We start from the raw sequence: 72,089 nt of genomic DNA, 5'->3' as shown, positions 1-72,089 counted from the left end.
GTCTCTGGGTGGCTCTGCTCCATAGTGTAGCCCAGGGCAGAGAAGACGAAGATGCCCACTGCCAGGTACATGAGCAGCAGCCCGAGTTCCTTGAAGCTGCGCTTGAGGGCATAGGTGAGGGTCTGCAGGCCCGAGGAGTGGCGGGCTAGCTTGAAGATGCGCGCGATGCGCATGATCCGCAGCGCCTGCACGGCCTGCTGCACGTTGGTCAGTTCCATCATGCGGGCACCCAGGTGCGTGAGCGTGAGGCTCACATAGAAGGGGAGGATGGCCAGCACGTCCACGATATTCATGAAGGACAGTGCGAAGTGCAGCTTATTGGGCGACGAGAAGAGGCGCAGCAGGTATTCCAGGGTGAACCAGCCGATGCATGCCGTCTCCACGTTCTCCAGCGTTGGGTGCTCCACGCGGTTGCCCTCGGCGTCCAGCACCTGTAGCTCGGGGATGGTGCCCATGCACATGACCACAGACGAGACGAGGATGAGCAGGAAGGAGAGCACGGCCACCACCCGAGCCGGGCACGACGACTCGGGCTTCTCCAGGAACTTCCAGACGCACTTCTGGCAGCGGCGCCAGCGGCCCTCGGCGGCGTCCACGCCCAGGTCGTCCAAGATGAGCTGCACGCGGCGCGCGATCTCCTCCAGTTCCTCGCGCTTCTCGCTCAGGTGGCTCTTGCAACAGTCGTCCAGGAACTTGAGATCCACCTTCCAGAAGTCCATCTCGTTCTTGAAGCAGATGGGGCAGATGCCCTTCTTCATGTGGACCTCCCCGAAATAGTACACCTCGATGACACACTTGAAGGCGTCCGGGTCCCTGTCAAAGTAGAACTCGCGCTTGCCGGGGTCGTAGTCGTCGCACAGAGAGAAGATGGTGTCGTAGCCCCCCGCCAAGCAGTTGATGAGCTCCGCCAGCCTGGTCTCAGGGTACTGGCTGAGGAGGTCCCCGTACAGTACCTGCCGCACGCCCCCCACGTTGACGACTATCTCGATGTCGTCGCTGGCCGCGGAGCTCTGGCTGCCGGGCTCCGGGAGGCTGCGTTCCCCGGACCCGTCCATCCTACCCGCGCGCGCGCTCGCAGCCTCGGCCCCGTGCCCCCTGCAGCCGCCGCCGCTGCCGCCGGGGGTCCGGCGGGTGCCACCCGTGCGCTGATCTCGGGGAGAGTCCGGCCGGCGCCCGCTTGCGGGGAAGGGCGGTCACAGCGGGCAGCAGCCGGCGGGGGCGCGCCGCGGGGGAGGCATGCACCCGGCGGCGGGGCTCGGGGCTGGCATCCGGGCACCGGGGCGCGCCCGCGGGGGCTTTGGCGGCCGCCGGCCTTGCCCGGGGCACTCACCCCGGCTGGCGGGCGGCGCGCTCCGCCGCTTCAGCTCGGCCTCCTGCAGGAGTGGGGTCTCCTCGTGGGCGGCTGGCACCGTCCTACGCCCCGGGGCGCTCAAGTAGTGGCGGCAGGTCCCGGAGCTGACGGACCCACGCCGTCCGCGAGGTGCTCGAGGTGTGCAGAGAGCGAACTTGGGCTGGCTTTGCCCGAGCCGTTTCTAAACACAATAGGAATTCCAGCCTGACGTCAGGAGATTTTCAAACTGTACCCTCTTCTGGTGAAATTCTGCAAGGCACGCGCGGCAGCTGCAGGGGACGGATTAACCCTTGGGCAGACGGGCACAGCTGCCGCGCCCGCCTTCGCCACCGCGCACCGCCCGCCTCTCCCCGGGCGCAGCGGGTCACCGAGGGGCTGCGACCTGGCTTCAAGCGGCAGGCGTTCTGTCTCCCTGCTGTTCGCAGAGGATGGGTGGGGAGAGAACGCTGCCGCCTGTTGCTGGGCAGGAAAATGTGCTCCAGGAAGCCCCTTAGAAGGCGACTCCGATGTCCGGGGGGTCCCTCCTCCGGCCTTAGCCCCGCGCTGTTTTTTTCTGGTGGGAGGAAAATCCTGCCTGATCCTTGAAGCGTTTCCTGTCATCCCCCAACAATGCCCTGCTGTGCTGGTGGCACTGTCTCACCTTTCCCGCAACGCTGTACAAGGAGGACATCTAGTCCAGCCTCCTGTAGAAGGGAAGGGACTTGCCCAAGGTCACGCGGTGGAATGGGAGTAGAGCTCAGCTTGACCGCCTCCTGAGCTTTCTGGCTGTCCCAGCTGACTGACGCCTGCTGTTCAGCAGATTTCAATTCTGCCTTGAAGTCCCTGCTGTCTGGCACCTCCTATCTCTGCAGTCGCACACCAAGGCCACTGGCTTCCAGAGCCCTCCGGTTCAGTGACTCCTGCTTCCCCGTTCCTCACTCCTTGACCAAGGCCTGTCTCTTCCTGCTGCACAGTGTCCCACACCCTCCTCTCTTCCAGCCTTTGCAGCCACAGCTGCCCTTCTGACCTCACTCACCTGAACCACTACAGCAGCTTCCTAACAGTGTCTCTCTCCTCCGGTTCACCACCATCATCACTATTGCAAATTACTGAGCATCATCTATGGCCTCGAGATTGTGTTAAAAATATTCTGGAGGGAAGGATGAATAGGCAGAGCAGAGGATTTTTAGGGCAGTGAAACGTACCATAATGGCAGGTATGTGTTGTTATACAATGGTCAAAATCCATAGAATGTTCACCACCAAAAGTGAATGCTGATGCAAACTCGGTGCTAGGCGATGATGACATGTCCATGTAGGGTGGTCCACCGTGACAAGTGTCCCACCCTGTGTGAGATGTTGATGGGCAGGGGAGAGCTGTGGAGACACGGGACATGTGGGGATTCTCTGTACTTTTCTGTTGAATTTTGCTCTAAAATATAAAGTCTATTTAAAAAGATATTCTGTAGGCTGGGTTTTTTAAAACTTAAGGACATGCCCGTTAATGGATGATGAAATCAATTTACTGGGTCACTGACAGTATTCTTTTTTCTTTAATGAGTTAGCATAAAACAGAATATATTCAAATACATCACATGAAGCATTAGTTAGTGAAACTTCTTTTTACAAATTTTACTTCATTTCCATTTAGCATCAGACAACGACATGCTACTACAGAGTAGGAAATCAAGGCTCAGAAAGGTTGAGTAATAATAAGAGTTGCCACTGACTCTCTGTGCGCATCGGAGTGCAGTCTCTGAGTGCTTTGCATGTTTCTCATTTAATCTCCCAGCAACCCCCTAAGGAAACAAGATGTCAGGTAACCTGCCGAGATCACTCTGTGGAGCTGGGATTTAACTATCGTCAGAGGCCTATTCTTCTCCCCAGAACAGTGTGACACACCACCTCCTACACACACCCCAGCTTCCTCTTCCAACCCTTATGCATGCTACTCCCCTTCTCAGCTGTCCTAGTACCTGCAGGGTTAAGTTCAAATTGCATCTTAGTCTGAGTTTAATGGGCTTCTAAATACCCATTCATTCACTCAGTTACTCAAATATTTATCGAGCTCTTATGGCACATGCGTGCAAATGCACACAGACACACTCACACACAGACACACACCACCCTAGGTGTGGGGACAGGGTTCATATTCTAGTAGATAATATATTTTTTGTAAATAATAATTAACAGTTTGGAGTAATGAGCTTAACAAGAGAGGTATATGTATTACACAAAGAGTAATGCTTCCTGAATTTCTCCACAGGGGGCACTGAGGGGCGGAAGAGGGAGGGGCTGCTTTTGCCTAGAAGCCCAGCCTTCACACTCAGGTTTGCATCGGGGTGTCTGATGAAGCTCCTTCAGCAGATAGAGCCCCAACAGCTACTCCTTTGTATCGGCATGAAATACAAGGTGCTGTGGAACCCGGGAGTTTGCAGATACCTCGGCAGGCCCAGGAGAGGCTGGTGCATTAAAATCATATCCCTGGGATTTAGAGAGATCAATGCCATTGAAAGAATGCATCACTAACATGTCCTGAGAGAAGAGGACCTGCCAGAGGAAGTTCCAGGTGTGGCCAGGCAGAAGCAGGAGCGAGGGGAAAACGAGGCCAGGCCCTCTATTGGGGTTTCCTGGGGGAAAAGCTAGGGCACAACAGAGGAAAGAGTCCAAGATTGGCTCCTTGGGATAATTCTGGTAGACTTTGGACTATAGAGGTGGTCTCTAGTTGCCTAGTCCTTGGTCTGGGATGATTTAGTGCAGGGAAATATTGCCTTGGTGTGTGAGAGTTTGATGAGGGGGACGCTGGGGGTCTGGGCCTGAATTGGTGGATTTGCATGTGAAAGACACACTGCGGCCTTTCACAATCTCTAAGGATGCCCCCACTGGGAAGGGCAGTCTCTCCCCAGTCAGTGAGGCCACATTGGCAGTCATCAGGAATGCAGAAAATAAGAAATCACAGTTAATACACCATTGACCCCAGGATGAGAGGATGGCACGCGGACAAATCTAGAATCTAGAAAGACGTGATGACAAGCTGGAGACTCAGGCCCCCGGAAGAGCCAGTGCGTGAGCTGAGCCTGGAGGTCTGAGTGCCACTTGCCTGCTCAGCTAAAAGGACCACACGGTTTGGAGCTGAGGCTGGCAGGCCCACGGCTGGTGGAGTCAGCTGGAAACAGACCGCAGAGAGTCTCAGCGGCCCTGAACGCATCTGGCCCACAAGTCAGCACTTCATCCTTTAGGTCATGGCTCAGTAGCTGACTGTGAAATTAACGTATTGAGTATTAGAAAATACCAGAGAATATCAGACATGGAAAAATAAATACGGCTTGAATCAGGTAATAGCAGTCAGAGGCTGACTCTGGCTCCAAGTCCATTCAGCAAATCCCAGGCCCAGTGGTGAGAAAGTTGGTCTGGTGCAGAAGTGGGAGGGGAGGGGCAGCAGATGCAAAGCCCAGCAGAGAGAATGTCCACACACAACCCACAGCAGAGCAAGCGCCCACTGACAACAGGGGCGGGAGAAAGAAACAGCTGTAAATAGCAGGTCAACGCTGGAGGTGCGGGACCAGCCTGCAGCCAGAAGTCAGGGGAGGGAAGAGAAGAGGCAGAGACACAAATCCTGCTCTGTGAGGATCAGCCCTGTATCCTTAGATGGGGAGCAGAAGGCTGGCATTCATGTGCCCCTCAGTTTCCCGGGCTGTTAAATGGGTGACGTGGACTTACATATTCACACGTTGTCATTTGTTGAATAGTGCAGTGAACGGAGAGGCTTTGAGTGGAGGCCCTTGCCAAGCTCTGACACTTACTGGTGGTATGAGGCTGTGGGTTCAATTATGTCCTCTCAAAAGACATGCTCAGGCCTTAACCCCAGCCCCTGTGAATGTGACCTGATTTGGAAATTGGGTCTTTGCAGATGTAAGTAAAAATGACATCACCCTGGAGTGGGGTGGGCCTTAAATCCAATCACTGGTGTCCTTGTAGGAAGAGACACAGACACACAGGGGCAACGCCACATGGCAACACAGGCAGGTTGGAGTGATGCTGCCACAAGCCATGGTACAGCAGGGACTGCCGGCAGCCACCAGAAGCTGGGAGAGACGCATGGAGCCCTCTGTGTTCCCAAGAGAGAACCAAACCTGAGGACACCTGGATTTTGGACTCTGGTCCCCAGAACTGTGAGAGCATAAATTTCCATTGTTTTAAACCACCCCAGTTTGTGGCATTTCATTACGACAGTCTTAAGATACTAATACATGTGGCCTAGGCAAGCTGTAACTTTTTTTTTTTTTTTTTTGAGATGGAGTCTCATTCTGTCGTCCAGGCTGGAGTGCAGTGGTATGACCTCAGCAACCCCTGCCTCCTGGGTTCGAGTGATTCACCTGCCTCAGCCTCCTGAGTAGCTGGGATTACAGGCATGCATCACCACACCTGGCTAATTTTTGTATTTTTAGTAGAGACGAGGTTGCACCACATTGGCCAAGGTAGTCTCATCTGACCTCGTGATCCACCCACCTCGGCTTCCAAAAGTGCTGGGATTACAGGCGTGAGCCACCTTGCCGGGCTGGCAAGTTGTAACTTCTTTAAGCCTCCAATTTTTCATCCGTGGAATAAGGAGACTGCCACAGTACACAGTGACAGGGCTACAGAATACAGTGGGGACTCAGTGCTAGAACAGGTGGGGACTTGGCGCTGGAACAGGTGGGGAGCAAGTGCTGGGACAGATAGGAACCAGATGCTGGGACAGGTGAGGGCCAAGTGCTAGGAGAGGTGGGGGCCAAGTGCTGAGATAAGCGGGGACCAGGTGCTGGAATAGGTGGGGACCAGGTGGGGACCAGGTGCTAGGAGAGGTATGAGCCAAATGCGAGGGCTACCCTGGAGAAGGGAGGTCCTGATTCAGCATGGGGTCTAGAGGAAAGCTCACAGAGAAGGTCCATGCACCCATCTATTGAGCCGGCAGGAGTGGTTCTTACTGCATTCCAGGCTGTGTTCTGGGCACTGAGAACAGAGCAGAGATGAGATGGACGAAGGTCCTATCTCTGCAGAGCTTGCGGATTTGAGGTGTGGAGACCATGAAGCAGTACCTATTGTGAGAGGTGACTGGTAGGCCAGGGATTGAGGGGACATCTGGGAGCCTCCAATGGGACATCTGGGAGGCCTGGCTGTCCAGGGAGGCCCAGCCTGTCTGGTGGAGCTCTCAGAATGACTGAAGGGCTCCTCACCCACACTATCCGGTACGGTAGCCACAGCTGCACATGGCTGCTGAGCGTTTGGCATGTGCCTCGTGCACCCGACTAGCTGAATTTTTATTTCAATTATATTTGATTTTTAACAACTTTATTGAGATGTACTTCACATTCCATACAATTGATACTCCAGTGGCTTTTAGTAGATTCAGAGCTGTGCAGCTATCAGCACTGGTTCATCTTAGAACATTTCATTACCCCCAAAATGAATGCCACACCTTTTAGCCATGACCTCCAAACTCCCCCTGCCCTAGACACCCACTAGAATACTTTTTGTCTATGAATGTGCCTATTCTAGCAATATCATATAAATAAAATTCTATACGACTTTTTGTGACCGGCATCTTTCACCTACAACTTACAATTTTTGTTTGTTTGTTTGTTTGTTGTTGTTTTTGAGACAGAGTCTGGCTCTGTGGCCCAGGCTGGAGTGCAGTGGCACAATCTTGGCTCACTGCAACCTCCGCCCCCTGGTTCAAGCGATTCTCCTGCCTCAGCCTCCCTAGTAGCTGGGATTACAGCCACCACACCCAGCTAATTTTTGTATTTTTAGTAGAGATGGGGTTTCATGATGTTTGCCAGGCTGGTCTCAAACTCCTGACCTCAGGTGATCCGCTCATCTCAGCCTCCCAAAGTCTTGGGCTTACAGGCATGAGCCACCACGCCTGGCCACTTAACATTCATCAGTGCGTGGCATGCGTCAGTACTTCATCCCTTTTTATGGCTGATCATATCCATTGCATGGATAAGCCAAATTGTGGTGATAGTCCCCTGTGGTCTGTGGCTGCCATGTTGGGCAGGTGGGGTCTGGGGAAGCTGAGCCAGGTCAGGTGGGCCTGGGCAGTGAGGAGCAGGGCCAGGCCTCCCAGGCAGACAAGGCAGTAGCACAGACAGAGGCAGGAAAGACCCCACCAGGGTTCTAGGCCCCGCACTGCACGGGCCTCTGCATGCTCCACGCTAACTGTGCCCTTTACTGCAGTGCTGCCCCCACCCATCCCTGGGGTCATTCTTTCCACCCTTTCAAAACTCAGTCCTCAGTGTCACCTCTTCCAGGAGGTCTCCGGGGACTGCACCCCTCCTCACCCCTCCTTTCCCCAAGGGATCAGGGCCCATTTCCTGTGTGCTCACAGAGCCCTCAGCTGTCCTATGGCACAGGGTCAGTTCATGCACCACTGGCTTGTCCGCCCCCAACTCCAGCCCCAGCACAATCTGGATTATTCCTCTCTGTGACAGTGCCCAGCATACAGCCTGGACATTCAGGTGCTAGGCAGGTGTGTGGAGGGAAGGAGTGACAAAACACTTCATTATGCCCAAACAGAACCCACACAACTTCGAAACCACAGGACCTTCCTGGTCTCTGATGAGCCTTAATTTGCTCAGCTGTCCCACAGAGCTGGGCTTCAGCAGTGTCTGGGGCGTGGCGGTGAGAAAGACGTGGTCCCCTGGGCATGCCCCAGATCTGTGGTCAGACTGACGGGAGGTGAGAAGCACCTGGGAACTGAGCATGGCTGGGCCGTGGCCGGAGAGACTGTTGCGGGTCATAGAATGGTCTTCCTTCCACGGCCAGGACACAAGCATTTTCCCTTCAGTCCTGCATGCTGCACACCCCACCTCCTCATCAAACCCTGGCAAGTCCACAGTCTGGTCTACTGACATGCCCAGGCCCAGAGTGCCCCTCACCTGGAATCCCACAAACCCCACTTGTCCTCCCAGGCCAGAGCGAACAAAGCCTACAGATCAGGTTGGCTGACTCCTTGCCCAGTGCTCTCCCCAAGCCTGTACTTCTGCCTCTGTTATGGACTGAATGTTTTTGTACCACCCCCTCCAAATTCATACGTGGACACTCTAACCCCCAATGTGATGCTATGTGGAGATGGGGCCTTTAATGAGACAATAAAGGTTAAATGAAGCCATAAATTTGGGGCCCCAATCCAATAAGATTAGTGGCCTTAGAAGAAGAAGATAGAGACTTTGCTCTCTGTCTTCACCACATGAGGGCACAGTGAGAAAGTGGCCATCTGCAAGCCAAAGAGAGAAGCCTCAAAGAAATGAAACCTGCCAGCACCTTGATCTTGGATGATAAATGTCTGTTGTTGAAACCTGAGGTCTGTGGTGCTTTGTTACACAGCCCAAGCTGACTAGTACGTTCTCCTTCCCTCACACTTGCTAAGTGCTCCCCCTCTGCCTTCCTCTTCTCAAAGCTCTGGAGACAGGCCCTTTGTCCTCTGACCATATAGACCCTGTTTGGAAAGGTGAGGCTGGGATCCCACGGATTAGGAAACAAACCAACAAACAGAAATCAACATGCTGCCTTCTCACTGAAGGTCACTGTGGCATAGAAACTTGAGCCAGCAGCCTGGATCCATTTAGAACTTCCTGAAGGGTTAAACCAGCAAAAAATAAAAATAAAAAAAAATAAAAGTCTGGACTTTTTGGCTAAAAATGGAAAGCTTCTTGCTGTGATGTATTCAGTCCGGCATAGACCTTCTATGAGAATTGTACATTTCATGATGCCATGGGGGAAGGGACGTAGAGCACAAAACCTTCTATTAGACACGGAAGCAGCAGCAATTTTACCTTGTGGGTATCTCATTTCAATAAAGATGTGGGGAAAACAGTTTATTTAGGCATTATGGGAAGTAGTTGTTTGAGCTGCATTTTTTTATTAAAAATTTTTTTATTTGTTGAACAATACCATTTTGGGCTACAGAATGCTAGATTTTTATGGCACTAATTAAAACCAGTGCATGTGTATCTTAGTGATTTGTCTAGACGGCAAATTGTGCAAGCTGCAATCTATTCCTTTTTATGGACTAATCAGTTCTGCTCAGTTAAAATTTCTTTGTGTTTTGCTGAATTTAATAATACCTTTCATTAAGATTCAGTTCTGTACTCCATTGAAAATTTACATTTCATTATTTGCTGTGCACCCATCAGCATCAGGGAGCTGCCCCGTCCCCACTCCCGCTCCCTCTCCTCATCATCTCCCTCCCCTTGTCATCCCCCTTCCCCACCTCAACCAAGAAGAGATGATTGACAGAAAGGCTCAGCTGGTCTCTCCTGTCTGAATACCCTGGCCCCTGGAAGTCAAGTGCAGGAGGCAGCTGGGTGGGAGGCGGTGCTGGATGGAGGTGGGTAGAGAAAGATGTCAAACTGAATCATCAGGAAGCTTTATTTTTTTCACCCCAGCTTCTAAGCATTTTATTTTCTTTTCTATGCCTCAATTTTTTCATCAGCAAAATGGAACTAGTGACTCTTTCCTTCCTGGCAATGAGACCTTATAGCAACAAATACATTATTGGGTGTGAACAGTTTTGTAATCGACAAGCTGCTGAACCTACCAAGGCCAAGAAGAGCAGGGGGAGGAGGGCGGGAGGGGTGACTTCCTGGTTTCCATTCCCAAGGTGGGCACATTTCCTGGAGTCTGCTCACCTCTGCCTCCCTAGCTTCTGGGCCTCTGTTCAGCCATGACTCATCCTGCCAGGACCAGGACAGGGTCGCCACACAACCCAGGTGTGTAGAAAGACGTCGGAGGCTTTGGGTGCATTCAGCTGCCCCAGAGGCTGCAGGTAGGATCCCTCTTGGCCTGAGATCTGGGAAGAGAGAAAAGCAGTTAGAAAACAAGACTAAGGAGGATGAATGTTCCTGCCTCTGGCTTGCCAGGTTGGAGTAGGGGGGATGGGGGTGCTGTTCGCTTTTGTTCTTGCTTTTAAAGCACACTGTGAGAGTAAACAAAATGGTTGAAGAAAATTCTTCAAAAACAAATCCGTTCCCATTTTCCTTTACTTTAATTGCAAAATTGTTGTCTATTTATTGTAAAAAAAATTTAATGTGAAAGGAAGCCTTTTATTTACATCCCTGACTTCCCTCTTGCCCAAAGGTCAGAACGATACACGATCTGTCAGTTTTCTGTCACTGGGTACAAATTACCTCAAACATAGCAGCTTAAAGCAACACACCTTTCCCAGCGCACAGGTGCCATGGGGCAGGAGTCTGGGCACAGCTTAACAGGTCCTCTGCTCAGGGCCTCACAAGGCACAATCAAGGTGCTGTCCAGAACTGCATCTTCATCTGAGGTTCAGGGTTCTCTCCTGTGCTCATGCAGCAGAATCCATTTCCTTGCAGCTGTGGAACTTACCCAGGCTTCTTTCTTCATTAAGACCAGCAGTAGATTCTCGTCAGAGAAGGTCTAAGTCATCTGTTCAGAGGCTTACCTGATTAGGCCACGCCCCCCACCAGGAGATTCTCCCATTTAATTAACTCAACGTCAAACTGATTAGGGATCTTAATTACATCATCAAAATCCCTTTATGTGTGCCACATAACCTAGCCACCTGACCGAGTTCTGTCATTGTCACAGTCCTGCCCACACTCAAAAGGTGGAAATTGTACAGAGGGTGGACACCAGGGGGCGGGAATCACGAAGCCATTGGAGAATTTTGTCTACTACACACTTCTGATGTGCATATTTCCAGGCCTCTTTCACAGACAGATAGTCAGATAGATCAAAGGGAAGAAAGAAAGATTCTTCCGTTTGCATTTTGCTTTCTTCCTATTTAGTAACACTTCGCAGACATTACGCCATTTTAGTAGTCATAGAACTTATGTATCTACTCTCCTATGGTTGGATATTGTTTATTTATAATTTTCTACTATTAAAATAATGCCATAATAAATATCATATACAGTCTGTATCCTTGAAAACTTATACTTCTATAGAATTGATTCCTACTAGTGCAATGGCTAAGCTAAAGGGTACAGACATTTTAAGTTTTGATAAATACTACTAAAATAGCTTTCAAAGAGGCACCCTCAAGGAAAGTACCTATTTCCCCAAACTCTTACCATTTCTGAATGTAAATCAATCTTTTAAAATTTTTGACAGCCAGAAGAGTGGAAATGGTACCTTGTTTTAATTGCATTTCTTTGATTATCAATGAAGTGCAATTCAATGATTTTAGAAGCACTATTTTTATTCTATTTTTTTGTTATCACCTTTATGTCTCATTAAAGCATGACACTTCGGAACTCTACTAGACAATATATTCAGTCATTAACTTTAGTTGCTTTGGTAGAGATTTCGCTCGTTAAAGCAGACTCTTAAATACTCCTTCTCATTCCATAGACATTAACTGAGTGACTGTTTTATGCTGGACTCTGGGTCAGATGTGGGAAATATAGAAATGAAAATGCTATCACTCTTGTCTACAAAAATTATTCACATTACAGCAACATCTATTTCAAGATGTTAAATGTTTGTGCAAACACTGGCAATTCTCAAATTCATTGAAAGACACAAACTACCACAGCTCATTCAAGAAAAATGTAGATCACATGAAAAGCCCTATATCTATTAAAAAATTGAAATTATAGTTAGAAAACTTCCCACAAAAGAAAACTGCAGGTACAGATGGATTCACTGAGGAATTCCACCAAACATTTAAGAAATAAATAATACAAAGTCTACACAAACTCTTCCAAAAAACAAAAGAGGCAAAAAATTCTCCAAATCAATTTAGGGGGCAGCAATACCCTGATTCCAAAACCAGATGAAGACACTGCAAGATAACTATATTTCTCATAAAGACCAAGACAGATATCTCTCTTACACATGGATTCAAACACTTAAACAGAATTTTAGCAGATGATCAAAACTTACTACAATATTGCAGTAATAAGGACTATAATCAAATATATACATCATAAAGACAGGCATATAGATCAATAGAACAAAACCTCACCTTTATGGTCAACTGATTTTCAAAGAGGGTGACAAAACAATTCAATGGAGAAAGAATAGTCTTTTTAACCAGTGGGGCTGGGAAATCATTCATGCAAAAGAATAAAATTGGATCTTTACCTCACACCATACACAAAATTAACTCAAAACAGATCAGAGACCTAATGTAAGAGGTAAAACTGTAAAACTCCTAAAAGGAAACATAGGCAATATCTTAGTGGCTTTAGATTAAGCTGTGTCAGCTTCTGAGATGACACTAAAAGCACAAATGACCAAAGAAAAAATGGATACATTTAGAACAGTTGTGTGTCAAAGGACAGGATCAAAAAAGTGACAAAAAGACGCAGAGAATTGGAATACATATATGCAAACCATGTATCTGATAAGCTACTAGTATCCAAAATATATGTTAGCCCCTTAGAACTCACCAACAAAAAGACAAATAACCCAATTTAAAAATGCTCAAAGGATGTGAATAAAAATTTCTCCAAAGAGACTATGCAAATAGCCAACAAGCATATAACAAATGCTGTCTCTTGGTGCCCCCAGCTCCATATCTGTTCCTGGCCAGAGATTAGAAATGGAGGCACTGGGGGAGGGGGATCTTACGGGGTCAAATGAGGAGAGAAGGGGAATGGTGTGGGAAGTGGCATGGGCTAAAAGTGAACTGGGAGCACAGTGGGAGATGGATGGCGAGAGAGCAGGAAGGTGGAATGGCAGTAGAGAGGGAAAATTCTGGAACATCTTCCAATGTTTGAAAGAAAATGTCATGCCAGGCAGAACTTGATAATTACTGTCATTTGTGGGATATTTCAGTACAAGAGAACCAAATAATTATGATGTCATAGGCCTCAGTGCCTTCCTCCAAATCAGCATCCAGTCATCAGATGCACATGGCTTAGGCGTCCTCGAGAGCCTCCTATGCCTTAGTCATAGCACCGGCTGTGAGACAGAGCTCTTTGGGAGAATAAAAGTTTCTTCTTCCTGTGGTTATGACAATCAAATAGGATTTCACAAGTGTACAGATGGATCCTTGGAGCTACTCAGTTTCCAGGGAGTCTGAATTGTTGAGGTCAACCTTCCACCCAAAGTAGAAATCTCTGCCATTGTATCCTTCTAAGCAGGTACTCAGCTTCAGGCCAGATTCCTCCAGTGATGGGGAGCTCCTAACATCCAGGGAACAGGGTACAACATGCAAACTCTTGGAAGGAAAAAGGATTCCTTTCCACTTCCTGATGGTGAAGTAACTTTACACTTTAAGATGGTGCAGGCAATGTCTATCTAGGCAGAGAGGATCTCTAGTCAGGAAACTCAGCTTTGAGTCCCACCTCTATAGTATACAAGCTGTATAACCTTGGACCAGTAATTTTTCCCCTCAGTATCAGTTGCCTCTCTATAAAATGGAGATGATACTCAGTAGGCCTATATCAGATGGTTACATTTAGTAATAAAGAAATTGCATGGGGAAGTATGATGTGAAGCATTGCTATCATTGCACATATTTTTCATAATATTGGGATTGAGAGGAACCTAGGATATCAGATACACATTTCTTCACTTCCCAGCACCAATAGATACATAAGCTTCAATGTCCCAGTCTATAAAAATGTGCTAAATGTGCTAACAGTGAGATGGAAAAGGAAGTAGAAAGAAGTTAGGTGTTGGGAAGATGCTTCTGTCCCTATTATGTTCTTTTGGCTTCGCACATGCACTAACGTAGCAATGCTCACTGCATCTGCCTCTCCTACATTCATTCCACCTGCCCCACCCAGCACATAGTAGTTATGGAGTCTGGATAGGATTGACCCCCATCTCCAACTTCAGAGGGAGTCCTATCAGTCTAAGCCATTCTCATCATCCTCTTGACATATACATCTCTGTATTAGTCCGTTTTCACGCTGCTAATAAAGACATACCTGAGACTGGGCAATTTACAAAAGAAAGTGGTTTATTGGACTTACAGTTCCACATGGCTGGGGAGGCCTCACAATCATGGTGGAAGGCAAAGAGGAGCAAGTCACATCTTACGTGGATGGCAGCTGACAAAGGGAGAGAGCGTGTGCAGGAGAACTCTTCTTTTTAAAACCATCAGTTCTTGTGAGACTATCAAGAAAACGGCACGGAAAAGATGTCCCCCCAGTGATTTAATTACCCACACTGGGTCCCTCCAAAAACACATGTGAATTCAAGATGAGATTTGGGTGGGGACACAGCCAAACCATATCAATCCCCCTTGTCTTCATTATTGTTTTGAGGAAAGACAAGTGGCCCAGTCTCAAACCACCCAGGGTATTTCCCTGGCCATGATGATGAGGAGTGCACAGGACCCGAGTTGCTCCAATAGAAATGTAGCAAAAGATTTTTGTTTGATTGTTGAGGCAAGAAAAACTCCCTCTTCTTCTGGGTAAGGACAAGAAAGCATGATTCTCTGGAGGCTGTGGCATTCATCTTGCAACCATAAGGAGAACCAGCCTTCAGATGAAATGGATGTGGTCAAAGGTAGGATGGAGAGACACACATAGATGTTGTCCTCTTGAAATATTAGATCAAACTGATCTTGAAGCCTGAACTATGTCTGGATTTTCTAGTCACATGAGCCCATACATTCCTTTATTGCTTAAACCACTTTGTGTTGCAACTGTCAGCATCCCCATTACCAAATTTTGTACAAGGAAATGTGATCATTACAACAAAACTTAAAATCTGCAATTGGTTGAATAGAAGCTGGCAAGTAGCAGTGTCCTGGGTTGGAATGTCGGCGTTCTTGTTTCGCAGGTGTTTACCAGTTATTTGTGGTTTGGGGAGATACAAGTGTGCTTTGCCAAGGCTGTAACATTAGGGAACACAGGAGAGAAGGATTAGAATATCGGGTGACTTGGCTGCTTCTTGCAGTCTTCTGCGACGTCCTACATGTAGATGTAGGATCAATGCAACTTTGATTTAAAAAATAATAATAAGCTAAATATCCAATAATATTTAGCTTATTTATTAATAATATTTAGCTTATTATTAAAACTTTGTATCTCTGCTCTCTTAGCAAAATTAGACTGCCATCCTAAAATGCCTAAGGCCCGAGAATTTGGAGTTTTTGGAGTTAAAGAAGCCAAATTATCTTCCCTAGATGTTATTGGGAGCAGAGGCAGTAGGGCAGGAAGTGCAACGAGGAGAAAATCCAGTTGGAAACTCTGTTCCTTTTCCTCAGACCCACTGGTCATAGCTAGAGACAAAGTAAATGCTATGGACATGGCCACTGGGCATTTTGGAAGCAGGCAGCTACCTGATCTGTCTACTGCAGGTGCTCTTGCCTCTTCTCACAGCTGATCTTGGAACAGGCTTTTTAGGGTGGAGTGGGAGGGAAGGCAGGGAGGACAGGACAGGGGTGAACCTGAGGGCAAAAATAGGAAGAGAAAGTCCACTAGAAGGATCTAGGAAGGATGAGCAAGGCTCCAGTGACCAGGAAATAATTCATCCCTGACTAACGGTTCCACAACCCCAGCCCAGAGTAACCAGTGGCAAGGTCATGGTTCTCATTGATCAAGCTGAAAACTGGCAAAATTCTCCCTGCTTTAGTGTCCAAGTTATCTTCAAGCCTGTTGCCCATTCTCACTGGAGGACAGCCTGGGTGGAAGCACCAATCATAGGAGGCCAAGCCCTGAGTCCGGTACCTTCAGGAGGCGGGACATCCTGGGGCTCAGGGTATCCACTGAAAGCCCCCAAGGCCATGTAGCAGGAAGGAGAACACAAATACAGTGTACGGAGACAGGGACGAGTTGAGCACTAACTGAGGAAGACGCAGTGTGGCTAAAGGCAGAAATAGCAATCATGCCAGTGGAAACTGGAAGGTCACAGGAAGGACAGCATGGGAGCAGAAATCAAGGCAGGCAAGGGATCACGACAAAGGCTGTGAACACCAAACAAGAGGATGCAGGCGTCCCTTCTGAGGTGGGCCCAGGGCAGGTAGCTAAAGAAACTATCACCCCTGGGAGGGCTCTTGTCCCCAGCAACACTTACCTGAGGAACCACAGTGCTCAGAGCACAGGATGTGGACCACTAGTGGGGATGCAGTCAGGAAAGAATGGTGAGTGCAGAGTTCCTTTGTTACAGACCACAGGCTCTTTGGCTCTCCATTTAATGGAAATTAACACAGGGCCAAGCAGACTTCCCAAACAAGCCTTTTATTTCAGGGCTTGCTCTGGATCATAAGGGAGACAGCAGAGGCGAGGTGCAAAGATCCTCCAGCTGGCCCCCCAAAAAGCTGGTAGGGATTTTTTTTTTATTAGGAAAAGTGCGAGAATTGGCATGAGAGGTAAGATATGCAGGCTGGGTTGGGCAAAACACTTGAGGGGTAGGGTATGTGGGTCAGTATTATTTGGTTGCCATGGTTATCTTGAGTAATGGGCCACCTCATGGTTAGGCCGCCTGGTGGTCTGGCCGGTGGTAACAGGGCTGCAAATTACTTGTTCAGCATTCATTCCCAAGGGGGGATACTCTGCAACCTTGATTCAATGTTTAGATTTCTTGAGGCCAGTTTCTAGAATTCTTTAAGTAAAAGGCATGGTTAAGCATTATGAGAGCACAGAAAAATGGCCATTTTTTGTGTGTGACTAAAGCCTTGGGGTTAGCAAGTATAGTGTCAGTGAGGTAGTGGTGTGGGTTTTGTGAAGAGAAGAAAAAAAAAAAAAAAACAAAAAAAATATGTAGGAGGAGCCATGTCCCACTCCTATTCTATGTCACCTTTCCCTCTGAGGGTGAATGGAGCTGAGCCCACCGGAGCGTAAGAGCAATGCCCCATTAACTGTAGCATCTTTATTGCCGCCCTGTCAACCTCCCTGACCCATAGCCCATCAGGACCTTAACAAAAAAACACTTTAAAGCTGAAAGTATACAGATCTCAACTCCTGCTATGGTCTAAATATTTATGTGAGAGGTGTAGAGAAAGTTTCAATCTTCTGGAGAATGTCTAAGTGGTTGTAAATAGAATGTTGGTAGAAATATGGATGGAGAAGGCCATTCTGATGAGGTCTCAGACAGAAGCAAGGGACATGTTATCAGAAATTGTAGGAAAGATAGTCTTTCTTATAACGTGGCAAAGAAGTTGGCTAAGTTGTGTTTGTGTCCTAGTGTTTTGTAGAAGGTGGAACTTGTGAGTGACAAAATTGGATATTTAGCTGATGCTATTTCTAAGCGAAATGTTGAAGATGTGGCCTGGTTCTTCTTGACTATTTACAGTAAAATTCTGGAAAAGAGAAATTATTTAAAGACAGTGTTGTCAATAAAAAGAGAATGAGAACTTAAAATTTGGAAAATTCTCAGCCTATCCATATTGGGAAAAAATGAGAAAGTCTTTTCTTTTTTTTTGAGACAGAAGGGTGTGGCCAAATTTGATAAGGAGATTAGTATGTATGGACCATCTCAACAAAAGCTATGAGGTATTCATCAACACAATGGGGAGATTAGTCAGCCATCTACACAGAAGCCAGGACCTATTGTCCAAGGCAATGACTCCGTTACAGAATGTAAGGGCCACTGGGGCAGAACAACTTCAAAGGAGAGGCTGCAGTGCAGCATGAGCTAGTGCCCTGAGAAGCTGTGGGGCCATATCTGCCTCCACCTAGATTTCAAAGGATATCCCATAGAGCTGGGAGTCCTGGGCAGAGAACTACCTTGGGGATGGGCCCCTACAGGGAGCCCTTACTAGGGCAATGCCCAGCAGAACCATTGAAACGGAGCCACTCCATGACCCCAGACTGGTAGAGCCACTGGCATGCAATTTTGTAAGAGTCACCGGTGTGCGACTCCAACTCTTGCGACCTGCAGCATGGGCTGCACCTGGCAAAGCATGGGCTCCACAGGCAAAGCTGTGGAGGTGAGACCCTCACCCCCGTGGACCTGTAGGGCAGAGCATCAAATCAAAGTTAGATGCAGTTCCTGGCTCCCCCAGACTTTACTTGCACATTCTTCCTGACTCCTTCATAAATGCCTATCTGAATCCTCTCAACCCACAACCCTGCACACCATCTCCTGAGGCCTTTGCCTGATCCAGGGATATACAGTGCACTTCTCAGTTCCCCACCCCTTTGCTCACCTCCTTTGCCATGTCTCTGGGTGGCAATTATTGATTTATAGGCAAATCTGCCTCCCCCTCTAGACAGTGAGCTCTTTGAAAGTATATACTCTGTATTTTGTCTGTGTCCTCAGCACCCAATGTAGGACCTAGTGAAGGTTTGAGGTAAAAAGACACAGATGGATGGGTGGGTGGATGGAAGAAGGGACGAATGGGTGGATGGAAGTAAGGAAGGATGGATGGATGGAGGAATGGATAAATGGATGGTTAGATGGATGACTGGGAAGATGAATGGATGGGAGGATGAATGGATGGGAGGATGGATGAATGGATGGGAGGATGGATGGATGGGTGGGTGGGTGGATGGATGGATGGATGGATGGATGGATGGATGGATGGATGGATAAACGGATGGATGATGGGTGGATGGATAGATAGATGGGTGGAAGGAAGGAAGGAAGGAAGGAAGGAAGGAAGGAAGGATGAACAGAGGGTAAAGTCTCGGAATTTGAGAGATCTTGCTGATGGAGTAATGGGAAGCACATGGAGGAAAGAGGTTTTTCTACATGGTGTGCAGGATGTGCTCCATGGGTTGGCAAACACTGGACTTCTCTCACATTCTTTCTCGCTCAAGAATCAGCAGAGAGGTATCATGGGAGATGAATATGACAGTGCCCTGAGCAGGCAGATCAGGTTCTGGATATGGCTCTTTGATTAAGCCACCGCATAATCTTGGGCAAGTCATGAAACCTCTCCAGACCTCAGATGTTTTATCTGTATTGTTAGACTAGATGAACTAGCACAGCCTTCTTTGCTCTAAAATGCTGACTGTCTGTTAAATGCTCCACAATGGAATGGTTTCCTTTTGGGTTGCTGAGTCAGGTGGAGCAGTTTTAGCCCCAGTTTTCCTCTCATTTGCTGTGTGACTTTAGGTAAATCACCCATCCTCTCTGAGCTTCTTTTCTCTAATCTTTAAAATGTGAATGTTAGCAGTACTTACTTCACAGCACCCTTTCAAGGATCAGAGACAACTCTGGAAGGACCATGTACATGCACTGTCACACAGTTTGCAGGTGACAGAGGAAGTACCCATTAGCACGGTGTGGTGCACGGTTGGGACCATCTGAGATTCCCTGTTTCCATCTGCACTGACTCTCCAAGGCCGATGACTGTACTGATTCCAAGGGAAATCTGGGAGCAAGTCTGTGTGCACAATTTTATATTCTGTGCCCAGAACAAAGGCTCCTGGCAGAGGAGCTGAGTGGGAGCTGAAACCCAGCCCACATGCCCCTTGCCAAGCCATGCTCCCTGGAGCAGAGCTGCATCTGTCTACAGGAGGGGGCACCATTTTGCTTACCCAAAAGGGCTACCTGCACACCACACCAAGTGCCTATGGGATGGCATCCAGGTGGGAACTGGGCAGACAGGAGGTGCCTTCTCCTAATTTGTATAAAGCTTCTCTATGGGCTAGTGGCAGCCGAGCTCCTGAACACTGAAACAACTCCTGAAGTTCACATTCATGGCCTCAGCTGGTCACTTTAATCCCAGGTCTGGGAATCAAGTCCTCACCTGGATAGCCTTCCTGGTGCCTGCCCACGTGCCCACCTCCCCAGCCTCTGACAGCACGACCCATTACAATGCCGTCTCCTCTCTGGCTGGACCTCCCTGCCGAGAATGTGACAGACCAGCATTCCCTCTGGATAGTATTCAGCCTGGCAGACAGCACCTCCTTTCCCCAGAGTCACCAACCTGTCTTGTCTGCCCTGCTTAGGTCACTAACTCTTTCAAAAAGGACTGATGAAGGGCATCACCTCTTCTTCATCCAGCATGTCACAGGGCAGGGAAGAGGACCTTGTCACAGAGGTGTTGCCTGTTGGGTCCTCTGGAAGCAGATGCGAGGAGGCACCCACCGTGCCAGAGGGTTATTAGGGGTAGACACCTGTGAACAGGAGGACCGGCAGGCAGGACTGAGCAGACAAGGAACCCAGGTGGCACTGCAGGCCCAGCAAAGCCTCGTCAGCCCCCTGGGGAGCTCTGGCATGGATTTGTCTAGCAGAACTGGGCCACGATGGCTGAGTTGAAGCCCTTGCCTTGATCACTCATTGAAAGTGGACAATCCTGGGAAGGGCCCTTCCCTGCCCAGCCTGGGCTGAAGTCACTCTCTGGAGCCCCAGCAAGCCCTGAAGGAGTGGACGTTAGCAGCAGCAAGCTCTTACTAAAAGGGGACCTGGGTGGGGCATCTCTACTTGATGTAGAGTAGATACTCTACTAAAAATTAGAAAAAAAATTCCTCCACAAGAGCTGAGGAATTGTCTGCATCACTTCTTTTTTTAAAGATTTATGCCACCCGGCTTTTGAGCCAAGTAAGGGCAATTGCAGCAATGCTGATTTCCTCTTAGGGCTTTCAAATTGCAGGTCTGCACCTCAGATTTAGGAATCGTAAGTACTGACTTGGCAGAGACTGTCGCATGTGAAACTGGGAGGATTCCTCAGGAGGGGCTGCAAGAACGGTGGTTTCCATCTGAGCACTGGCTCTCACCAGGTGCCAAGCAGGAGAGCGCGGCAGGTCACAGCCCACACCTGTCAGCTCAATAGTTTAGAAAACTCGTGAGATCAACTTCATGCATGCAAAATATCCACTGGTAAATGGCAGGGATCCATTGTTACAGGTGTAACAAGCTGATGAGGGTTTCCAAAATAGAGCCACGACATATGGAGATTGAATCCGTCCTGATTTGTCCCTCCAGATTTGCCCAGCCTCCAGCTTGGGGCCATTTGTTGGATGGCAGCCAGAGCGCCCACCTGCTCCAGCCTCCAGCATGCCTTCCCCAGCTGGGCAACTCGGATGGGCACTGCTGACTCATAGGCTGCCTAGGCTGCAGTAGCATGGTCCACATGTGTAACTGGCCCCAGACTGTACCGTACAGACTTGCCTCTAGCACAGAGGCTGCCTGAGCCCACCACGGGAGTGGCTGGCAGCTCCCACAGCAGAACATGACCTGACTCCTCCTACAGCTTCTGGTCTCAAATAGAACACAGTGCATGGTTCTGGTTTCCCCAGAGGCACTCAGTGATGCAACATAGCTTCCTGGAGAAGTGACCAGCCATGAGGGTTAGCTTTAACCAGTGAGAGCCAGGAGAGCAGAAGAGCTGGCTGATGAATTTCCTGCCCTTCCCGCACATCACCCACCACCATCCTAATGGGCTGTTCTGTAATGCAGTGGTTCAGATGGCTTCCCCAGTGACATCCACGTGACTGTGAAGTCAGCTCCATCTTTCTTAGGGAGCTGTGGCTGGCCCAGTCATGCATTGCTTTGTATTTGCTTTCCCCATTTTCTGGACTCACTTCCCTTTCACCCCACCCTTACTTCTCTGGAATTGCAAACTCGCCCTGACTCTCTTCCAAAAATGTCTTGCCTCTTGTGCTATTCCTAGAGAAAACTAAAGCCTTCATCTCATAAATGTACATAGCCAAGGAAAACATAGGTGCATAATCTATGATGGCATCTGTAGAGTCTTCCTGTCTTTAATGATATAATTTGACACAGCACAGGTTTTTCTTGTGTCCTCAGGCTGTGTTGCAATTGGTGACTGATACGGTTTGGCTCTGTGTCCCCACCCAAATCTCACCTTGAATTGTACTCCCATAATTCCCACATGTTGTGGGAGGGACCCAGTGGGAGATAATTTGAATCCTGGGGGTGGTGTCCCCCATACTGTTCTCACGGTAGTAAACAAGTCTCACCAGATCTGATGGTTTTATCACGGGTTTCCATTTTTGCATCCTCCTCATTTTCTCTTGCCATCACCATATAAGAAGTGCCTTTTGCTTTCCACCATGATTCTGAGGCATCTCCAGTCATGTGGAACTGTAAGTCCAATTAAACCTCTTTTTCTTCCCAGTCTCAGGTATGTCTTTATCAGCAGCATGAAAACGGACTAATAGAGTGAATACACGGTTGCCTTATGCTCAGCGACATGACAGGTTACAGGACCATTGGTGGCATCACAAATCTCATTATGAACAGTGTGTTATGGGTTCAATTGTGCTTCTCCTCAAATATATGTTGAAGTCTTAACTCCTGGTACCCCTAGTTGGACATAGGGTCTTTGCAGGTGTAATCAAGTTCAGATAAATTATGAATTGTGTTGGACCCTAATCCAATATGACAGATGTCCTTGTAAGGATGGTGTCACTATTCCCACCCAAACCTCCCAAGGCAGGAGAATGGAGGATTCTTCTCTGGGAAAATGTATGGCATCTCATGTCAGTTCCTCCACTTATTCCGCCCAAGTCATTTAACCACTCTGAGTCTGTATATAAATCTACAAACTGGATATAAGGATGTTGTGAGATGCAAAAGAAACCATGAATGTGAAAATTCTTCAAAAACCAAAGGGTATGGTTTGGTGTTCATCACTATTGCTATCACTGTGGCCAGCCAACCCATCTGTGTATGAACAACTTTGGCTTCTTTCAAAATTGAAAGCAAGGCCAGGTGCGATAGCACATGCCTGTAATCCCAACACCTTGGGAGGCTGAGGTGGGCGGGTCACCTGAGGTCAGGAGTTCGAGACCAGCCTGGCCAAAGTGGCGAAACTCCATCTCTACTAAAAATACAAAAATTATCTGGGTGTGGTGACATGTGCCTGTAATCCCAGCTACTTGGGAGGCTGAGGCAGGAGAATCGCTTGAACCCAGGAAGGGGAGATTGCAGTGAACCAAGATTATACCATTGGACTCCAGCCTGGGTGACAAGAGAGAAACCTGGTCTCATTAAAAAAGAAAAAAAGGAAAAAAAAACTCTAATGCCATGTGCAACTATATGCCTTAAGACCACAACCTTCTCAGGAATTCACTTATCACTGAATATCTAACTGGGTGCAATGCTCCCTAAAATAATTTATCATAAACAGAGCCTCTAAAGTTCTCTGTCCCTTGTTTTGCTTTATATGAAATAACTATGAAGATAAAAGCAACTGTTAACAGACAACTTCTTCCTACCCACAGAAGATTCTCTCGTGTCAAGGGGAGCACAGTAAAATGTTCCCAGATGAGACGTTCCTGTGTGGGGTTATGGGCCCATTATTGAACAAAATAAGTGTTCGTAGCTCACTAGGCATCTGTCAGTATGCTTGCTGAAATCAAACATGTAAACTCAGAGGCATTTGCCCAGATAAACACCACCTGCCTCTGCATTTTAGAAGATCACTTTTTAATCTCTCCAAGTCAGAAATTTTCTTCCTAGACACCAACTGCTTCTTGAGGAACAGTTTTTGGGAGAAGAATGGAATCCCCCTCTCATCTCAACCCAGTACTTTGGCAGGTGCTAATTACATCCTGGATCAGAGAGAAACTTCTGCACACTTCAGCACTGGGGGAGGTGGCAACTGCATCTCAGCAGGCAATGAGTGGATGGGAAATTGCTAAAAAGCCTTTCTGGCAAACATAGGGGCTGGGGAGGTGGGAGTCATGGGCTCTTTCCCTTGGAAGGAAGGGAGCCATTGCTGTAGCTCTCCACTGTCAGCAAACAGACAGGCTCCCCTCGTGTCTCCAGAATCCCTAGGACCATCCAGGAGCAGGCCCTTGGAGGAAGCCCCCACAGTCACCAGCTTTCCAACTCTCAATAAGCTACTTCTTTCTTCTCTGTCCATCAGAAGAGTGACATCTGCTGAATGGTCAGAGTGCATGATCCCTAGTTGGCCGTTCTGAAAACAGAAGGTCATCTCATAGATTTGTGGTGGTACTGCTGGGCCTGACAGGTTGGGCTGCCTTGACCTATCCCATGTGGTGTGCAGACACTGAGATTTCTCTGCAGAAGTATTTATGTGTTTGATTCCAGGGTGTTGCCTGGATCTCTAGAGTTGCTGGAGGTGTCATGCAACGTACAGAGTATAGATGATATTACTTTTTTAAGTATTTTTGGGAAAAACACTGATTCCAAAATATGTCTGGCCCTGAGAAATTGTCAACTTGTACTTGGTGGTATTTGAGACCTGCTTTGACCCTCTCATCTAGACTAAGAGGAACACTTCTCAGGCAAGCAAGAGCACACAGCCTGGGCATTTGCCTGATACCCTCCACATTAGCTGTTCCTCCCATGAAGCTGCTCATGGAGAAGGATAAAGTGAACACATCTGGCTGTACCTCTCATTTGCTGCATCATTTCCCCATTGAGGACTCAGTTTCCCCATCTTCAAATGAGAAGTTCTACTTTCTAACATCTAGTCATTGTGTGCCATTGAGTCCCAAAGCACCAACTGTGAAACTCAGTGTTATGGACTGAAGGTTTCTGTCCCCCCCAGAATTCATATACTGAAGCTGCAACACCTAATACAGCTGTAGTTGGTGATGGGGCCTCTAGGAAGTAATTAAGGTTAAATGAGGTGATACAGGTGTGCCCTTATAAGAAGAGACACCAAGGCAGGCACAGTGGCTCACGCCTGTAATCCCAGCACTTTGGGAGGCCAAGGTGGGTGGATCACTTGAGATCGAAGTTTGAGACCAGTCTGGCCAACATAGTGAAATCCCATCTCTACTAAAAACACAAAAATTAGCTGGGTGTGGTGGTGTGTACCTGTAATCCCAGCTACTCAGGAGGCTGAGGCAGGAGTATCACTTTAACCTGGGAGGTGGAGGTTGCAGTGAGTCAAGATTGTGCCACTGCACTCCAGCATGGGTAACAGAGTGAGAGTGAGACTCCATCTCACAAACACACACAAAAAGACACCAGAGAACTCAACCTCTTTCCATGCACACGCATGGAGGAAAAGCTGTGAGCATGTGGGGCACAGAGAATGAGACCCCAGGGTATGGTGCCTAGCATGCTGGGCACTTTTGAATATGAGGAAGTCGGAAGCCTCAGGAGCTGCCTCAGAGCCAAGGACTTTCTAATCTTCTCTTGTCTTACTCCCCTCTCCCTACCCCTGCCCCAGCACAGAAGCGGTACTCTGAAATTTCCTTATCTGATTTTGGAAGCTTCTTTCCAAAAGAAATGCAATTATCTGAAGACCCCCCCCCCCCCCCAGAATCTCATTAAATAACCAGGAAAGATTAACCGTAGGGAGAAGAGAAGAGACTGGGAGTCATCACCACTTCCAGAGAGACTTTCATCTACTCTTCTGAGGGCAGCTGGAGACATCACCTGGGAGACTCTATCTGCAAAATTAGACAACCTTTGCTCACAGTGAAGTTCCACCCCTCACCTTCCCACCACATCCTCCAGAGCACAGAGGAACTTCGTCCCAGGACATTGTTCTTTGGGCTCATTCATTTACTGAAAGTCATTTACTGCCCCTCACACTTGCCTATATCCCCATTTCCCTCTCCCTTATGAAGAGGGTATTTAAGCCTCAGCCACCTGGTGCTTCTTTCAATCTCATATTTTCTGTGGTCCTGTGCTTATACACATTAGCAACTTTGTGTGCCTTTCTTTCTCGTATTAGTCTGCGTATTGTCAGTTTGTTCAAACCTTCAGAGGAAAAGTTTGAACTTCCCCACAGGACACAGCAGGATGGCAGCCATCTGCAAGCCGGAAAGAGAGACCTCACCAGAAACCAAATCAGTCAGAACATTGACCTTGAACTTCCAGCCTCCAGAAATGTCAGAAAATACATTTCTGTTCTTTTAAGACACACAGTCTGTTATTTTGTGATGGCAGTCCAGGCTGACTGATACGCACAGTGTCCTTGCCGTTCTAAGGAAAAAAAAATCCACAAAATACGGGTGAGATTTTAATTAAAAACCACAACAAATAAAATCTGAACTTGGATTTTAACTGTAAATGATTAATCTGTATTCCATGGCTAGAGGAAAATGAAATTCAAGTTTTAGGAAAATCTAAGCGGCTAAACCTTTGAGTTGGACAACAGTTGGACCAGAGTTACTGCTCGATGCCAGGACTGGCTGTGAGGGATGGTTTCCCGGCAGTACTAGTGTGAGACCATGGCTGGGAGGGAGACCAGGCTCAGACTGAGATGCAGAGGACTCCTCCCATCACACTTCAGCTCAGGACCCCAGGATGTTTTCTCTGGATCTTCCTGAAATTAAGAAGTGGATTTGCAGTTAACACAGAAACAGCAGAAAGAAAAAAGAGGATGTACATATCTCAGTTACAATGGAGGAGAGATTCATTGCGAGCAGCAGAGCCTGGTTTTGTATGCTGCACTGATAGTTCGGAAACCCCACTCCTCCCATTGTGTGGCTCAACCATCCACTGATCTTTTTCTTGTTCTCAGTGGCCCTGCCTTTTTCTGCCCTTGAATAAATGTTTGAAGGAACAGCTATCCTCCCATGCAAATGCACACCTCTATTTCTATAGGCAGCCAGAGAGAAAATCTCGAGTGTGGGATTAGAAGAATATGTCATCTGAGCTGATTCTCTAAAGGATGCCATTACAAAAAGTCCCCTAAATGATAATTGCGGACTTTGTCCTGTTATCAACCACCCCCACCACCCCTCAAGCAGCTAGGCTTAAAATTGCCTGCTGACTGATTCCCTGGGGTTTTCTGTGTAACTCTTCCATCTCCAGTAACATTGCACATGTGCACACATGCGTGCATACACATACACACACCCTAAACCCACAAATATTTATTGAATGCTATGTGTGAGACAGTGAAGGCCTTATGGAAAGTATACAACATGATACCTGCCCTCAAGCAATGATGATCCTGTTGGAGAGTGTGTAAATCTATGAAAAACCAATTTGCAAAGCAAGAGTTAACTATTACCAGCCCCAAAGGAAGAGAGGACAGCTTAATCTTTAATAAAACTGTCACCTCTGACCCACTGGGTTCTCACAACAGCTCTGAGAAATGCTCATGGCAAAGGCTGCAAAGTGATGAGGGAAGGACCGGAGGGGTTAAGCCATGCGGATTTGCAACACAGAAGGAAGATTGGCCTTGCCAAGCCATCAGCAGGAATGAACAACAACCAAGCGCTGTCTCATTTGCAGTCGTGGCAGCTTTTCTGTACCAAATAAACAACTTAACAAAGAGACCTTGATTTTGATGGTTTGAAAATGGGAGTGGGGTTGATTTACCCAGTGTCTGGCTTTTGCAAAAATCATGCCATTTGAGCTTTCAAGCACTCTGTTACCCCGTCTCCTAGGGTAAATTGACTTTTAAATGAACACAGTTAAATACCCAAGTCTCTGTAACCAGGACAAAGGCTAAAAAGTGCACCTCCCTCCTACACAAGCCACATCAATTTCAGAAAGCGCTTTCTCTCTGACCGTAGTACATAGCCCTTTCCAGCCCCAGCCAGCAGAACGGAGCCCATGGAGCCAAAGCCTGAGGTCAGCGGGCTCAGGGGCTGAGGAGGTGGGATGGGAGCTTCGGATTTGAGAGGAGGGGAATGTTGAAAGAACCATTTCCCCACCTGCTGCCATCGTCTACTCTCCTTCCCACTTATCTTGCACACATAAAGGGAAAAGGATTGAGTTCTTAGAGCAGCAGGTTCCAGTCTGTGGCCTGGGGACTCTTGGGGGGCTGTTGGCAGGAATCTCATGTGCAGGATGCTGATCACTCTATCTGATCATCCATCTCCCTGCCCACTCCCTTGTTGCCCCATCAGACATCAGACAAGTCCCCCGCCTCAACCCACGCATGCTGTGCTATGCTGGATGCTGCTGAGAAGATAAACGTGAATCTGATAAGGTCCCTGCTGTCAAGGCCACAGAGTGGCCTGTGGAAAACATAAGGCCTACTCACTGGTCCGAAGCACCATGCAGTCAGACAGATTGAGGTCCAAATCTTAACTCTACCATACAATAGCTTTGTTTCCTGGGGCCTCAGATTCCTCATTGGCAAACATCCCAGTCAAGTAAATGAAACCGAAATGACCCTGCCTGAGCACACAGTAGATACTCAATAAATGTTAATCTCCATTCTCCTTCCCAGGAGAGGATTAAATGATTACCTAAGACTAGCCTACAGGACTGAAAATGGAGATTAAGGCAGAGCAAAGCATGACAGAACTAGGAAAGACCTTTTCCACCTTACCTAATAATTTCATTCTGTTATGGAAAGGAACCTGCTGGCCCACTCCTGCCCAAAGCATTGTAGCTTCCCTCTTCTCCCGATGTCATAACCATGTGTTCCTAGCACCTAGACACATGGTGGCCATTAGCGGCTATTTCATTAAATGAGGTTCTCCTGGTGTTTCCCAAGTTAATAGCAGCTCTGCACCCTGCATACTGTGTTCCCATCTCAGCAATCCTGTGCATTATTGAGGACATAGGCTCATCTGCTGTGAAAGATCCAAAAACAAGAGAGAAACTTCTGTCATGCAGACAACCCAGGGAGGGAGTGATCTGTTATGAGGGAACTCAGTTTCTGCTAGGCCTTGTGTTCAAAGTTATATGCAGTTTCCAGCTTAGTGTTCCTAACGATGCTGGAAGAGATGACAACTATCCCAGTCTTACAGAGAAGAAAAGTAAGTTCAGAAAGGTGATATGACAACAGACTCCCAGGCCAGTGCTCCTGGCACTGTTCCACAGCTGCCTTTTCTGATGGCTGTGAGTTGTGGGCTGAAAGTCCTGGGGTGGTTCTGTAATTTCAGCTACTCGGGTGGCTGAGGCAGGAGAATCGCTTGAACCCAGGAGGTGGAGGTTGCAGTGAGCGGAGATCACACCACTGCACTCCAGCCTGGGCAACAAAAGCGAAACTCAGTCTCAAAAAAAAAAAAAAAAAAAAAAAGTTAAGATCCAGCCATTCTACTCCTAGAGAAAAAATACAGATGTCCATGTCAGGGAGGGGAACAACACACACTGGGGCCTGTTGTGGGGGCAGAAGGAGGGAGAACCTTGGGACAAATAGCTAATGCATGCAGGGGTTAAAACCTAGATGATGGGTGGATAGGTGCAGGAAACCGCCGTGGCACCTGTTTACCTATGTAACAAACCTACACGTCCTGCACGTGTATCCTGGAACTTAAAATTAAACTAAATTTTAAAAATTTATAGATAGATGTCCATGTAGAGACTTGTGCATGGATGTTCGGAAGAGCTGTATTTGTAATAGTCCCAAATTGGAAACAGCCCAGTTGTTCTTCAGCAGGTGAAAGAATGAACACACTGGCATATCCATGCCACAGAATACCGCTCGGCAAGGAAAAAGAGGGAATGACGGACACACTCAACAACATGGATCACACTCAAAGGTATAATCTAAGTGAAAGAAGTCAGATACAAAAGGCTGTTGTATGATTGCCCTTATATGCCACTCAGAGAAAGGCAAAACTATTACAGACAGAAATCTAAGCCACTGTTGCCGGGAGCTGGGGATGGGAGGAGTGATTGAGTTTAAACGGAATGAGAGGGATCGCCCCGGGGTGATGAAAATATTGTCTGGATCGTGCATCGTGGTGGTGTTGACGCACTCTATACATTTTGCAAATCTTACAAAACTGTCCACCTAAACTTCACAGTATGCAAATTACACCTCAATAAACCTGACTTTAAAATTTTTTAAGCATTATCATTACCATATTCAGCGATGATTTCCTCCTTTTTTTTTTTTTAGCAAAAGCTTATCACTAAAATGAGAGAAAAAGAGCACTATTTCTACCAATTTCTGCTGATTAATCCATGACTAAATGCCACATTTTCATATGGAGGGCTATAAATAAAGATTTCTATCACGCACACGGTACATGCATGCACTGTACCTGATGAGGAACTTTTAGAGCCCCTGCCTCTATAACAGTCGCTGGCACAGAATGGAGATGAGGAAAGTGGCTGTTACCAAGCTCATGATGCTGTTTCTCATGCTCTTGTCTCTCGCCACAGCCACAGACACATGAGGAAGGCCGGCAGGGCCAGTATTATCATTACTTCTGTTTTATAAATGTGAAAATGAAGTGAAAGATCTTGCCAAAGGTCACACAGCAGGTCCATGGCAAAGCCTGAATTTGAATCCATGTCTTTACACCACAGACAAAGTCATACATTTCCATTCATCTTCTCTCCAAAAGCAAGAAAGTAAAAGGCAGGCGGGAGGCAGGGATATGGATTTAATTGCAAGCCCTGTCGAGGGGAAAATTCATGGGCAGGAAGAAAGCTTGTTACAGACCGTGGTCTGTTCTGGGAGCTTCCACAAACCAGCTCCGGTGAATCTGAAAAGGCGCCCACGCCTTCGCACCGGGAGCCTGTGAGATGGTGCGGACCCAGGTGTGACCAGGACAAGGACACACTGGACGTTGCTCAGCTGTGGCCTCCACACAGGTCATGAGGCAGACAGAGCCCTTGGGAGTTTGACGTCCTGGACCCAACCCGGCCCCACCCAGTCTGGCTGCTTTGTGAAGCCACCAGGCAGCCCCTGGGCCCAGGACAGCCTGGGAAGGAAGGGCTCCATGAACAGGCCCCCACCCTCCTCCCTCCTGTGTCCCCGTTCTGCGGTCGCCTCCTTTGCCAGGGCCTCGGGTGGCGCCGGACCCCCCTTCCTGGCCCGGAGGCCTCCTCTAAGGCCCTGTCCCCGTGGAGGGCTCCATCCTGTTCACCACAGGCAGCACTTCCCCAAGGGAGCTGCTCCCCCGGGTCTGAGGGACGGTGGGTAGGGCGTGTGGGGAGGGGGCATTTTCAGAAAGAGTTCTGAGGAAAAAAATGACTTCTGTGGGAAATTCCAGGTTGAACTGTCATGGGTTGAATCGTGCCCCCTCCAAAAGGTTTGTTGAGATTCTAACCCCCGGTGTTACCACTAGCGTCATGACTGCACATTGTCCAGGTTCTTGGCGTTTTGAACAAAGAATTGGACAAAACGCCCAGCAAAGCAAAAAAAGAATGAAGCAACAAAAGAACGAAAGCAGGGAATTGTGGGAGCAGACCGAGCAGCGCTCAAGAGTCCGGATCCAGAATCTTCTAGGGTCCAAATACCCTCTACAGGTTTCCCATTGGCCACTTGGTGATCACATCATGTAAATAAAGTGGTGGCCCACAATTGGTTGCTTTCTGCAACCAATCAGAAGCTGAAATGAAGTTATGACGGTCACACTCCTGTGCAAACATGTGATTGGCTGCAAAAAAGCAACCAATCAGAGGCTAAGGTGAAGTTACAAAGTTGCACTTCTATGCCAATGAAGACTCAGCGGCCAGCAATCAGTCTGATTGGTTGCCAACAGCCAATTTCCCACTTGTGACACAGAAAAGGTAGGGGTTTAGCAAAGGGAGGAGCCTCTGGTCCTTTTGTTACTTGTCCTGGAAAGTTAGGTTTTTCCTTTCAATTTAGTTCTAGGAAGTCGGCTTGAAATGGACTTAGGTTCTCTGCCTCCAAACCCTATTCTCCTGCCTCACCAGCACCTCAGAAGGTGACTTTCACTGGAAACAGGTTTGCTGAAGATGTCCTGCTGGACTAGGGCATGCCCTTAATCCAATGTGACTGTGTCCTTATAAGAGGAGAGAGAGGCACACAGACACATGAGGACAGAAGCAAGCCTGAGGTGCCACGGATGCCATGGACGTCACGGACGTCACGGACTGCCAGCCACCAGCAGCTGGAGGAGCAGGATGAACCCTCCCTAGACTTCCAGATGGGGCACGGCCCTGCCGACTCCTGGAGCTCAGACTTCCGGCCTCCACAGCTGTGAGAGAATTGATGTCCGCTGCTCAAGCCCCAGCGCGATGCTTTCTTACAGCAGCCCCAGGATACTGGGACACTGGGACACTCACACAGGCGATGTCCACAACCACTTTTTACTTTTCAGAGACTTGAACAAGCTTGTTCCAAGAAGGAGGAGACAATCACACCCTTGTCTCCATTTATTTTACCACAAACATTTTTCCTCAAAAAAAACTCAGTGTGCCATGAAAGGTGCTTTGAGAAGTGGGGGTCTTCGGCATGCATCTGTGGTACCCCAGGAAGGTGACATAGAAGGAGGGGCCAGGCAGGGACCACAGAGTCTGAGTGCCCCTCCAGAGAGGGTGTCCCACCCAACCACAGGCCAACACCAGGCCCCGCAGAGACTCCTGCTCGTGCTCAGTGAATGAGTGGGCACCCGGACTAGCAGGAATTTCATCCTATTGATAGACGACCGACCCTCTCTCTCTGGACCAGTGTAGGGGTTCGCCCCAAAGGGAGGCCCCATCAGACATCTGCTCACCTCTCTGGCCTCGTCTCCCAAGCCTCCCCAACCCCTTGCCCACCCTAGGCTTCAGTGACACCAAGCTGTCACATGCCTTGCCTTCTCTGCTCTGGATCTTCTCACACGCTGTTCCTGCTGTCTAGAATGACCCCCTACTCCCACCCCAATTCGACCTTTTGTCTGCTGACTGGATTGCCACTCATTCTTTAAGGCCAAGTTCAGAGGCTATGGACGCGCCTCTCAGGCCATACCTCCCCACCCCCTGCCAGCACCTTCCACAGGGAGGGCCCTGACAGCTCCTCCACCCCGGTGTCCAGGAAGCCCCTCACAGTGAAGAGAAGATGAACTTCAACATGGTGGTGGCAGCTGACGCTGACCTTCACCCTTTGGCCTTGGGCAACTTGCTTTGCCTCTTCAGGTTTCTGTTTTCTCATCTATAAACAGTATCTATGAGCCAGATGTTTGTGAAAGTAAAAAGCACGTTACTGATAGGTGCTAGACATCTAGTCGGTGTAAATAAAATTGCGTTGCTATACTGTTGGTAACACAGGATTTGTCTGGGGGCAGCTGGACCGGGAGCTCCTTGAGGACAGAGGCGGTGGGTGTGTCGCCCCTCTCTGCAGCCAAGCCCCCAGCCCTCCTGGAGTGAATGTTTGCTGACTGCACCAGGGAGCCATCCCCCTGGAGGCTCAGCAGGGTGTGGGCTGTGTTGTCAGCCCTTCCTCCTCCTGTTCACAGCCTTCTCCTAATGACTCAGGGGCACTCGTGGCAGCATCCCCTGTGACAACACACTGCCTTGCTCCAGGGCTGGCGAACGGATCCTTCCCCCAGCTGCCTAGAGCCTAACAACACCTAGAGCACTGTGATTCTGAGTTGTGGGGACATGAGCGTCAGGGGTCTCCCCCAGGCACTCCATTTAACATTCACCCCCATACTGGCACCATCAGCAGAGCAGATAGCATTTCCTGTCTCAGAATGTTCTTGTCATTTGTTTAAGCGAGTTGAAAACTGCTGCACCAGATCCCACCGAAAGGAAGTACCCAGAAGGCAGGTGGGTTGGGAAGTAGGGGAAGAAGGTCCTTCCCTTTACATGTTGTAATTTTTTCTATTTTCTAAATTTATTTATACTGGATGTTCTAACATGCTGATAAAAGCCATCTACAAAAACATGCATTCATTAAACAGATATTGGTACCTTCTATTCACCGAGCTCTGTGGGGGTAATGGAGGCAACATTAAAATTAAAAATTCCTACCCTTAATAAATATGTTGATTAAGGTACACATTAAATGACTAGAACAATGCCCCTGTAGACAATAACCCAAACCCTATCTGAGTTTGTTTTTCTCTTTTGTAACAGTCCCAAGGTGACTTCCACTCCACAAGGGCATTCCAGGAATCAGCTTTCTTCTATCTTTTTTTTCTTGCTGAGGTATAACTTACATGCAATAGGCACATAAATCTTAAAAGAATAGCTCAATCAATTTTTATGTGTGTATACACCTGTGTAACCACCACCCAAGTCAAGGTACAGAACTTTTCCTGTACTCAGGCTAGGCATGGTGAGTCACGTCTATAATCCCAGTACTTTGGGAGACCCAGGTAAGAGAATCACTTGAGGTCAGGAATTCAAGAACGGTCTGGGAAATCTAGTGAGACCCTGTCCCTACAAAACATAGAAAGAATTAGCTGGGCATGGTGGCGTGCAACTATAGTCCCAGCTACTGGGGAGGCTGAGGCAGGAGGATCACTTGAGCCCACGATGTTGAGGCTGCAGTGAGCTATGATTGTGCTACTGCACTCCAGCCTAGGCTACAGAGTAAGACCTTGTCTCAAAAAAAAAAAAAAAGGAAAGAAGAAAAGAATGCTTCCAACACTCAAGTTCCTCCTGTCTTATTGCTTTGTAACACCCTAGGGTGTTATCTTCATTCCACAGCAAAACTCACTCATTTTATCACCTCTACATTTCAACCCACAGGAAAGAGAGAGAAAAAGGCGTGTAAGAGAGGAAGGCATGTAATTTCCTAATTAAAAAAAAAAAAAAAAAGTTATGATCTGGAATTTGCAGAGATTGCTTCTGTCACACTCTATTAGCTAATTCTTAGTCATATGACTATATGAGCTCTAAGTGTAGCTGGGGAAAATTGCCTCTAGTTGGGCAACCACATATGCCAAATAAATTATTGAGTTTGTATTACTAAGAGGAAGTAAGTGTTGTGTCCATTTTATAGATGAAGAATCTGAAGATCAGAGAGATGAAGTGGTTTGCTTTAGCTAAACTGAATTACAAACCAAAGTTTGTCTGATCCCAAAGTTCAGGCCCTTGTCCTAACACTTGTCTTTAAATTAATAGAAAGGCTGGGCACGGTGGCTCACACATGTAATCACAACACTTTGGGAGGCCGAGACAGGCAGATCACCTGAGGTCAGGAGTTCAAGACCAGCCTCGTCAACATAGTGAAACCCCGTCTCCACTAAAAAAAATACAAAATTAGCTGGGCTCAGTGGTGTGTGCCTGTAATCCAGCTACTCGGGAGGGTGAGGTAGGAGAATCGCTTGAATCCGGGAGGCTGAGGTTGCAGTGAGCCAAGATTGTGCCACTGCACTCCAGCCTAGGCAACAGAGTCAAACTCTACCTCAAAATAAATAAATAAAGCCCAGGCGTGGTGGCTCACGCCCGTAATCCCAGCACTTTGGGAGGCTGGGGTGGTCACCTGAGGTCAGGAGTTGAAGACCAGCCTGACCAACATGGAGAAACTCCATCTCTACTAAAAAAACAAAAATCAGCCAGGCATGGTGACGCATGCCTGTAATCCCAGCAACTCAGGAGGCTGAGGCAGGAGAATTGCTTGAACCCAGGAGGCAGAGGTTGTGGTGACCCGAGATTGCGCCATTGCCTTCAGCCTAGGCAACAATTGCGAAACTCCATCTCAAAAAAAAATTAATTAATTAACAGAAACTCTCAGTTGAGACATCTATATCTAAGAATACTTAAGCCATTAGCATAGAAGTAATAGCCTTAAGTTCTGCAGCAGAGCAATTCAGAAACAATTGAAGTTTGTATAAAAATTTCTGTTAAGTTTCGACTTCCAGTATGGTGACATGAGTAGCTCCTGCACCTGCTCCCCATTGAAACTGGTGAACATTATTTTTTAAAAAAAACAGCCATTTAAATTATCTAATAATAGTCCTAAGGGCATAGAGCAAATGAAACATTTATTCAAGAAAATCTGCAAGAATTCAGTAAGAAGAGTGAAAATTTGTGGTATTTGAACCACGACTTACTCTCTCTTCCCCTAGTTCCACCTCAGAGTGACCAAAATTCCACTCCAGACAGGCACAGCCAAGAACACAGAGCTCTGTCTGGCTCACCCACCCGCAACACACAACTCTCAGTTGGAGAACTATAGTATCTTCCTGCTTGCCTGGAAGGAACAAGATGTCAGCATTTCTCATTCTGCCCCAATCCCCTGTTGCAGAGGCAAAGCTCTGGGCCAGTACAGCTGAAAGGTAGGGGCTTCCTCCAAGCCGAGGCAATGCCAAACACAATGGTGGCTATGGAGTAAAGCAGTTAGGAGAAGACTAGTAGATTCATTCAAGATATAAGCTAAGCCATAGGTCAGCTAGTTTTCCAGCAAGAACCAGAAAAGAAGCAGATAAAAAGATCTCTCCTAGAGTAAGAACAAATCTCAAACACTGACCTTAAAAACTATCCCTCAGAGGCCGGGCGCGGTGGCTCACACCTGTAATCCTAGCACTTTGGCAGGCTGAGGTGGGCAGATCATCTGAGGTCAAGAGTTCGAGACCAGCTGGGCCAACATAGTAAAATCCCGTTTCTACCAAAAATACAAAAATTAGCCAGGCATGGTGGTTCATGCCTGTAATCCCAGCTACTCGGGAGGCTGAGGCAGGATAATCACTGGAACCCAAAAGGCAGAAGCTATAGTGAGCTGAGATTGTGCCACTGCACTCTAGCCTGGATGACAGAGCAAGACTCTTTGTCTCAAAAAAATAACAAAAGAAACAACAAAAAACTATCCCTCAGAGAGGTTACATCCTATCAGTCCTTGTGTGCCACCATCCCTCTCTTTCTCAGTGCTACCTAGAGTGGTGGCAGCCATCTCTTACTCAGCATTATGGCTGCCCTCAGACCCCTTGTGAAACTCAAGATCATCAAAAAGAGGACCAAGAAGTTCATCCAGTACCAGTCAGACATATGTCAAAATGAAGCATAACTGGTGGAAACCCAGAGGTATTGAGAACAGGGTTTGTAGAAGGTGCAAGGGCCAGATCTTGATGCCCAACATTGGTTATGGGAGCAACAAAAACACAAAGCACACGGGGCCTAGTGGCTTACAGAAGTTCCTGGTCTACAATGTCAAGGGGCAGGAAGTACTGCTGAAGTGCAACAGAGTTAAGGACAGCAGAGGCCACACCACGCTCAAGAGCTGGCACTGCCTATCCTTGGAGTGAGCTCTGTGCTGGAACGCAGCTTGTGCTGGTGCCAGGAGGGCACAGGAAGGAGTGTGAAGGATGTTTGTTTGTTTATGAGAGGAAACATCAAAGCAAACAGAATTGACTTTATCACCATCACTTCTTATCAGCTGTCAAAGATAACTGTGGGCTTCATGCAGTATGGGACCAAGTGACTGATTTTCACCTATAGCCCGGAAATACCTGGCAGGCCAGGAGAACTGGAAATGAGCCATGGGGAGAACGTTTGCCTGATGCACAGCCAAGATCAAGCCATTCTAAGATGCTCTAATTTATTCTCAGGCGATATTTTATTCTAATATCCCCTGAGAAACTTCTGTTGGGAAGCCACAGTTGCTTCTGTTCCTGGCCCCACCTTTTCTCATCAGTGACTTTATCATCTCACCAAAGGGAACCACTCAGAAGGCAGACAAGAGTCAGATGGCTCTTACCCAGTGAAGGCCTTACTGTTACTCTAAAATGGACTATGATGGATGGGTGGGTGAGGTGAAGATCTTGGCACAGCCTCTAATCCTCTCAAGGATGGATTTCTCTGCAGGGCACAAGAAGCCAGTAAGCTGGAGGGTGGGGGTCACGCCACAGAAGGGGCAGCATCGGCTGCTTCTGCCAGCCTCAGGATGACCACTTTTCTTGCTGGCCTGGCTAATTTTATGCACCCATTCCTCACACCAGAGAAGTTGAGGTTGTTGGTTGGAGGAAAGAAGGGAGGGAAAAAAAACGGTCCCTGAAATGGCTCTCACAGTCTGTATCTGGAACGTACCAATGGCATTTTCTGCCAAAATGCTACCCAGCAGGTTTTAAATGTCACACAAGCATATCTCCACATCAGTGATACGTCTGAGTCTGCAGTGCTGGTCAGAGGCAGCTCAGCCCAACAGCAGGCACTGGGGCTGTCATGTTAACACTCATATCCCTGGTGCCTCCCACGGGGCTGGCACAGAGCTGGTAGTCAATAAAGATTTTCTAAACGATTTAATGAATGAAACAACAATAACAAAAAGCTATTCCTTAGTGAAGCCCAAATTTAATTGAATCAGTCAATAGAGCAACCTAGGGCATTGTTGAAAACAACAGGGAAATCAGCCAGCAATTTGTGGAGTTTAACAACATATGGGTGTGGTCAGGGAAAAAGACAATCATAAAGAGCCCTGTCAAATCTGCTGCTAACCCAGGGCAACTGTGCATATGACCAAGGCTGTGCCTCTCAGGAGCAACATCAGAGGCTTTAACTTGTGGGGACTGGAGGGTGGACTTCACAGCCAGTCACTAAACCAATAAACAATCAAATATTACTAACAAGCCCCAGAGGAGAAGGGAACCCATCTCTACAGCTGCTATATTATTTACGATGTCCCATTTCCAACAAAAAAAAATTATGACATGTAAAGAAACAGGAAAATCTGACCCATATATGAGTGGAAAAGCAGGCAACAGAAACTGAGAGCAACCAGCTATCAGATTTGACAAAGACTTCAAAGTAGCCATTACAAATATATTCAAATAACTAAAGGAAATCAGGATTATAGTAAAGTAAACCATGATTAAAGTAGGGTAAAGGAAGATGTGATGACAATGTTGTACCAAATAGAGACTATTGATATAGACTAAAGAGGTAGAAATTCTTAAAAAGAACCAAATGGAAATCCTGAAGTTGAAAAGTAATAACTGGAATGACATTTTCACTAGATGGGCTCAAAAGATTTATTTTAACTGGAAAAAGAAAGAATTACCAACCTTGAAGATGGATCAATAGAGATTATGCAATTTGAAGAATAGAGAAAAAGAAAGAATGAAGAAAAATGAACAGAATCTCAGAAAAATGTGGAACACCATTAAATCCATCAACATATGCAAAATGAGAGTCCCAGAAGGAGAAAAGAAAAAGAAAAAAGCAGAAAAACTATTCAAAGACATAATGGCTGAAAACTTCCTAAATTTTATGAAAAACATTAATCTACACATCCAAGAAGCTCAACAAATTCCACATAGGATGAGCACAAAGACATCCACAAACAGACACATCATAGTAAAATGGTGCTGATGGCCAAAGACCAGGAGAATAGCTTGAAAGCGGCAAGAGAAAAGCAAAACATCCCTTTCTTTTTTTTTCCTTTTCTTTTTTTTTTTTTTTTTTAATGGAGTCTCGCTCTGTGGCCCAGGCTGGAGTGCAGTGGCCAGATCTCAGCTCACTGCAAGCTTCACCTCCCGGGTTTACGCCATTCTCCTGCCTCAGCCTCCCGAGTAGCTGGGACTATAGGCGCCCGCCACCTCGCCCGGCTAGTTTTTTGTATTTTTTAGTAGAGACGGGGTTTCACCGTGTTAGCCAGGATGGTCTCAATCTCCTGACCTCGTGATCCGCCCGTCTCGGCCTCCCAAAGTGCTGGGACTACAGGCTTGAGCCACCGCACCCGGCAAAGCATCCCTTTCAAAGGAAGTCACAACACGATCAACAGCTGACTTCTCATCAGAAACAGTGTAGGCCAGAACACAGTGGACAACGTTCCAAGTACTGAAAGAAAACAGCTGTCAGCAAAGAATCCTATGCTTATTAAAGCTATCTTTCAAAAATAAAAACATTCTCAGATCGACAAGAACAGAGAATCCATTGCTAGCAGATGTGTCTTAGAAGAAATGCCAATATAAAGTCTTACAACTGGACCAGGTGCAGTGGCTCGCACCTGTAATCTCAGCACTTTGAGAGGTTGAGGTGGGTGGATCACAAGGTCAGGAGTTTGAGACCAGCCTGGTTAACATGGTGAAACCCTGTCTCTACTAAAAATACAAAAATTAGCTGAGTGTGGTAGCATGAGCCTATAATCCCAGCTACTCAGGAGGTTGAGGCAGGCGAATTGCTTGAATCTGGGAGGCGGAGGTTGCAGTGAGCCGAGATCACGCCACTGCACTCCAGCCTGGGCAACAGAGCTATTCAGGTTTTTTTTTTTTTGTCTCAAAAAAAATTTCTCATGACTGAAAGTAAGTAACTCAATACTGTAGTTCAAATTCACATGATAAACAAAGACTATGAGTATAGATAATTATATAATTATAAAAGACGTTATAAATACATATTTCTTTTCCTTTCTTAACTGATTTAAAAAGCAGTTATATAAAACAATATGTGCTTACTTGTATTGTTGAGCCTAAACATGTAGAAATGGAACATACTCATAAATAACAGCACAAAGGAGGTGGGTGGGAAAACAGCTGTATTGAGCTAAGGCGATAACTCACTATGGTAACTCAATTTACAGGAACAAATGGAGAGAACCAGAAATAGGAAATATGGAGGTTAGTATAACATAAGCTATAAATACATAGTTGCCCTCCTTTCTTCCCTTGGCTTCTTTGAAAGACATAAAATTACATAAATATAACAATGTATTCCTGGGTTTATAACATATAAATGTAATATGTCTGACAATAATACCACAAAAAGGTGGGAAAGAGAATAGAAGTATACGGGACTAAGTTTACTGGAACTTAATTAAATCTCACTGGAATTAAGTCAGTATAAGTCTAAAGCAGATTCTGATACATGAAGATGTATATGGTGAGCCCTAGAATAGCCACGGAGAAAAACCCTCCAAAAAATAAAGGGAATATTATTAAAGTAATTAAAATGTTGCATTGGAAAATATTCACTTAATGTAAAAGAAAGAAATAAAGGAGGAATAGAAGATAGAAAAAGACATGAGACATACAGACAAAAAAGTAATTCTAGCTCCTAGGAAAATTTGTAAAAAAATTTTTTTAAAGTAAAATGATAGATGTAAAACTATATCAATAGTAATATGTGTTAATGGATTAAACAATCCAATCAAAATGCAGAAATTGTCAAACTGGATGTTAAAAACACGATCCAACTATATGCTGCCTGCAGGAGACACACTCTAAACACAAAGATAGAAACGGTTGAAAGCATTTGCTGCCTGGTAAGCAGAGAGACCCAGAGACACAGGCTGCCTCCACCTTGGTTCCTCTCAATATCCTTCCCCACATCTTTTGCCATATAAGGTGACATTGACAGGTTTCAAGGATTTAAAGTGGATGTCTTCTAGGGTGTTATATGTTGGATTGGTGCAGATGTTGATAGATCAGTCACTGTCTATCCATTGCCTAAGCCAATATATTTCCTGGTCATTAAAATGGGCCAGAGAGAGGAAGGCAGGGGTAGAGACCTTTCAGTTCTGACCTCTAAAATTCTCTGCTGGGGAATGCAGAAACAGAACTTTCATATTTTTTCTATCACATTTCTCTTGTGCTACCCCCACTCTACCTCATTTATGAGCCAACACATATTCACTGAGTACCTCCCCCACAACTCCATATTTCTTTTACAACTGAGCAATTGAATGGATAAAATTCTAAAATTTCCTGTTTGGAATGAGACTGAGGACAGTGTATTAGTTGCCTAAGGCTGCCACAACAAATCACCACAAACTGAGTGGTTTAAAACAACAGCAATTTATGCTCTCGTAGTTCTGGGACCCAGACGTCTGAAATGAAGCTGTTCGCAGGTCCATGTGTCCCAAGACTCAGAATAGAACCTTCTTGCCTGTTCCTAGTTTCTACTACTGGCCATCAATCCTTAGTGTTTTTTAGCTTGTAGCTGCAACCTCTCCAATCTCCACCTCTGTCTTCAAATAGGGATCTGCCTGTGGGGACAAAATCTGTCTGTCCTTAAGAAGACACTAATCATTGAATTAGGGGCCACCGAGTTCAGTATGACCCCATCTCAACTTCGTTCCACCTGCAAAGATTCTACTTCCAAATAAGGTCACATTCACAGGTAGAGGGGGTTAGGATTTCAACATATCTTTTGGGGGACACAATTTAACTCATCAGCGGCAGGAGAGTGAAAGAGAGGTGATCTTTAACTGAACATGCAGTGTGGCCCAGGCAATGGGCTCAGCACTGTTACATGCGTTTTCTTACGAGATCCTCCATGGCATAGGGATTATCACCTTTGGTTGACAGATGAGGAGCGAGCCTTAAAGAGGTCGAGTGACCATCTCAAGGTCACACAACTTGTAAGTGGCATAAAGAAGATTCCATCCCAAACCTGCCTTCTGCCAAATCTGGGTGACACTTAAACCCAATCTGGCTGTCTCATATCACCCAGCCCACCCACGCGTTCTGCAGACTACAGAGCTCTTAACACCCCTGAGAAGGGCAAATGCATGCCCATGTCTCCCAGCAAGTCTCTGGCAAAGCTAAGGCCAGAAGTTGCGTCTCCCAACCCCCAGTCCAAAGCACGTTCAATCACTGTGCCTAGACGGTATCCACAGAAGAGGCTCCTCAATTTCTGTGAACGTGTCTGTGGTAAGTGGAATTCTGTTTCCCACTGCGAGCAGGACCAGGGGTTAAGAAGTGGCTCTGTGACTCATGGAGACCTGAGTGGCTGCCCAGAGGACACCAAAACAGGAGATGGTCTAGAGGAGATGCATAGCTGGAAGCTGAGCTGGCACGCGATGAGGCGCCAGGGATTTAGGGCAGGAATTCAACGCCCCTCTCTCAGGGCACCTCTCCCAGAAGGAATGAGCTGGCGAGCCCGAGGGTGGCCCCCCCAGGGGATGGCTTCTATGCAGCAATAGGAGCCGCAGAGGCCCCAGTCAGGTGGGCCTGGGCCAGACACCACAGGCCTGAGCCCCGAGTCTCCTGTGTCCTGCAAGTGCCCTTGGCCGTGGCATGGGGTGGGCTAAACCAGGGCCTGGAAACCCACAGGGGTGGTTTGAACCTTGTTTCAGGCATCTGCCAGCTTTGTGCTGCTGGGCACATTCCAGCCCAGAGACGGGGATCAAGGGTCCCTCACGGGCGTTGGTTTTGGGGGACAAACTAAATGATATCATGCATTAAAGCCCTGAGCCAGGGCCAGGGGGAGCAGCATCGTCTATCTGTGGCTGACTGGACGTGGAGGATGGGAATACTGAGTTCCCAGCTCCCTCCTTTCAGAGCCTTCCAGGCACAGAGCAGGCCCAGTGCCGAGGCAGGCCTTTAGCTGGGCCTGGCCTGTGCCACAGCATGGCAGGGATGGCTGAGGGAACAGTAGGCCAGAGCTTGTATTCCTGAGCCCCCACAATAGGAACCCCTCTGCCCAGCCTCACACCCGGTTGCCCTATTTTTTCAGTTTTCTATTTCCTCAAGTGGCCCTTTTGCCAGATCAAGGGCATATTGAAGGGCATGGTCGACCCCTCTGCCACTGCCTCACTGTGTGTGCCTGGGAAAAACCCCTCCCTGCTCTGGTGAACACAGTGGTGGCGACAGCCCCTGTAGACAACATTTTCTGATTCTGCACACAGGTTTTCCAAAACACGACCCTGCTCTTATCATTCTTCATAACAATCTGTTTAAAGTCTCCCTTCTTCCCAAGCACTCTCAGTTCCACAGGAGCAGGGACTATGCTTACCTCTTTCTCTCTTATACCCCTGGCACCCAGCACGTGGCAGATGCTCTATAAATCTTTGTAGACTGACGTCCTCCCAACTCAGGCCTCATCGGGTCCACAGGGCAAGAACGCTGATTATCTACTGCATGACAAGTGAAATGAGGATTTCCCCATGTGGTACCTTAGTCAATCTTTATAACTGTGAAAGTTAGGGATCATTATCCTCACTGGGGCCAAGGATGGAGCCCAGGTGCCCCTACTAGGAACTATCCTATAGTCTCCATATGACAGTTCCAGAATGAAGGAACAGCAGATCCTAAAGGCAACTCCACCTCCCCAGCCTGTAAAGGGCAAAATGCCAAGAGGCGGCATCTCAGGAGAGGCCGGTAAAGGAAGCACTAACTCATCTTGAGTGCTGCAGCGTGCTAGGTGGAGTTCCTGGTGCTTCATAATCATTACCTGGTATAATTCTTACACAGAGCCTGGGAGGCATGATCTTGTTATCCCCATTTCAGAAGAGGAAACAGGCTCAGAGAGGTTAATAACTTGCTACAAGTCTCTCAGCTATGGGCAGCAGGAAAAGGTTCGAACTTGGGTCAGTCTGACTCCTAAACCCTAGCCCCTTCCACCTCTGCAGACTCCACACTTGAAATTTGCTATGGACTAAATCATGTGCCCCCAAAAATCATATGCTGTGTTGGAAATATGGCCTCCCCCACCATGTGGCTGTATTGGAAATATGGCCTTTAGGAAGAGATGAAAGTCAAGTAAGGTCATAAGGGGTGGAACCCTCATGGAGTAGAACTAGTGTCCTTGTAAGAAGCAAAGTCAGGCCAGGCACAGTGGCTCATGCCTGTAATCCCAGCACTTTGGGAGGCTGAGGCGGGCAGATCACTTGAGGTCAGGAGTTCGAGACCAGCCTGGCCAACATGGTGAAACCCTGTCTCTACCAAAAATACAAAAAAAAAAAAAAAAAAATTAGCCCGGCTTGATGGCACATATCTGTAATCCCAGCTACTCCGGAGGCTGAGGCAGGAGAATCACTTGAACCCAGTGAGCCAAGATCGTGCCACTGCACTATAACCTGGGCAACAGAACGAAATTCTGTCTCAAAAAAAAAAAAAAAAAAAAAAGCAAAGTCAGAACTCTCTGATGTAGCCATGTGAGCACATGAAGACAGCTATCCAGGAGTCAGGAAGAGGACCCTCTTCAGAACCCAACCATGCTGGCACCCCAATCTCAGACTTCCAGCCTCCAGAACTGTAAGAAAATAAATTTATATTACTTAAGCCACTCATCTGGTTAGGGCAGCAAACAAAGATTTTTTCAAACATTGAATAGCTCAGAGTTGAATGGAACAAGCTTTTATGAACTCCTTTCCCCATTCCTCAGTCTTTTAGAGAAAAAGTAGTTTTAATATCCCCCAAGGACATTGCAGCATTTGCAGAGAACTGGGAACTGTCACTGATTGGTTTAACTTCCTCAGCAAGAATTGATGACACCAGTGCTCCTCAGGAGCTTCCAGAATCCCTGAAAGTGATTTTTCCCTGGTCTGAAGACTCTACCTTATAAATTCGCTGACCCTCATCACCCCTCTTTCTGGATGGCAACTGTCTGGTTTTCTCCGGAAGGCATCTATTCTGTGAAAAAAGCCCTCATATCTTCTCAGTTAATAGAGTGTTCACACATACATGATCTGTTCCACAGTACTGAGGACAGAGTTGCTGTCTTCCCAGTTTCACAGATGAGGAAGCTTTGGGGTGGGGGCAGTGTCACCTGACTAAGGAGGCTTTGGGGCGGGGGTAGTGTTTAGCTGACTCGCTCAGGAACAGCAGTTCTCGAACTCTATTCCTGGTCTCTGATCCTCTGTCAATGTCACAGCTAAATGCTCTCATTTTGTACAATAAGTGTGTGCATTGGAATAAATTGTGTCATATAAGTGAATCAACTCATGGGCAAACAATTAAATGCAAAATGACAACTCAATAATTAGAGCTATTTGAACATCAGCCAGAGAAAACTAACACAAAAATAAAGAGGAGGAGGAGAGGGAAGAGGGAGGAACAAAGGAGAGAAGTGCACCTGTGGATCCTACTGGTCATTGTTCAATTAGATTCTACTTCCCCATCATGTGCTGGGCACCGGGCTGGGCACTGAGACTCAGAGGTGACTCAGCTGAAGTTCCTCAGAGACCCACTCGCTTTGTCATAGCTCCTCTACACCATGTCGACCTGCCAGAAACTGGCAGCGAGGGATGAACTTGTCTCTGGGGCTAAGCCATGCTGGTTTTTTCACCATCGACACACGATATGACTCCAGGGTCTTCCAGTGTTCTGATCACACCCTCCGTGAGACGCACTGAGTTTGCTGGTGACCTCCAACACAGGGTACTTCATCATGTATAAGGTGCTTCCACATTCATGTCTCATATGTGCCTTGAAATTCCTCTGAGAAGAAGGTACTATAACCAGCTCCATCTTGCAGAAGAGATGAATTTACCCTCAGATGGGCAAATAACTTACCCAAGGTCAAGTAACTAATAAGGGACCAAGCCAAGACCTGAACTCAGGTCTTCATAGCTCCAAATCTAGCTTTTCACCCTTCCCAGTTGCCTCTAGGTCCCATGCCAGACACCTCATTTATGCACACATACATATGTCTAACTTGGCACATGGAGGCCAGACAAATTTGGAACTGGGCACAATTCAAATTCGCCTTGACTCTGACTGTGTGAGCAATGTGTGCCCTTTGAAGGAAACTGTTTGCACCTGTTTCTGAGGGCGATCTGAAACGGGTGAAGTAATGCCTATGGATGAGCCTTGTAAATTGCTGAGCCATGCAAACGTGGGTTAATGCCAAGGTCAAGGCTGCTCTGTGTCTGGCAGCCAGCGGGAAATAGGAGCGGGGGCACAGATAATACCACGAGACCTCCTAGGCTGTCTCCAGACTCTGCCCAGCTGAGAGTCCCCAACCCCAGCCCCTTCCACAACCTCACCATATCCTAAAGCCACCACACCTCCACCAACAAAAATATAACTTAAAATATATTTGATGACCCTCAGTGAAGAATAGAATGGCACCCTGGCATCTTAGCAGGTGTCGGTTCTGCCAAAGCAAGCCCCCGTGACTTTCAGCGGCATTGTACACTTCTTCAAAAGTGAAAACTGAATCTCACCTTCTCAGTAGACGTTAAACCAGAAAGGGAGTTTCAGATCTATATTTTGAAGTGTTTCGTGAAGCACTCCTCTGGAAATAGAAATGCCTTTGCTTTTTACCAAATGCACAGAGTAGCCAGTTTCTAAGCTCTGGAGGTGATCCTGTTTTTTTCAGGGATGTGGTACCAAGGGTTAACATTGAGCTTTATATGGAATTCTCTTACGGAAGTTGTTTTCCCAATATCTAATTGTCCCATTCAAACCTGAGTACATTGCCTTTTAAATTTCTAAGTGGTTTAATAATAGAATCGCTGCATTAACTCTGATACATGCTTGGGAATCAAGCAAAGAAATGAAGAGACAGCTAGAAAAACAAGCAACCACAGTTGTGTGCATTCCTCAGTCCTAAATGCTAGTGAGCTTGGTGGCTGAGATTTTATATCAAAAAGCCATGACTGGAAGCCCTTTGTCTGTGTGGGTCACGGAAGGAATGTCCTAACTTCTCTGCTCCTCCCAAGCCAGCCCCCTCCTTCCTTAGAGAGAGGCTATCCTCCACCCACTCCCTCCTGTCCCTGCACCCACCGTCCCCTGCTTTCTTCCCCTAGGAGTTCAGGGGTCCCTCCTGCTGTTTCAAACACTCCCTAGCCTGGCTACTATGAGGGACTGCAGTTTATTCACCAAGAATAGCTCTAGCTTCACTTCATTCCTCTCTCCTGCTGGATAAGATTTAAGACCACAATTCACAGAATTAGCCCTGCTTCCAGATAGAATCTAGTCCAAGGAGGAAAGCTCCGCATCCTTAAAACCTCTTCAAAATCCCCTAATGCAGCCCAAGTGAGCAGGTCCTTCCTGGGCCTCTCTCCAGAGACACCCCAGGGCCCTGCGCAGTGCGCTCTCTTCCTGGCTGCAATGAGCCCAGGGTTGTTCAGATGCTGGTCTGCAGCTTGAGCTGAAGGACACTGACCACATCCTCATATGTTTACAGAAGGGGTTTCGTGTGTGTGTGTGTGTGTGTGTGTGTGTGTGTGTGTGTGTGTGTGTGTTTTCTTTTCTTCTTTTTTGATACAGGGTCTCACTCTGTCACCCAGGCTGAAGTGTGGTGTCATTAACACAGCTGACTCACTGCAACCTCCACTTCTCAGGCTCAAGCGATCCTCCCACCTCAGCCTCCCAAGTAGCTGGAACTATAGACACACATCACCACATCCAACCAATTTTTTGTTTTTTTGTAGAGACGGGGTAGTGTCGTGTTGCCCAGGCTGTTCTCAAATGCCTGGACTCAAGTGATCCTCCCACCTCCGCCTCCCAAAGTGCTGGAATTACAGACATAAGCCATGGTTCCCAGTCTAGAAGAGATTTCATACATGCTTTTTGGTAATGGAGTCTCACACCTATTATTATAATGGTAAGATTATTTTCATGTCTATAACGATCCACATTATCATCCCTCTAAATGCCTCCTCTCCTGGCAGGCTTTCCTGAACTACATCTCCTCCACTTTCCTGCATGTAACCCTCTTCTCGATGCTTCTCTGATCCCCAAAAGAGAGCACCTGCAGGTTCCTGCTCTCGGTTTTGTCTGTACATCGTCTCCCTCAGTTATTTCATCCCTGCCTATCTTATCCTCTCCCTTCCATGTGAAGAACTTCCAAACCAGGACTCCAGCCCTGACCTCTTCCAGCCACCTGCTAAACACCTGCTCCCTAACCCCGGTGTCCTGCCAGCATGTCAGCGTCAGTTGTCACACCAAGGCTGTCACCTCCCTGCACAGAACTGACTGCACCTGACCCCCTTGTCCATGCTTGCAGCCTGCCCTCCCAGACCCTGAAGGACCAGAAGCAGGGGTGCCACCCCAGAGTCTCCCTCCCTCTGATCTGCACATCCAGTCAGCATCATGACCCACATCGATTTCTACAGGCACAGCTCATGCCAAGAGAGGCCAGGAATGCAGAGATCCAGGACGGGAGATCATGATGGCTCTTCGTTTTGCTTGCACTGAGAAACTAAAAACGCAGAGAGGAGTGATAACATGACCAGGGTCCATCCACTGGGGGAGGCCAAGCCAAGACTCTCCCCATGTGTTCAAGCTGCCTTCCTCTTCCACACCAGGCAGTGCCTCCTGCATCCCTCAGGACCCTCATGGATACCGCAGCCACCTCCCAGGCCTCCCTGCTCCCATCTCTCCGTCAGCCACCTGCCTCCCGCTGCCAGCAAGTGAGCTCTGGAACCTCACTCCCCAACCTGAAGCCGTCAGTGTCTTCCCAGTCACTGCAGGTCACACAAAGACCCCCATCTTCCCTCGGTCTGGGGCCTCAGGAGCCAGTCACTCTATCCTCCCACAACTTCCCACACAAACTTCCGAACAGGCCGCACAGGGACGCTGGGGCCCACCTGCTTCTTGCCTTCTCTGGTCTGAGGTCCTTTCCACTCCACTGGCTGGTCAGCATCTGCTTGCCCTCTGTCCCCTGCCACTCCCAGGGGCTGCTCCTCTCCCATAGCACAGTGTGGGCTCCTGTCCACAGCACTGGGCCCTAGGCCGCCGGGCTCTCTGTGGCTGTGCGTGCGCTCTGCTGGGCTTTGGGCTTTGCAGGAGCCCCATCAGGTGAGCTTTCTGTCTAAGCCCAGTGCTTAGCACGCACCAGGCCCTGAGGAAAGGTGGAGGGAGAGAATGAAGCGGCCTTCCTTTGAAGAGCACATTAACAAAACCACCCAAATGGTGGCAATCATCGTTGTCTGTACCATGAAGCCTTTCCATTGACAGAGTTCCAAAACAAGCCTGATCTCTGAAGATGCTGAGAGGAGTGATACTTGCTCTTTGACTGTAAGAACAGAAGCTAAGGACCTTCTAAAGAGAATCATCAGGGTCCCTCGCAAATAGGGGTACAAATACCTCCCATAGGGACTACTAAGAATCATGAAACAGCCCTGTTTTCAAGGACTTCCCCGCCATGCCCCTACCATGTAAAGACTGCACTGGGGAGGGGCAGTAACGGACACGTGTGCAATACCAAGGAGCTCACAGCCCAACAGGATGCAGGGACACAGGGAGGCAGAGCTCACAGCCCAACAAGATGGAGGGACACAGGGAGGCAGAGCTCACAGCCCAACAGGATGGGGAGACATGGGCAAATAGAGCTCACAGCCCAACAGGATGGCAGGACACAGGGAGGCAGAGCTCACAGCCCAACAGGATGGGGGACACAGGCAAATAGAGCTCACAGCCCAACAGGATGGCAGGACACAGGGAGGCAGAGCTCACAGCCCAACAGGATGGGGAGACATGGGCAAATAGAGCTCACAGCCCAACAGGATGGCAGGACACAGGGAGGCAGAGCTCACAGCCCAACAGGATGGGGGACACAGGCAAATAGAGCTCACAGCCCAACAGGATGGCAGGACACAGGGAGGCAGAGCTCACAGCCCAACAGGATGGGGGACACGGGCAAATAGAGCTCACAGACCAATGGGATGAGGGACACAGACAAACAGAGCTCAGAGTCCAACAGGATGAGGGACACAGGCAAATAGAGCTCACAGCCCAACAGGACAGAGGGACACAGGGAGGCAGAGCTCACAGCCCAACAAGATGGGGGGACACAGGCAAACAGAGCTCACAGCCCAACAGTACAGAGAGAGACAGGCAAGCAGAGTCCTGCCACAAGAACAAGCCCACAAAGTCCAGGGGGCCCCACACAGATGTGCTGGATGGAGGTGGCCTGGCTTTGAGGGTGAGGTGACCTTTCAGAACTGAGCCCCAGAGCTTTGTATCCTTGCACTTAACCATCATCAGCCACATGCCATGGAATAGTTGATGTCACACAAAAAGACACCAGTCAGAGGAGGGGCATTTCCTCCTGATAATTACTTTTGTTAGAAAGAAACATCTTTCCCAGAAGTAATGGCCTCTGCAGATTTATTCCAACCTCCATTGGCTGGAATTAGGTCACATATCAACATTTTAACAACCACTAGCAAAAGGCATAGAATTATAATTATGACTACTCAACCTGCATGCCCTGGGGCTGGAGAAGGTCCCAAGCAGTATCTAGACCCCCCACAACTTAAGAGAATTGGGGTTCTGTTGGCAAGGAATAGGGTGGAGGGCAGTGGCAGTGGCAGCTACAAAGGGAGACGCTCTGCCCCACACCCTCGACTTGCCATAGAGGACTGTGGGGCCAGCATGGCCTCTCCCGGGCTGGAACAAAATGCCAGCAGTGAGAGGCAGTGTCCCAGTGTAGGAGGGATTCTGACCGATGCCTCAGAAAATCTGGGTGCTCCTTCTAGTTCTGATACCTGTCAGTCATCTAAGGTTGGCCGGTCACTTGCCCGAGTCTGTTTTCTCACCTATAAAATGGAGATTGTAATCTTTCACCCACCTACGGTAAAGATCAGATGAGGAAACAAGTTGTGTGTGCTTTGTATAACCTTATTAGGTGTAAAGTGATTTCCTTTTCTTCCCCTCAAAACACGGTAAAAAAAAAAAAAAATGATTGTGATATGGGATGCAGTTTGCTGGCTGGCACCAATGGAGGCTATTTTGGGAGGAGCAGTAACTAAGAAACATGAGGCACTGGTAACCTTGGCAACCATAGGTAAGGCAGGATCCTGGTGCCCCGGCTTTCTGTATTCCACTCTTATCTCCAGCTCTCAAGGCTCACTATCTGGTGATTTGTCAGGCATGGTGTCTCGTAGGGCCCAGGAAGGCCTGGTGTTGGCCTGGCTAAACTACTCTTGGACGAAGAGGTCTGCACAGGCTCCGAGGGACAGGCAGCTCCTTGCCTCTGATGTCGCCGTGGGAAAGTACAGGGTGGTCTCCTCAGGAACCTGCTTTGCCTTCCTCCTGTGGTGGCCCTTGGCGCCATGGCAGCCTCCTCACTCCCACTGTCCAGGGTACAAACACCACAAACAGAAATCAGGCTTGTATTCAGTAGAGTCTAGTTAGAAATTACAGTGGGCCCCTCTCATCCCTGGGGGATACCTTCCAAGACCCCCAGGCTGCCTGAAACTGCAGACTGCACTGAATTCCCTATATGTTTTCTCTTATACGTATATACATACATAGCTATGATAAGATTTAATTCATAAATTAGGCACAGCAAGAGAACTAACAACAATAACTAATAAAAAAATAGAACAATGATAGCCACATGCATCACTACTCTTGCACTTGACACTGTTCAGTAAAATAAGGGTTATTTGAACACAAGCACTGCAATCCCACGACAGCCCATCCATCACCCAGAGAGCTACTAAATGACTCACAGGCGGGGAGCGCCTACGGCGTGGAGACGCTGGACAAGGGGAGGAATCATACCGTAGGGAGCCAGAGCAGGAAGGCACGAGGCTTCACCACACTCCTCAGATGGTGTGCACTTCAAAACTGATGAACTATTGATTTCTGGAATTATGCACTGACTATTTCAAGCCTCAGTAGTTGACCATGGGTAACTGAACCTGCAAAAAGCAAAAGCTCAGATAAGTGGGAACCACTGTACAAGCACAAAAGCAGTTACAAGCAAGGCAGGTCTGCCCGGGAAGATGCAATAATGATATTCCCTTATAAACTCAAAGTGTTTAAACCATTGTTTGTATTGAGCAGATATAGAAGAAATTAGTAGATATAGATAGATAGTGGGATCTTTATAAGCAGTGGGTAGGGTGTCAAGATCACTTGTGCTACAAATAACCACAACCCCACAGCCCTGCTTAAGAACCAGGACACAGCAGGCACCTTTGCAGCCACTTCTATGCCTTGATCATGAATTTCATAAATCATGTGATTACATTTCCTTGTTGTACTTCATAGTTTTATCATCTTTGTACCACTGAAGATGTATTTAGTTTTGCAGGGTTTTGAACTTTACACAAATGATATAGACTCATTCTTCTCCAACTGCCTTTTTTTTTTTTTTTTTTTTTGCTCAACTGTATATTCTGGGTTTATTCTTCATCATGCACATATTTGGAGTGGCTTTGGTTTCACTGCTTTGTAGCATTCCGTTATGTAAATATAAGTACTTACTATGTAAATATGTAACTGTACAGGAACTTATTTATCCCTTCTCTGTCAATGAACACTTCGGTGGTTTCCAATCTTAGGCCACCAGGAACAATGCTGCTATGAGCATTCTTCATAAGACTTTCTCTAGACTCCATACCAAGGAGTGGAACTGCTAGGTACTAAGATATGGGCATCTTAAGCTTTACTAGGTAATGCCAGAGTATTTGTGGCCATTTACATTCCCACCAGCAATGGATAGATTCACAGATTCTCTTCTTGTCTCTTTTTTTTTTTTTTTTGAAAAAGGGTTTCATGCCTTCACCCGGGCTGGAGCGCAGTGGCATGACCACATCTCACCACAGTCTTGGCTTCCTGGGCTCAGGTGATTCTCCCTGAGAATACAGTTTGGAGGAAAAACAGAACAAAAGTAAAACGTGCTGGGCCGGGTGTAGTCACTCACACCTATAATCCCAGTACTTTGGGAGGCTGAGGTAGGAGGATTACTTGAGCCTAGGAGTTTGAGTCCAGCCTGGGCAACACAGTGAGACTCCATCTCTGTCTTTCGTTTTTAAAGTAAAATGTGCTGTAACACTCCAGCAGCAGTCAATGTAAAAATATTTAAAATATCATTTACAGTATCATAAATATATGCACAGTGATAGATACATATTTAAAAGTATGCAGCCCCAAGGTAGATAAAATGACTCAATTTTTACTGAAAAATATGAAAGAAGACCTAAGTAAGTGGCAAGATATATCATGTTCCTTGATTCAAAATATTCTAAGTTATGCAGATGCTAATTCTTTCCAAACCAAACTACACATTGAATTCTACACTATTCAAAGCCCCAACAATGTTGTGTGTGTGAATCTGACAAGCTGATAAGCAAATGGACATGGAAGAGCAATTGGCCACGTATAGCCAAATCACTGCAGAAGAACCAGGTCGGGGAACTAGCCCTGCGAGGGAGCAGTGCTCAGTAACCAGCTACAGTAATTACGATAATTTGGCATTGTGAAGGGATATAAAAATAAACCAATGGAACAAAATATAGGCCCAGAAACAGACATACACAGAAACTTGATTTATGACAAAAAAGTCTGTGTGGACTAGTGGGGGAAATGTACTTTTTATGAATGATATTGAAATAAAAATAATCATATGGAAAAAAAATAAAATGGGATTCTTCTTCATGCCATTTACCAAAATCAATTCCAGATAGGTTAAAGACCCGTTTATGAAAAGCGAAACTGTGAAACTTTAAGAAGATAATGTAATTTTGGCCGGGCGCGGTGGCTCAAGCCTGTAATCCCAGCACTTTGGGAGGCCGAGACGGGCGGATCACGAGGTCAGGAGATCGAGACCATCCTGGCTAACCCGGTGAAACCCCGCCTCTACTAAAAAATACAAAAAACTAGCCGGGCGAAGTGGCAGGCGCCTGTAGTCCCAGCTACTCGGGAGGCTGAGGCAGGAGAATGGTGTAAACCCGGGAGGCGGAGCTTGCAGTGAGCTGAGATCCGGCCACTGCACTCCAGCCTGGGCGACAGAGCGAAACTCTGTCTCAAAAAAAAAAAAAAAAAAAAAAAAAAAAAAAAATTCTGAAGATACAAAGAAGTACAAATCATAAAGGGAAAGATGGATACATTTGATAACATTAAAATTAACAATTTTTGTTCATTAAAGAAACATGAGTGGCTGGGTGCAGTAGCTCACATCTGTAGTCCCAGCACTTTGGGAGGCCGGGGCAGGAGGAACGCTTGAGTCCAGGAGTTCGAGAGCAGCCTGACCAATATAGTGAAACCCTGTCTCTACTGAAAAAAAAAACATAAAAACTAGCCAGGCAGCCGGGCGTGGTGGCTCACAGCCTGTAATGCCAGCTGTAATCCCAGCACTTTGGGAGGCTGAGGCGGGCAGATCACCGGAGGTCAGAAGTTCGAGGTCAGCCTGGCTAACATGATGAAACCCCATCTCTACTAAAAATATAAAAATTAGCCAGGCACGGTGGCACATGCATGTAGTCCCAGCTACTCTGGAGGCTGAGGCACAAGAATCACTTGAACCCGGGAGGCAGAGGTTGCAGTGAACCGAGATCGTGACATTGCACTCCAGCCTGGGTGACAGAATGAAACTCTGTCTCAAAACCAAAACAAAACAAAACTGGGGACTACTTGAACAGAGGAGAACTGGTGAATTCTAAATAGAATAGGCTCTTCCGCCATCTACAAAAGGAAGAAGAAGGAGAGGGAGGAGGTGTTGGGGAGGAGGATGAAGAGGGGGAAGAGATGAAGGAAGAGGAGGGGGACAAATCTGTTCATATAAATTGTCATTCTTTTGGAAGTAATCTGTCTTCTCTCACCACTTTTAATGTCTTCTTATCTTTGGTGTTTTGTAGTTTCAGTATGATTTTTTTTTTTGAAACAGAGTTTTGCTCTTATCACCTAGGCTAGAGTGCAATGGCACTACCTCGGATCACTGCCACATCTGCCTCCTGGGTTCAAGTGATTCTCCTGCCTCAGCCTCCTGAGTAGCTGGGATTACAGGTGTGCGCCAGCATACCCAGCTAATTTTTTGTATTTTTAGTAGTGCCAAGGTTTCGCCATGTTGGCCAGGCTGGTCTCAAACTCCTGACCTCAGGTGATCACCTGCCTCGGCCTCCCAAAGTGCTGGGATCACAGGCATGAGCCACCACACCTGGCCTATTCTTTACAACAACTCTGTGAGGCAAACAAGACATCTATTGTTGTATCACTTGAAAGATTCAGAAGCCAAGGCTCAGAGAAGTTAAGGCTTACAAGGGAGTGAGAGGTGAGAACGCATTTTCAAGAATGAAATTTCTTTCTCTTTATAATAAAGGATCAATGGAGAAATGGCTAAGTTAGGTCTAAGTTCTGTCAGAACTAGCAGCAGAGAACCGAAATAAAGGAGCCGGATGTCAGAAACATCACTCAGGGAGTCAGGTTGGCCTGCAGAGCTACACATCTGTTGGAGGGAAGGTATGAAAGTTAAGAGGCTGGTTCTCAGCTTCCCACACCCAGAAGCTCCACCTTTCTGATCACCTTTCTGATCCACTTCTCTGATCGAAGAGTGCAACTGCTAACACTCAAGCTCCCAAGAAGCTGATTGGGAGCATAAGAAAGGATTTCAGACAATTAATTTGCAGCTCAAAATAGAATGACCACACAGATCAGACAGTCTAGACAGTGATCTCCCGACTGTTTTTATGTGCAGCCCATCGGTAAAATAAAGCATGCATCCTCAGTAAGTGCACATTCATCTTTTATAAACGTTTGAAGTATTGAACATGATTATACGACCCATTATTGTACTCTTAACAAATAAGCCAAAAATAGGCTGCTAGGACAAGATGAGAGATAGAAGAGACAAATGGAAGTTACAATATTTGTCCCCAGTGAACCATCTTGTGCACTCCCACTCCGGAGACTGTATCTGGACCCCTGCAAGCCCAGAAAGCATGACACAAAAAAGTCTAATGACAGTGGGGGTGGGGAGAGTGAGAAGAAGCAGTGTTGGGGAAATGGCAGCCCAACCCCCTCCTCACCTCCACCATGGGGCAGGCCTGCTGGTGGAGCCCCCAAAGTCAGGGTTCCGCCCTTGGGCAATGCCCCCACCCCACCCCCCCAACACACACACCTGCAGTTCTAAACTTTTCTGCCAAGCTCCTCCGGTGGCCTGACACACTTGGCTCTCTCTTGTGTTAACATTCAGGTCACAGTTAACCTGTATCCTTAGTTGCCCAGGCAAGGGACCCCTCCTCTCTTTTTAGGAATTTCTGCAGAAGCTGAGCTTATCCATATTCAGATTCCACCAGCCTTTCCCCATCATGGTCACTTTTGAATGAATACATGCCCTTCCTCCTATTTCGAAGGATCTCTTCAGCTCTGTAGATTACAGGATATGCTGGGTGAGGAAAAGCATCCAAGTCCTTGGTGGTGTTGAGTGTGATATGGTAACTTTGAAAACCTAAGATGGTATCTGCTTCAATCAAACAAACAACAACAGCAACACCATTCTGAGAATCCTATGAGATAAAAATACTTTTATTTATATCTAAGGAAACCAAGGATCAGAAAGGTCACCAACTCTGATCTACATCCAACCTAGTAAGTGGCACAGCCAGGACTTGAACCGGGTCTCTTTGGCTTCAAATCCTGAGTGTGCTCCTTTCCCTTCATCCCTTCATTGTCTTTCCAACAATGTCAGAGGCAACTGAGTTAACACAGGAGCCTGGTGGGAGGGATATTGCCAGTACTATGATAGTCAGTAATTACAGCTGAAACAGCCAGGACTTCAATACCATATTTAATTTTTGTAAATACTTGGCTTTTTATTGCATATGAATTAAAATGCCCATTACACTAACCAGATACCTAGAATTCGAAAATAAGAAATTTTTAAACCACTGAAACATCTACTGGTATGTAATTATTCACTGCCTCCAGACTTTATATTTTAAAAATAGTCACAAGGAGCAGGGATAATTAAACTGACATTATTACTCCATTATTAGATCACCACTGTGTTTTAGTCACATGATGAACACATTTCCATCCTGATTGAAACTGAAATGCCCATCAAGATTAGTTGGATTTCACGGTCAATCACAGGAAAATACAAAATGAAGGTGGGGGGTTGATTAAACAAACTCAGAAATTGGCATGCTATCCTGGACCATCTACAAGATAACAATGTGAGTTCCACTGGAAGGCAGGTCGAGTTGAGATGGAAACAGTTGCTGCCCTAATGCCTCCTTCCCTAGAATCCACCTGGAGAAATTACAGAGCAAGAAAACCAGATCAGGGGAACAAACGACAAGAACAATGAGATTTTTGAAACCTAGCCTACAGTTATCAGAAGGGATGCCTGGTGTCAACAGCTGCCCCCAGGATCACCAGCACAACCTGTGGAGAAAACAGAGCAGGTGTGTGTCTGAGTGCGTCCCCTTATGGAAAGGGAGGCCACCTCCCGAAGTTTGGTGTGTCTCAGAGGGGAAGGAGAAGGCAGGGCCACAATTTATTGAGAAGTGGAAGTTTGATTTAAGGGGTCTTTCAAATGAGGAAATCTAATCAGCACTGGGTAACAGCCATGATACAACCATCAGTCTGGACATGGTAGACAGAGGAAGGTGAGGATTTTGAGGCAAAGAATTCAAAGACTACCTGTTGATGTTTTCCATCAGAGAGTAAATGAGTCTTTCCAGAAGTTCCTATAAGAACTATTAAGCCATCTGCCTGGGCTGGAGACTCCTGGAAATATGAAGTCGTGCTGATGAAGACAGGAGTAACATCAGGTGATGTGCATATAGACAGTAGGGGTGGTTTGGCTTTCAGTGTCCATGCCCAGTGTGGGGGTAGATGCTTTGGTTCTTACTGGTTGGAGTGGGACTGGCATCGAGGTGGTGGCATAGGGAGCTACAGCCTGGAAGACAGCCAGAGGGGGCAATAAGAGGGTAGGCGAGGCTGGGTGCAGTGGCTCACACCTGTAATCCTAGCACTTTGGGAGGCCGAGGCGGGTGGATCACCTGAGATCGGGAGCTCAAGACCAGCCTGACCAACATGGAGAAACCCCGTTTCTACTAAAAATACAAAATTAGCCAGGTGTGGTGGTGCATGCCTGTTATCCCAGCTACTCATCCACTTGAACCAGAGGCAGAGGTTGTGGTGAGCCGAGATCATGCCATTGCACTCCAGCCTGGGCAACAAGAGTGAAACTCCGTATAAAAAAAAGGCGGGGGTATGCGAGAAGGCATTTCTAAGTTCCACTCTGGCCCCCGTTCTGCAAGGCTTGGTGGAGCCACTGCCTGGCCCTTCTGGACAGGCGGCTGCTTCCAGTGTCTGAAATAATGTCAGGGCAATCCATGATTCCTGCTGGGGTGAGGATTTGATAAAAACAGGTAAGGACAGAGCACTCAAACCCAGCCACTCACCCACAGACACCCAAAGCGCAGGAATCTGAGGAGACTGGCTCCGCCCAAGACTGCTTTTCCCTGGGGGATTGTGGTGCAACTCTGAAGAGTCCTGTTGCCAGGTGAGGAGACAAAAATCCAGTGAGTCTGAGATCTGGGGCTCTTCATCCTAGGTTCCATTTCTCTCCTTCCATCAAACACAGGGATGGAGATGGTCGTGGCCTTTGACCCTTCCCAAGAATGGATTTCCAGATGGAGTAACCAAAACCCCATTCTTACGGAGTTCTGAGCTCATAGGCCAATGTAATCAGATTCCTGAGGACAACTACCATGAAACAAAGACAGCCAGGTAAGCATCATTTCGTGTCTGAAGCAGAAATATTGGAAGAGGAGGACAAAAATCTTAAAGAGCATAGTGGCAAATACACATAAGATAAAGAAAGAAATAGCAAAACTTATTTGCAAGAATGAGAAAATATTTTCTTAAAAAAGAGAAAGGGCAAAGGACTTGAACAGACATTTCTCCAAGGAAAGTACACAGGTAGCCACTAAGCACATGAAAAAAATGCTCAACATCCTTAGTCGTCAGGGATACGCACATCAAACCCACAATGAAATACAATTTCACACTCACTAGAATGGCTAGGATAGAAAACAACAACAACAACAGAACATAGCAAGTGTTGGTGAGGATGTTGAGACATTAGAACCCTTGTGCATAACTGGTGAAAATATAAAATGGTACAGCCATGTGGAAAATAATATGACAGTTCCTCAAAAAATCAAACATAAAATTACCATTTTACCTAGCAAGTCCACTTCTGGGTATATATTCTCAAAAGAACTGAAGGGACTTGAACAGATACTTGTACACCCATGTGATAGCAGCATTATTCACAATAAGGAATATGGTTTTCACCGAAAGGTGGAAACACCCTATGTCTCCATCAGTGAAGGAATGGATAAGCAAGTTGTGATATATACACACAACGAAAAATCATTCAGCCTATTGCCATGATCTGCTTCTATTCCCGACACCTATGATACCAAATGTACGGGGTTTTTCCCACACCCACCACCAATTCTCTAACTCTAACTCAATGACTCAATTCAATGCTGACACAATTTTCTGGAGTTAGCATCAGACAGGCTATGGGCTCAGTCCCACAAGACTGCTCCCACTTCAGACACCAGTCCCAAGCGTGGATCTCCTGTACTTATGACCAACAAGCTATAAATCAGGGGTCCTCACAACACCCTCCTCTGGTTCAATAATCTGCTAGAAGAGGTCATAGAACTCAGGAAGGCACATACCTACTATTATCACCTTCTCATAAAAGATACGACTCAAAAGCAGCTAAATGGAAGAGATGCACAGAGCACGGTATCAGGGAACGGGGAAGCTTCCATGCCCTCTCTGAGTGGACTCCCCTCCCAGTACCTCAACCTGTTCACCAACTCAGAAGTTCGCTGAACCCCATTGTTTAGGATTTTCACGGAGGTTCCATTATGAAGGTAGGATTGATTAAATCATTGGTCCTAGGTGATTGATTCATTTCCAGTCCCTCTCTCCTCTCTGGAGATTGGGGATTGAAGCTGAAAGTTCCAACCCTCTAGTCATACCTTGGTTTTTCTGGAGACCAGCCCTCCTCCCAAGGATACCTAGGGAGGGGCACCCATCCACCAATCATCTCACTACCCTACAGAAAGACACTTATCTGGTGATCCAAGGGCCTTAGAAGCTCTTATGTCAGGAACCGGGGACTAAGACTAAATATCCTAACAAAAGATGCTTCTATCATCCCATCAGTCAGGAAATTGCAAGGGTTTTAGGAGCTCAGTGCCAGGAACTGTGGACATAAACCAAGTATATATGTATATAATATCACAATATCACACAGTGTTAAAAAGAAAGAAATCCTGATGCATGCGTCAACATGAATGAACCTTGAAAACATGCTAAGTGAAGAGAGCCAGTCACAAAAGAGTGAGTACTGAATGATTCCACTTGTATGAGGTACCTAAGGCAGTCAGATTCATAAGGACAGATTGATAGAAGGGTAATTGCCAGGGGCTGGAGGGAAGGAGGAGTAGTGAGTTATTGTTTAATGGACATAGAGTTTCAGTTTGGGATAACGCAAGAGTTCTGGAGAGGAAGGGTGGTGATAGTTGCACAACAATGTGAATATCCCTACTGCTCTAAGGGAGGGAAAAACCCTTTCCTCTCTTACATTCTATAGCAAGGGTCTGTGAATTAAGCTGAAAAAAGACAGATTAACAGGGGGAAAGGCATATAGATTTTACTCGATGTTATTTTCATTTTTATGTGCACATGGAGGCCTTCATAGAAAAGAAATGAGGATCCAAAGAGACAGGTAGACCTGAGGGCTTATATGCCACTGTAACTGTGCACCCAAAAGTCTCCAAGACAGATCTCAATCAATTTAGAAAGTTTATTTTGCCAAGGTTAAGGATGTGCCCTGATACAGCCTCAGGAGCTCTTCAAGACATGAAGAGTTCTGGAGAGGAAGAGTGCCCAAGATGGTAAGGGCACAGCTTGCTTTTTTTTTTTTTTTTTTGGAGACAGAGCCTTGCTCTGTCACCCAGGCTGGAGTGCAGTGGCACAATCTCGGCTTACTGCAACCTCCACCTCCCAAGTTCAAGCAATTCTCATGCCTCAGCCTCTTGAGTAGCTGGGACTACAGGTGTGCACCACCACGCCCAGCTAAGTTTTTTGTATTTTTAGTAGAGGTGGGGTTTCGCCATGTTGGCCAGGCTGGTCTTGAACTCCTGACCTCAAGAGATCCACCAGCCTCGGCCTCCCAAAGTGCTGGGGTTACAGGCATGAGCCATCATGCCCAGCCCAGCTTACTTTAATACATTTTAGGGAGACATGAGACATCAATCAATATGTGTAAGATATACATTGGTTTGGCCCGGAAAGGCAGGACAACTCAAAGCAGACAAGAGATAAACGTTGCATTGTTTTTTGTTGTTGTTTTGTTTTGTTTTTGAGAAAGAGTCTTGCTCTGTCACCCAGGCTGGAGTGCAGTGGTGTGATCATGGCTCACTGCAGCCTTGATCTCCCAGGCTCAAGGGATCCTCCCAACTCAGCCTCCTAAGTAGCCAAGACTACAGGTGCATGCCACCATGCCAGGCTAATTTTTCGTATTTTTAGTAGAGACAGGGTTTTGCCATGCCACTCAGGCTGGTCTCGAACTTCTGGACTCAAGTGATCCACCCACCTCAGCCCCCCAAAGTGCTAGGATTACAGGTGTGAGCCACTGCGCTCAGCCAGTTGCATTATTTTGAGTACTTGATTCGCCTTTCACTGAATACACAATTTACTCTGGCTCAGGGAATCTGCAGTTAAACAATAGGGCAGAGGAAGCAACAGATAGGCATTTGTCTCAGGTAAGCAGAGGGATAACTTTCTGTCCCACACCTGTGAAGACGAGCTAACAGTTTACATTGCCAGGGTGAAATTCAACAGGACTGTTTTAGGGTAAAGATCTTGAGCCCCACAAGGAATTCCCTTGTGGGTAAACTGTGAGGGAGGCATGTAGGTTTCTGATCTTTGTAGCTATCTTATTTAGGAATAAAATGGGAGGCAGGTTTGCCTGACGTAGTTCCCAGCTTGATTTATCTTTTGGCTTAGTGATTTGGGGATCCTGAGATTTTTTTCCTTTCACAATAACAAAAGGTAATAATTTGTAGAGAAGCAGCAAGAGAAGGACAAGGCATTTGGGTTTCTAGGGGCAGGAAATTGTGATAAGGTAAATATGTGGGGGGAATCTCATGGAAGATAAAGGTTATTGAGTGGCCGGGGGCGGTGGCTCACACCTGTAATCCCAGCACTTTGGGAGGCTGAGGCAGGCAGATCACCTGAGGTCAGGAGTTCAACACAAGCCTGGCCAACATGGCGAAACCCCGTCTCTACTAAAAATATAAAAATTAGCCAGGAGTGGTGGTGGGTGCCTGTAATCCTAGCTACTCGAGAGGCTGAGGGAGGAGAATCGCTTGAACCTGGGAGGTGGAGGTTGCAGTGAGCCAAGATCACACAACTACACTCCAGCCTGGGCAACAGAGCAAGACTCTATCTCAAAAAAAAAAAAAAGAAAAGAAAAGAAAAAAGAAAGAAAAGAAAAGAAAGGAAAAAAAGCCTCCTTCTGTTTGTCCCCACTGAGAACACCACACTGCCTGTAATCAAAGCCTCAGAGTGCATGAGAAATCCAGAGAGGAGCACGCCTCATCTCCCAAGCACCCTGAGAAGATGTGTTCATTCCCTGGTCTGGTCTGGCCAGCCCTGCAACCACAGAGTCGGCAGGAAGGAGCATGATGGACCGTTTGGAAATGATGAAAATGGTAAATATCTGATTGTGGTGGTGATTACATGAGTGTAGACAGACTCACCTCTCGATCAAATTTCTTTCAGCCTCTTCTGAGCCCTCTTCTCTCCTCATGCTTTCGGCCTGCATAGCTCTGTGCAGTCTTAGCAGGATTCCTGCTTAGTCAGTTTAGCAAGAATCCCCCCCACCCTTCACATGTGACCACCCTTGATGTCCAATCAAGTTCTTCATTCCCCACCTTTGACATCAAGTCCCCTGACCTACCTTTAGCAAGAATCCCCCTATGCTGATGACTCCTCTTAGTCATTTTCCATCCACTCCTTGCCTACACCCCATTCCTTGGCTATAAAACCCCCCTTTCCTTGTTGTATTAGGAGATGAGCTCGATCTCTCACCTGCTGACAGAGTTGATCCCTATTGCATTGGTCTTGAATAAAGTCTTCCTCACTGTTTTAACAAGTGTCAGAATACATTTTCTTTAAGAGCATCTAAATTTGCCTAAATTCATCAAAAGTTACATTTAGGTGTATTATTTGTATATAAAGTGGAGTCCTCATAAGTAAGCAACAATGAGGAAGGGGTCCCAGGTTGGGAGAACAATTGCTCTGAGAGACGACCAAACACAAACAATCCACTAGCACAACTACCTTGCTCCGCATATAGCCCCAGCAGTATAACCCCTATGAAACTTCCCATCAGTCCCTGCCTCTTTGCAGATGGCCGTTTCTCTGCTGTGCTGCCCATTGCTTTCTTGCAACGTACTTTCCCTTTAATAAATCTGCATTCCTTTACCTACAACTGTCTTAATAAATTCCTTTACCTCCCACATTGTTGACTCCAGCTATTCACACCCCTGACAAATTATTTCTCAATGAAAGTGAATTTTGAAAAGGAATGGATGAAACAAGATTGGCCAGATGTTAGTGTTGTCATTGGTGATGGGAACATAGAATACCCTTATTCTATTCTGTCTACTTTCATTTATGCTTGAAATTTACCATCTCATATGTTTTGGGTCTGTATCCCTGCCCAAATTTCATGTCAAATTGTAATCCCCTGTGTTGGAGGAGGAGCCTGGTGGGAGGTGATTGCATCATGGGGGTGGATTTCCCCCTTGCTATTCTCATGATAGTGAATGAGTTCTTATGAGAACTGCTTGTTTAAAAGTGTGTAGCACCTCCCCCCATCCTTCTTCTTCCTGCTCCAGCCAGGTAGGATGTGCCTGCTTCCTGTTTGCCTTCTGCCATGATTATAAGTTTCCCAAGGCCTCACCAGCCATGTTGTCTGTACAGCCTGTGGAACCTGGAGCCTATTAAACCTCTTTTCTTTATAAATTACCCAGTCTCAGGTAGTTCTTTATAGCAAAGCAAGAACAGACTAATATAGAAAATTGATACCAGGAGGTAGGGCATTGCTATAAAGATACCTGAAAAGGAAGCAACTTTGGAACTGGGTAACAAGCAGAGGTTGTAACAGTTTGGAGGGCTCAGAATAAAACAGGAAAATGCGGGAAAGTCTGGAACTTCCTAGAGACTTGTTAAATTGTTGTGACCAAAATGCTGATAGTGATATGGACAATAAAGTTCAGGCTGAGGTGGTCTCAGATAGAGATGAGGAACTTACTGGGAACTGGAGCAAAGATCACTTTTGTTATGCATTAACAAAGAGGTTGGGAGGCATTGTGGCCCCTGCATAGAGATCTGTGGAACCTTGAACTTGAGAAGGATGATTTAGGATATCTGGAAGAAGAAATTTCTAATCAGCAAAGCATTCAAGATGTGGCCTGGCTGCTTCTAACAGCATATGCTTATATGTGTGAGCAAAAAGATGATCTGAAATTGGAACCTACATTTGGAAAAAAACAGAGGATAAAAGTTTGAAAACTTTTCAGCCTGACCATGTGGTAGAAAAGAAAGTCATCTTCTGGGGAGAAATTCAAGCTGGCTGTAGAAATTTGTAAAAGTAAAGAGGAGCTGAATGTTAAAGGCCAACATAATGGGAAAAATGTCTCAAAGGCATTTCAGAGACCCTCATGGCAGCCCATCCCATCACAGGCCTGGAGGCCTAGGAGAAAAGAATGGTTTCATGGGCCAGGCCCAAGGCCCCACTATCCTGCACAACCTTGGGACATGGCACCCTGTGTCTCAGCCACTCCAGCTCTAACCATGGCTAAAAGGGGCCCAGATATGTGTCAGGCATCACTCCAGAGGGTGCTAGCCATAAGCCTTGGCAGCTTCCATGTGATGTTAAGCCTGCAGGTATGCAGAGGGCAAGAGTTGAGACTTGGGAACCTCCGCCTAGATTTCAGAGGATCTATGGAAGTGCCTGAGTGTCCAGGCAGAAGCCTGGTGTAGGGGTGGAGCCCTCATGGAGAACCTCTACTAGGGCAGTGTGGGAGGAAAATGTGGGGTTGGAGCCCCCACAGAGTCCCCAATGGGGCACTGCCTAGTGGAGCTGTGAGAAGAGGGCCACCATCCTTCAGACCCCAAAATGGTAGCTTGCACCATGCACCTGGAAAAGCTGCTAGCACTGAATGCCAGCCATTGAGATCAGCCATGGAATTTGAGCTGTGCGGAGCCACAGAGATGGAGCTGCCTAAGGCCTTGAAAGCCCACCCTTTGCATCAGTGTGGCTTGCATGTGAGACATGGAGTCAAAGGAGATTATTTTGGAGCTTTAATATTTAACAACTGCCCTGCTGGGCTTCAGACTTGCATGGGGCCTGCAGCCTCTTTATTTGGGCCAATTTCTCCCCTTTGGAAAGTGAGTATTTACCCAATTCCTATACCCTCATTGTATCTTGGAAGTAACTAACTTGTTTTTTATTTTATAAGCTCATAGGCAGAGGGGACTAGCTTTGTCTCAGATGAGAGTTTGGACTTTGGACTTCTGAGTTAATGCTGGAATGAGTTAAGAATTTGGGGCCAGGCATGGTGGCTCACGTCTGTAATCCCAGCATTTTGGGAGGCTGAGTCGGGTAGATCACTTGAGGTCAGGAGTCTGAGACCAGCCTGGCCAACATGGTGAAACCATATCTCCACTAAAAATGCAAAAATTAGCCTGACGTGGTGGCACGTGCCTGTAGTCCCAGCTACTTGGGAGTCTGAGGCAGGAGAATTGCTTGAACCCAGGAGGTAGAGGTTGCAGTGAGCCAAGATCAGGCCACTGTACTTCAGCCTGAGTGAGACAGCAAGACTCAGTTTCAAAAAAAAAAGACTTTAGGGGACTGTTGGGAAGACATGATTGTATTTGAAATCGGAGGACATGAGATTTGGGAGCGGCCAGGAACAGAATATTGTTTGGGTCTGTATGTCGGCCCAAATCTCACATCAAATTGTAATCCCCAGTGTTGGAGAAGGGGCCTGGTGGGAGGTAATTGGTCCTGGAGGATAGACTTTCCCCTTGCTGTTGTCATGATAGTGAGTGAGTTCTCATGAGATCTGGCTGTTTAAAAGTGTGTAGCACCTCTCCCTGTCCCTCTTCCTCCTGCTGCAGCCTTGTAGGAGGTGCCTACTTCCCCTTTGCCTCCTGCCATGATTTAAAATTTCCTGAGGCCTCCCCAGCAATGCTCCCTGTACAGTCCATGGAACCATTAGCCAATTGAACCTCTTTTATTTATAAATTACCCAGTCTCAGGTAGTCCTTTATAGCAACGTGAGAACAGACTAATACACCATCATAAAAAGCTTCAAAAAAAAACCAAAAGATCTATCATCCAGCTTCCACCACCCACAGTTCACTTCCTGGGACCTAAGAGTAAGGCAGGGAACCCTGACATTGACATATTGCTTACAATATATGTTTCATAAGCTTTAACTCTTTGTATTCTTATAAGAAGTCAAGGCAGCCGTGAAGTATCATTCCCCTTTTATAGGGGAACTCCGGGGGATCAGGAGGGAAGTGACTTGCCCGAGATCACACATGCCAGGTGGGAGGCTGGGCCCTGAACCCAGGGGCTCTCGAATGGAGACTGGGGTCACCCCACAGTAACTGCCACTGTTGCCACAGTCCCAAAGCCCCAGGAACAGCCCCTGCAAGGTAGGACATATGCTTCTTACAGTACACTTCTAAGACTCTAAGGAGGAAATTCTAACCCAGCGATTAGCAGTGATTGCAGTTAATTGCATGTTAGTTACTATGGTTATATCTAACTTAGTTCTCCCTCGAGCCTCCAGCAGGAACACAGGAGACTGTTCTCAGGCTAATGCAGTGGGAGGAAAACACCCTGCGCAGGGTCAGAAATGTTCTCTAGGCTTTGTTTGTAGAACTTGTTGATGATCTCCAGTTTCCAGAAGTATTCCACATGGAAATAGTTACCGATGTGCAAAAGGAGCACCATTTTCTGGCGTCCTGAGCCACAAACCAGGTGTCTGGAGGTGTTTCTCTGTAAGGAAAAACCAGCAGCCATCTGGCTTCCTCTCCAGAGCCAATGTCGTGGAGTTGTTTTAAGGACTGCGGATACAGGACCTTGTAACAAGCTTACGACAGTATCTGGCTCTCAGTAAATACCCAGTACCTTCATTAACATTACATTTCAAATATCTCCACAGAACTTATTTTAAGCAGAGTCTTCATTTCTTGTTTAAAATAGAATTTAATTGCAGATCTCTTGTCTTTGATTCTCCAGAATCTTATTCATCCAGACGGAAGAGCAGAGCAAGCCTCCAAGCACCCCCAGGAGCTGTCCTGAAGCTGCCTGGAATGAAGGAGCTCACTTGGAGTCAGAGGCCTGTGTTCCCTTCTCAGGGCTGCCCCTGCTGGAGATGTGACCTGGGGCAGGCACACTGGGAAGCCTCTGGAAGCCCCGGCCTGCACATGTGGAAAGGTGAGCTGTACCCCAGGGTCAGAGCACGAGTTCTTTGTGTGTGTCTGGGTGGGAGGTCAGTGGTTGTAGGCCCTGAACGTTGACTGAGTCATCAGACCGAACCGGCCTGGTCTCAGGTCCCGGAGTGCAGCTCCTGTGGTGCTTCACATCAGGACTGAAGACTCTCCAGCACCCACAGGAGGATCTGCTGGGTCAGCCCAGGTGCCAGCCAGGGAAGGCTCTTGCAGAACTGGAGGCATCCACAGGCTCTCTTCGCACCTGAACAACAAGACCCTGGCAGGGGCGCTCCGCTAGCTCCGCCACTGCCGCTCCAACCTTGAGTTATTTCCTAAGCCCACACCCAGGCTGCCAGGGCTCCTCTGAGAGCCCCCTGAATGCAGGTGAGCTCCTCTAGCACCCCTCTCTCTTGCCCTTCTTTATTCCTCCATGCCAGTTTACTCGCTCCCCAAAACAAATCTTGCCCTTTCACAGTTGACCGGTGGTGTGGACACGTGGGGCCCAGGCCAGCAGCTTGGGATCAGACATTCACGTGTCCTCAGGAAGCCACTGGGTATCAGGTCTTGGGCTGGGCAGAAATGGGACCAAAGACCGAGCAGGGTGTCCTGCGAGGAAGCTGGCGGCAGGACGGCCTCAGGGCAGTCCGGACAAGCTCATGCTTGGGTGCTGCTTCAGGGGAGCCTTTTGGCTGGGCCAAGGGGGCTGGCTAGAAGGACTTGGACAGAAGGATGGGTCCAAAGGGCTCTGGAGTTCAAGACAGCACCACTGAGGGAACCCGCCCAGCCTCACTCAGAGACCAGATCATGCCCAGCTATTGGGGGGGATGGTGGAACAGAACAAAATGCCATGCACAGAGTGCCAAGGGCTCCCCGTGAGTGTGCAGGGTTCCCAAAAGGGTCCCAAAATGGGAATGGCAGCATTGGAGGAAGAAGCCTAATAAGACCTCCCTCAATTTTCTGTGCATCAATAAAAGCTGCTCCAGTAAGCCACCACTGACGGGCAGGATCCAAAGACGGGGGAAAGGAATGCATTGTTCACATATTCTCTGGAGAACAAATAATCCCACAGTGATTCTGAAGAACAGTCAGCGATGTTTGATTTAAAAGGTGGCAAAGTACAACTCACAGCTCATTTTCCCTGCGGGGACGCTGCTCTTAATCCTCTTCCCCCTCATGCTAACTTTGAATTCGGGGAAGTGACCCTGGCCAAGCATTTAAGTTCTGTTAACATAATAAATACTTGTCATCAACTACCTTCAAATTTAGAGGAAAAGGGGGTAATTTTCAACCATGCCTGAGTACCTCTGAGTAAGAAATCGGCTGGCAAATGCATGCAGACGTTCTAGAACGTTATGTTCTCGTATAATTTGGTCTCGCGTTCTAGAACACTTACCCTTGCTGAGAACACGCTGTTGCTAGGATACGACCAATGAGTAAACACCCTGACTTTCTATTATTGTTTCATAGAGTCAGAGACTATCCAAGCCTCTGTTGCTTTATTAAAACAGCTTCACTAAGGGTGTCAGTGACACCTAATCGGTACATCTAATGGAGGACACTTTCTAGTCCTTCCCTGCCTCTCTCCCATGAACCTGGGAGTGCACACCCTGGCCCTCCAGGACACCTTCCCCTCCACACATTCTTTTACCTCTTTGTTCCTTCCCTTTGAGCCTCTGCCCTCAGCCAGCTCCTTTAATCCATGGCTGATCCCAAGGCTGCCTCCTTCAGAGCTGGGACAAGGGTGAGGCAAGACAGACAACCAGGCAGCAAAATATCAGGAGGCCCTGGCTTGCAGGGTGTGTAGGGCAGGGCCTGCTTACGTTTGCATCCTGGGCACCTGGCTTGCCCCAGCTCAGTCCCAGCCAGCCCTCTCCCTCAGTGCTGCTCTACCAGGCCACCCCTTGGAGCTCAAGGCCACACCTCCTACCTACTCTCAAGCTTCTCCAGCCTAGAACTTCTCCTTAGCTTCAGACCATGCACCCAACTGCTGGTGTCTCCACCTAGCTCTCCTCCAACTGCCCCTGCTACTCCCCACTCGCATTACTCTACCTAGCTCCCCACCAGCCCCATCCCATACCTCAAAGCAACCTTCCTTCCTGATACAGTTCTCCAAATCCTTGCCTCCTGGCTACCCACCACCATGACTGCCTTAGGTAAGACCTTCACCATCTCTCTTCCAGACTCTTGTAGTAATCACTGTTCACTCTCCCTACCTCCAATCCAATAATCCACCTGGCCCCATCATCCAGGACTCAAAGCATTTCTGCCACAACTAATATCCTCATGCACAAGAATGGGAGCATAGAATGAACTCCCCTCCTAAGGAAGATGGTTTGACAATATTTATCAAAATTACAAATGTATATATGCACTTTGACTCAGCAACCCCACTTCAGGGAACTCACTCCATGTACTCATCCCTAGATATGAGCATATGAATTGCACCATTGATTGTAACGCAAGAAATTACAAACAACCTCAATGTCCATCTATGGGGAAGAAGTTGAATACGGTCTTCTAGATCCATGGAACATTTAACAGGCAATGAAAAGATTGTGGCAGCTCCATGTATCAATGTGGAAAGACTTACAAGGCCTATAAATAAAAAGCTAGGTATAGAATAGTGTATCTAATGCATGGCACCTGCATTAAAGGGAATATGTATGTATACATACACACACACACATTCAGATTGTCTCTAGAATAAAACACTGGGTTGGCCGGGCGCCGTGGCTCATGCCTGTAATCCCAGCATTTTGGGAGGCCGAGGCAGGTGTATCACCTCAGATCAGGAGTTCAAGACCAGTCTGGCCAACATGCGAAAACTCTGTCTCTACTAAAAATACTAAAATTAGCTGGGCATGGTGGTGCATGCCTGTAATCCCAGCTACCTGGGAGGCTGAGGCAGGAGACTCACTTGAACCCAGGAGGCGAAGGTTGCAGTGAGCCGAGATCATGCCAATGTACTCCAGCCTAGACAACAGAGCGAGACTCTATCTAAACAAACAAACAAACAACAACAACAACAACAAACAACACTGAAAATGGTGACAGTGATTGCTGCTTCTGAGAAGGGGGATTTGGGGACAAGGATGAGGAGGGACCTTGCTTGCCGCTGTATACTCTTCCCATACTCCTCCTACTGTCCAAATTCTTTATGTTGAGTATGTTTTATCTTTTCAAATAAAAATGCATCCAATCAGCTCTGCAGCCAGCAACCTTCCTAAAGCACAAATCTGGTTATGTCACATCCTACTTACGACTCTCCAGGGGCTGGCTATGATGAGGGACTCTCCAGGGGCTGCCTATGACAAGGGCGTCCCAGACCATCAGTTTATGCTTGTTACAGAGCAATTATATCCTCACTCTATGCGGTCTCTAAAGATAAAATCCACCCTCCTCATCATGGACCGGCCTCATCTGACATGATTCTCGCCAGGCTCTTTAAACTCCAGAAGCACTGAACTGCTGGTAGCTCCCCTGCCCACAAGCTATTTTTAGCCTCCAGGCCTTTGCTCGTGCTGCTACCCTCTGCCGGGAGTGCCCAGAGTACTCACTCAGCTCAGCTCAGGGACACAGCCAGCGGCTCAGCCTCCAAGACGCAGCCACGCCCACCCATGCCCCCTGCCTGTGCAGCTCTGAAGCCCTGCCCGCAGCCTGCCTCAACCTCCTGTGTCCTTAGAAAGACAGAACACAATGAGCCATTTATGCACGTGCTTTATCTCCTATTCTTGAGGGCCAGATCTGTGTCCAGTGTGAAATGGAAGAAAAAAGTAATGCCCTAAATTCGAGCCCAGCTCCAGAGCCAGAAACACCTGGATTTGAATCCTGGGTCTGCTGCTGGAGCTCTGCAGCTTGAAGGAATGCAGGGATGGCTACAACCTCAAGCTGTTACTTCACCTCTCTGGGCTTTCCTTTCAGCTGCCTTTCCACTCAACCTCTTTTTTTGTTTTGTTTTGTTTTGTTTTGTTTGAGATCTATGAACGCGGGTACATGTAAGACTAGTTGGTTTATTTTACCTGATGTGTACCAGTAAAGTAGAAAACACATTAACTAATCAGTTTTTCTACTTTCGCTCTGAGGAATCTCTGCCCTGATTGTAACTGATAAGGAATCTCTGCCCTGACTGTAACGGAATATGCACATATTAACATTCCTGCAGACCTTGTCTCACTTTACCTGTATTTTTCTTGGCCCTGATCTGTCAATGTATGCAGTCTTCCTCCCATTTGTGTTTGGGCACACTATCTCAAGCCCTTTTGGGAATAAGGCCAGGAGGATACCTACGCACGCAGGCACCCTAATGAACAGGCCAAACCTCCAAGGGAAGGGGGCCTGTAAGAGAAGAGCCTTTCCCGTAGGAAATGGGCATCAAAGGCCAACTGCCAGAACCAAGTCTCCCCATGCTAGTGCCTCATGGTTATTTAACCTCCCACAGCCTCAGTTTCTTTATCTGTAAAATGGGGACAAGAGTGGTGATTTCACAGAATTGTGGTGAAGATTAAATAA

The 72,089-nt window shown here is 47.2% G+C and overlaps 1 protein-coding gene and 1 long non-coding RNA gene across 2 annotated transcripts in view; both read right to left on the bottom strand.

Annotated features, from left to right (window-relative positions):
* The window catches only part of KCNF1 (potassium voltage-gated channel modifier subfamily F member 1), a 2,285-nt gene extending 746 nt beyond the window's left edge, over window positions 1–1,539 (bottom strand). The window contains exon 1 of the mRNA XM_010379669.2: window positions 1–1,539. This exon is cut by the window's left edge and continues 746 nt beyond it. Within this exon, the coding sequence (XP_010377971.1) occupies window positions 1–1,055 (1,055 nt within the window). The 5' untranslated portion in view covers window positions 1,056–1,539.
* A 24,589-nt stretch (window positions 1,540–26,128) lies between these two features.
* Window positions 26,129–71,007, bottom strand: LOC104675196. The gene is made up of 2 exons (XR_749737.2): window positions 70,841–71,007; window positions 26,129–26,413 (listed from the first exon to the last, which is right to left on the bottom strand). It is a non-coding gene; the product is annotated as an uncharacterized LOC104675196 (long non-coding RNA).
* Window positions 71,008–72,089: the final 1,082 nt, after the last annotated feature.

This window comes from Rhinopithecus roxellana, chromosome 17 (assembly GCF_007565055.1).
Source record: "Rhinopithecus roxellana isolate Shanxi Qingling chromosome 17, ASM756505v1, whole genome shotgun sequence".
NCBI classification, from domain to species: domain Eukaryota; kingdom Metazoa; phylum Chordata; class Mammalia; order Primates; family Cercopithecidae; genus Rhinopithecus; species Rhinopithecus roxellana.
This window is presented reverse-complemented; position numbering and strand designations above follow the sequence as displayed.